General features: G+C 42.2%; 1 protein-coding gene and 1 long non-coding RNA gene across 3 annotated transcripts; one reads left to right on the top strand and one right to left on the bottom strand.

The window, feature by feature from the left end:
• Nucleotides 1–35,152: 35,152 nt before the first annotated feature.
• On the bottom strand, nucleotides 35,153–40,595 carry LOC110535673 (enkurin). 2 transcript variants are annotated; one of them, XM_021620821.2, is made up of 5 exons: nucleotides 40,125–40,595; nucleotides 39,562–39,707; nucleotides 39,243–39,475; nucleotides 38,913–39,059; nucleotides 35,153–35,516 (listed from the first exon to the last, which is right to left on the bottom strand). In XM_021620821.2, the coding sequence occupies exons 2-5, from the start codon at nucleotides 39,701–39,703 to the stop codon at nucleotides 35,343–35,345; spliced, it is 696 nt and encodes a 231-aa protein (XP_021476496.2). In that variant the 5' UTR covers nucleotides 39,704–39,707; nucleotides 40,125–40,595; the 3' UTR covers nucleotides 35,153–35,342. The 2 variants fall into 2 exon arrangements, with proteins under 2 accessions (XP_021476496.2, XP_021476495.2); XM_021620820.2 differs by having other exon boundaries at nucleotides 39,991–40,379.
• Nucleotides 40,596–41,465: 870 nt separating this feature from the next.
• Nucleotides 41,466–51,656, top strand: LOC110536620. The gene is made up of 3 exons (XR_002475490.2): nucleotides 41,466–41,575; nucleotides 41,724–41,879; nucleotides 51,552–51,656. It is a non-coding gene; the product is annotated as an uncharacterized LOC110536620 (long non-coding RNA).
• Nucleotides 51,657–72,089: the final 20,433 nt, after the last annotated feature.

Raw genomic sequence — 72,089 nt, 5'->3', positions numbered from 1 at the left:
AAACACAACACACACAACACAACACACAACACAACACATTACATCACACACAACAGACCACGCAACACACAACACACCACACAGCACACACCACACACAACAACACACCACACAACACAACACACAACACGCAACACAACACACCACACACCACACACAACACACAATACCATACAACACACAACACGCAACACAACACCCAACACCCAACACACACAACACACACAACACAACACACAACACACAACACACAACACAACACACAACACGCCACACGCCACACACAACACAACACACAACACAACACATTATATCAACACACAACACAACACAACACACAACAATCAACACAACACCCAACACACCACACAACACACCACACGCCACACACCACACACCACCACACAACACAACACAACACATTATATCAACACACAACACACAACACACACACAACACAACACACAACAATCAACACAACACCCAACACACCACACACCACACCACACGTCACACACACCACCACACCACACACACACACACACAACACAACACACAACACACCACATTACATCACCACACAACACACACCACGCAACACACCACACACCACATCACATACCACATAACACACAAAACACAACACAACACAACACACAACACCACACACAACAACACACCACACGCCACACAAAACAACACAACACAACACAACACACAACACACAACACACACAACACAACACACGCCACACACAACACACACCACACCACACACCACAACACACAACACACCACACCACACAACACAACATAACACACACAACACACAACACACCCACACCACACACCACACACCACACAACACACAACACACAATACCATACAACACACAACACAACACCACACACCCAACACCCAACACACCACACAACACCACACAACACACCACACAACACAACACCAACACGCCACACGCCACACAACACACAACACACAACACAACACATTACATCAACACACCACACACCACGCAACACACAACACACAACACACAACACAACACACAACACAACACACAACAAGCAACACAACACACAATACCACACACCACACAACACACAACACACAACACCCAACACACAACACAACACACAACACAGCACGACACACGCAATACAACACACCACACGCCATACACAACACACACCACACCACACACCACACACCACACACAACACAACACACCGCATTACATCACCACACAACACACCACGCAACACACCACACACCACATCACACACAACACAACACACAACACACAACACAACACACAACAAAACACACACAACACAACACACAACACAACACATTACATCAACACACAACACACCACGCAACACACCACACACAACAACACACAACACAACACACAACAAGCAACACAACACACAATACCACACACCACACAACACACAACACACACCACCCACACACCACACCACACACACACACACACACAACACACAACACGCAACACAACACACCACACGCCACACACAACACACACCACACCACACAACACAACAAAACACAACACACAACACAACAAACACACACAACACAACACATTACATCACCACACACACACCACGCAACACATCACACACCACACAACACACAAAACACAACACAACCAACACACAACACCACACAAAACACAACACACCACACACAACAACACACCACACGACACACACAACACACAGCACAACACACAACACAACACAACACAACACACACAACAACACACAACACACAACACACAACACGCAAGACAACACACCACACACAACACACACCACACCACACACCACACAGCACACAACACACCACATTACATCAACACACAAAACACCACGCAACACACCACACACCACATCACACAAAACACAACACACCACAAAACAACACCACCCACCACACCACACACAACACCACACAACACAACACCCAACACACAACACACCACACCACACACACAACACAAAACACACAACACACACAACACAACACACAACACAACACATTACATCAACACACAACAGACCACGCAACACACAACACACCACACAGCACACACCACACACAACAACACACCACACAACACAACACACAACACGCAACACAACACCCACACACACCACACACAACACACAATACCATACAACACACAACACGCAACACAACACCCAACACCCAACACCACACAACACACACAACACACACAACACAACACAACAACACACAACACAACACAACACGCCACACGCCACACACAACACAACACACAACACAACACATTATATCAACACACAACACACAACACAACACACAACAATCAACACAACACCCAACACACCACACAACACACCCACGCCACCACACACCACACCACACACAACACAACACAACACATTATATCAACACACAACACACAACACAACACACAACACAACACACAACAATCAACACAACACCCAACACACCACACACCACACCACACGTCACACACCACACCACACACCCACACCACACACAACCAACACACAACACACCACATTACATCACCACACAACACACCACGCAACACACCACACACCACATCACATACCACATAACACACAAAACACAACACAACACAACACACAACACCACACACAACAACACACCACACGCCACACAAAACAACACAACACAACACAACACACAACACACAACACGCAACACAACACACGCCACACACAACACACACCACACCACACACCACAACACACAACACACCACACCACACAACACAAAACATAACACCACACACCACACACACCACACAAAACAACACCACCCACCACACACACACAACACACCACAACAACAACAACACACACCACACCACACACCACACAACACAACACACAACCCAACACACAACACACACCACAAAACACAACACACACCACAACACACAACACACAATACACCACACAACACACCACACAATACACCACACGCCACACACAACACAACACACCACACAACACACAACACAACACGCCACACACAACACAACACACCACACAACACACAACACAACACACAACACGCCACACGCCAAACACAACACAACACACAACACAACACATTACATCAACACACAACACACCACGCAACACACCACATTACATCACCACACACCACACAACACACCACACACCACATCACACACCACATAACACACAAAACACAACACAACACAACACACAACACACCACGCAACACCCAAACCAACACACAACACGCAACACACACACACACCCAAACCACACACACACACACACTCAAACACAAACAACAATACACTACACAACACACAACACACAACACAACACGCCACAACACATCACAACACACAACACAAACACACAACACAACAAACAACAAAACACACAACACAACACACACAAAACCACACACCACACACAACACAACAAACAAAACACAACACACAACACAACCCAACACACAACACAACACACAACACAACCCAACACACAACACACAACACAACACACAACACAACACAACACACAACACAACACACAACACAGCACAACACACGCAATACAACACACCACACGCCACACACACACACACCACACCACACCACCACACACCACACACACACACACAACACAACACACCGCATTACATCACCACACAACACACCACGCAAAACACCACACACCACATCACACACCACATAACACACAAAACACAACACAACACACAACAACACAACACACCACACACAACAACACACCACACGCCACACACAACACACAACACAACACACAACACAACACAACACACAACAAAACACACACAACACAACACCCAACACACCACACCACACAACACACGCCACACGCCACACACAACACAACACATTACATCAACACACAACACACCACGCAACACACAACACACCACACACCACACACAACAACACACAACACAACACACAACAACACAACACACAATACCACACACCACACACACACAACACACACCACACAACACCACACAACACCACACCACACCACACAACACAACAAACACACAAGACGCAACACACACACACCACACGCCACACACACACACACACCACACCACACAACACAACACAACAAAACACAACACACAACACAACACAACACACACAACACAACACATTACATCACCACACAACACACCACGCAACACATCACACACCACACAACACACAAAACACACACAACACAACACACAACACCACACAAAACACAACACACCACACACAACAACACACCACACGACACACACAACACACAGCACAACACACAACACAACACAACACACACACACAACAACACACAACACAACACACACACACACACAACACACAACACGCAACACAACAACACACACACACCACACACACAACACACACCACACCACACACCACACAGCACACAACACACCACATTACATCACACACACACACCACGCAACACACCACACACCACATCACACAAAACACAACACACCACACAAACAACACCACCCACCACACAACACACAACACCACACAACACACACACACACAACAACACACCACACACCACACACCACACAACACAACACACAACACACAATACCACACAACAAAAAACACACAACACAACACCCAACACACCACACCACACACACAACACAAAACACACACACACACAACACAACACACAACACAACACATTACATCAACACACAACACACCACGCAACACACAACACACCACACAGCACACACCACACACAACAACACACCACAACACACACAACACAACACAACACACAACACGCAACACACACACACACACGCCACACACAACACACACCACACCACACACCACACACAACACACAACACGCAACACACACACACCACACGCCACACACAACACACACCACACCACACACCACACACAACACACAATACCACACACAACACAACACACAACACAACACAACACACAACAAAACACACACAACACAACACCCAACACGCCACACTACACATTACATCAACACACAACACACCACGCAACACACAACACACCACACACAACAACACACAACACAACACACAACAAGCAACACAACACACAATACCACACACCACACAACACACAACACACACCACACAACACCCAACACACCACACCACAACACACAACACACAACACGCAACACAACACACCACACGCCACACACAACACACACCACACCGCACACAACACAAACACAACACACACACAACACAACACATTACATCACCACACAACACACCACGCAACACATCACACACCACACAACACACAAAACAACACACAACACCACACAAAACACAACACACAACAACACACCACACGACACACACAACACACAGCACAACACACAACACAACACAACACAACACACAACACACAACACGCAAGACAACACACCACACGCCACACACAACACACACCACACCACACACCACACAAAACACAACACACCACACAAAACAACACCACCCACCACACAACACACAACACCACACAACACACCACACACAACAACACACCACACACCACACAACACAACACACAACACACAATACCACACAACAAAAAACACACAACACAACACAACACCCAACACAAAACACACAACACACACAACACAACACACAACACATCACATTACATCAACACACAACACAACACACAACACACCACACAGCACACACCACACACAACAACACACCACAACACACAACAAGCAACACAACACACAATACCACACACCACACAACACACAACACCCAGCACACAACTCACCACACAACACAACACACACAACACGCAACAACACACAACACGCAACACAACACACCACACGCCACACACAACACACACCACACCACACACCACACACAACACACAATACCACACAACACGCAACACAACACAACACACAACACACAACACAACACACAACACGCCACACGCCACACACAACACAAAACACAACACAACACATTATATCAACACACAACACACAACACAACACACAACACAACACACAACAATCAACACAACAACCAACACACCACACACCACACAACACACCACACGCCACACACCACACCACACACCACACACCACACACCACACACAACACAACACACAACACAACACATTATATCAACACACAACACACAACACAACACACAACACAACACACAACAATCAACACAACACCCAACACACCACACAACACACCACACGCCACACACCACACACACACACACCACACACAACACACAACACACCACATTACATCACCACACAACACACCACGCAACACACCACACACCACATCACACACCACATAACACACAAAACACAACACAACACACCACACACAACAACACACCACACGCCACACGCCACACAAAACACAAAACACAACACACAACACACAACACGCAACACAATACACGCCACACACAACACACACCACACCACACACCACACACCACAACACACAACACACCACACCACACAACACAAAACATAACACCACACACCACACACACACACAAAACAACACCACCCACCACACAACACACAACACACCACACAACAAACAACACACAACACCACACAACACACAACCCAACACACAACACACACCACAAAACACAACACACACCACAACACACAACACACACCACAACACACACCACACCACACACACACAACACACACACACCACACAACACACAACACAACACATTATATCAACACACAACACACAACACAACACACAACAATCAACACAACACCCAACACACCACACAACACACCACACGCCACACACCACAACACAACACATTATATCAACACACAACACACAACACAACACACAACACAACACACAACAATCAACACAACAACCAACACACCACACACCACACAACACACCACACGCCACACACCACACCACACACCACACACCACACAACACAACACATTATATCAACACACAACACACAACACAACACACAACACAACACACAACAATAAACACAACACCCAACACACCACACAACAACACCACACGCCACACACCACACCACACACCACACACAACACACAACACACCACATTACATCACCACACAACACACCACGCAACACACCACACACCACATCACACACCACATAACACACAAAACACAACACAACACACCACACACAACAACACACCACACGCCGCACGCCACACAAAAACACACAACACAACACACAACACACAACACGCAACACAATACACGCCACACACAACACACACCACACCACACACCACACACCACAACACACAACACACCACACCACACAACACAAAACATAACACCACACACCACACACCACACAAAACAACACCACCCACCACACAACACACAACACACCACACAACAAACAACACACAACACCCACACAACACACAACCCAACACCAACACACCACATCAAAACACACCACACACCACAACACACAACACACACCACAACACACACCACACCACACACAACAACACACCACACACCACACAACACACAACACAACACATTATATCAACACACAACACACAACACAACCACAAAACAATCAACACAACACCCAACACACCACACAACACACCACACGCCACACACCACACCACACACAACACAACACAACACATTATATCAACACACAACACACAACACACAACACAACACACAACAATCACACAACACCCAACACACCACACACCACACCACACGTCACACACCACACCACCACACCACACACCACACACAACACAACACACAACACACCACATTACATCACCACACAACACACCACGCAACACACCACACACACATCACATACCACATAACACACAAAACACAACACAAACACAACACACAACACCACACACAACCAACACACCACACGCACACAAAACAACACAACACAACACAACACACAACACACAACACGCAACACAACACACGCCACACACAACACACACCACACCACACACCACAACACACAACACACCACACCCACAAACACAAAACATAACACCACACACCACACACCACACAAACAACACACCCACCACACAACACACAACACACCACACAACAACAACACACACCACACCACACACCACACAACACAACACACAACCCAACACACAACACACACCAACAAAACACAACACACACCACAACACACAACACAAACACACACCACAACACACAACACACAATACACCACAAACACACCACACAATACACCACACGCCACACACAACCACACACACACCACAACACACACAACACAACACGCCACACACAACACACACACCACACAACACACAACACAACACACAACACGCCACAGGCCAAACACAACACAACACACAACACAACACATTACATCAACACACAACACACCACGCAACACACCACATTACATCACCACACACCACACAACACACCACACCACCACATCACACACCACATAAACACACAAACACAAACACAACACAACACACAACAACCACGCAACACCAAAACCAACACACAACACGCAAACCACACACACACACCCAAAACCAACACACACACACACTCAAACACAAACAACAATACACTACACAACACACAACACACAACACAACACGCCACAACACATCACAACACACAACACAAACACACAACACAACAAACAACACAACACACAACACAACACACACAAAACCACACACCACACACAACACAACAAACAAAACACAACACACAACACAACCCAACCACACACACACAACACACAACCCCAACCCAACACACAACACACACCACAACACACAACACGACACAACACACAACACAACACACAACACAGCACAACACCACGCAATACAACACACCACCACGCCACACACAACACACACCACACACACACCACACACCACACACAACACACAACACAACACACCGCATTACATCACCACACAACACACCACGCAAAACACACACACCACATCACACACCACATAACACACAAAACACAACACAACACACAACAACACAAACACCACCACACACAACAACACACCACACGCCACAAACAACACACAACACAACACACAACACAACACAACACACAACAAAACACACACAACACAACACCCAACACACCCACACCACACAACACACGCCACACGCCACACACAACACAACACATTTACATCAACACACAACACACCACGCAACACACAACACACCCACACACCACACACAACACACACAACACAACACACAACAAGCAACACAACACACAATACCACACACCACACAAACACACAACACACACCACACAACACCCAACACACCACCACCACAACACCACAACACACAAGACGCAACACCACACACCACACGCCCACACACAACACACACAACAAAACACACACCAACACAACACAACACACACAACACAACACATTACATCACCACACAACACACCACGCAACATATCCACCACCCACAAAACACACCAAAACACAACACAACACAACACACAACACCACACAAAACACAACACACCACACACAACAACACACCACACGACCACACACAACACACAGCACAACACACAACACAACACAACACAACACACCAACACAACACAACACACACAACACCACACACAACACACAACACGCAAGACAACACACCACACGCCACACACAACACACACCCACACCACACACCACACAGCACACAACACACCACATTACATCAACACACAAACACAACCACGCAACACACCACACACCACATCACACAAAACACAACACACCACACAAAAACACCACCCACCCACCACACACCAACACCACACAACACCCCACACAACACACCACACACCACACACCACACAACACAACACATCAACACACAATACCACAAACAAAAAACACACAAACAACACCCAACACACCACACCACACACACAACACCAAAACACACAACACACACAACACAACACACAACCCAACACTTACCATCAACACACAAACAACCACGCAACCACACAACAACCACACAGCACACACCACACACAACAACACACACAAACACACACAACACAACACAACACACAACACGCAACACACACACCACACGCCACCACAACACACACCACACCACACACCACACACAACACACAACACGGCAACACAACACACCACACGCCACACACAACACACACCACACCACACACCACACCACAACACACAATACCACACACAAACACAACACACAACACAACACAACACACAACAAAACACACACAACACAACACCCAACACACCCAACCCCCACGCCACACAAACACATTACATCAACACACAACACACCACGCAACACACAACACACCACACACAACAACACACAACACAACACACAACAAGCAACACAACACACAATACCACACACCACACAACACACAACACACACCACCACAACACCCAACACACCACACCACAACACACAACACACAACACGCAACACGCAACACAACACACCACACGCCACACACAACACACACCACACCACACAACACAACACACAACACAACACAACACACACAACACAACACATTACATCACCACACAACACACCACGCAACACATCACACACCACACAACACACAAAACAACACACAACACCACACAAAACACAACACACAACAACACACCACACGACACACACAACACACAGCACAACACACAACACAACACAACACAACACACAACACGCAAGACAACACACCACACGCCACACACAACACACACCACACCACACACCACACAAAACACAACACACCACACAAAACAACACCACCCACCACACAACACACAACACCACACAACACACCACACACAACAACACACCACACACCACACAACACAACACACAACACACAATACCACACAACAAAAAACACACAACACAACACAACACCCAACACAAAACACACAACACACACAACACAACACACAACACATCACATTACATCAACACACAACACAACACACAACACACCACACAGCACACACCACACACAACAACACACCACAACACACAACAAGCAACACAACACACAATACCACACACCACACAACACACAACACAACACCCAGCACACAACACACCACACAACACAACACACACAACACGCAACAACACAGAACACGCAACACAACACACCACACGCCACACACAACACACACCACACCACACACCACACACAACACACAATACCACACAACACGCAACACAACACAACACACAACACACAACACAACACACAACACGCCACACGCCACACACAACACAAAACACAACACAACACATTATATCAACACACAACACACAACACAACACACAACACAACACACAACAATCAACACAACAACCAACACACCACACACCACACAACACACCACACGCCACACACCACACCACACACCACACACCACACACAACACAACACACAACACAACACATTATATCAACACACAACACACAACACACAACACAACACACAACAATCAACACAACACCCAACACACCACACAACACACCACACGCCACACACCACACCACACACCACACACAACACACAACACACCACATTACATCACCACACAACACACCACGCAACACACCACACACCACATCACACACCACATAACACACAAAACACAACACAACACACCACACACAACAACACACCACACGCCACACGCCACACAAAACACACAACACAACACACAACACACAACACGCAACACAATACACGCCACACACAACACACACCACACCACACACCACACACCACAACACACAACACACCACACCACACAACACAAAACATAACACCACACACCACACACCACACAAAACAACACCACCCACCACACAACACACAACACACCACACAACAAACAACACACAACACCACACAACACACAACCCAACACACAACACACACCACAAAACACAACACACACCACAACACACAACACACACCACAACACACACCACACCACACACAACAACACACCACACACCACACAACACACAACACAACACAACACACAACACAACACACAATACACCACACGCCACACACAACACAACACACCACACAACACACAACACAACACACAACACGCCACACACAACACAACACAACACAACACATTACATCAACACACAACACACCACGCAACACACCACATTACATCACCACACAACACACCACACAACACACCACACACCACATCACACACCACATAACACACAAAACACAACACAACACACAACACACAACACACCACACAACACCCAAACCAACACACACACCCAAACCAACACACACACACACACTCAAACACAACACACAACACGCAACACACACACACACCCAAACCAACACACACACACACTCAAACACAAACCACAATACACTACACAACACACAACACACAACACGCCACAACACACCACAACACACAACACAAACACACCAAACAACACAAACACACACACAACACACACAAAACCACACACCACACACAACACAACAAACAAACACAACACACCACACAACCCACTACACAACAGACAAACACAACCTTCAACACACAACACACAACACACCACACAACACAACACACCACACAACACAACACCACACACCACACAACACACCACACGACACAACACACAACACACAACACATACAAAACAACACAACACACAACACACAACACAACCTCACACCACACCACACCACACCACACAACACACAACACAACACAACACAACACAACACAAAACACCACAACACACAACACAAAATACAAAGTAATAAATTGCCTTGCTTGCTGCATGGTTTTACAGACACTTGAAATATGAGGCGATGGGTTACGAAAACGGCTATATTTACAGATTGGTAGCCCCGATTTGAAATGAAGAGCAGAGAAGCAGGGGAATAACTTTTTTCCTCAAAAATGCTCCGGAAAGTGGTCAAAACGACCGTTGTTTGGGAAGGTTTGAAAAACACGTGGTAATGCAGTTACAAAAACAGCTGTACCCGTAAGTTCCGTTATGGAATATTTTGATTCTGCACACAGCTATGAATAGCAGAGAAGTAGACAAATATCCATTCACTCTAACTTCTTGTCTAACTGGCTGCATTATTGGTCAAAATAGACACTGCTTGCCAAAATGTTACAGAAACTGATGTTGGTGCTTTTACTTAACCTCCTGTAACTTTTGATGCGAATATCATTTTTGTCTCCAACATTCTTGTCTAAGTGGTTGCAAAGTGGATTTATTAGCTGATTTGTGTCAAAAATGTCTTGATTTCACTTACAAAGAATGTCACTTGGAAGTGATGATGTCACAATGGGGCACTTGAGTTTCTTGAGAGATCCAATGAAAGCGGAGGAGGACATATAAAGAGGACCAGAAAGTGAAAAACGGAAACAGTATAACAGATATAAAAAATTCTATACAAACAACTTGATCGAGACCGTTGCGAATTTGTTGATATTGGAACGGCATTTCTAGCTTAAACGGTGTAGGAGTAATGTCTCCTCATGATTTTGGCCCTGCAGCGTCTGCAAGTATCCTAGCCAACGGTTCCGTTTTGGAATATCAGTATTGACACAGAGAGCTGTTAGTGAAGAGCAGGTGAGGGGTTTCTTAAATCGCTCTCCCTCGAGAACGGTAGACCCAATTTTTAAGTGTTTCCGCCCTTGAGAAGCAGAGAAGTAGAGGAAGGATTTTATGCCAAAATATGTTTGTGTAACTGTTTGTTTAGTGGTCAAAACAATAGTTGTTTGGGAAAGTAATAAATTGCCTTGCTGCTGGCATGATTTACAGACACTTAAAAGTGATTCGATGGGTTACGAAAACGGCTAAAGTTACAGATTGGTAGCCCCGGTTTGATATCCGCCTTTTTCTATGAAGAGCAGAGAAGCAGGGGAAGATTTTAGCTTGCGGAACTTTTTTCCTAAAAAATGCTCCGAAAGTGGTCAAAAACGACCGTTGTTTGGGAAGGTTGAAAAAACACGTGGTAATGCAGTTACAAAAACAGCTGTACCGTAAGTTCCGTATGGAATATTTTGATTCTGCACACAGCTATGAATATCAGAGAAGAAGACAAATATCCCATTTACTCTAACTTCTTGTCTAACTTGTTGCAGTATTCGTCAAAATAGACACTGCTTGCCAAAATGTTACAGAAACTGACGTTGGTGCTGTTACTTAAACTCCTGTACCTTTTGATGCGAATATCATTTTTACCTTCAAACTCCAGATTTGAGTAGCAGAGAAGTAGACTAAGCTGGAACACTTGACATTTCTTGTCTAAGTGGTTGCAAAGTGGATTTAATTAGCTGATTTGTGTCAAAAATGTCTTGATTTCACTTACAAAGAATGTCACTTGGAAGTGATGATGTCACAATGGGGCACTTGAGTTTCTTGAGAGATCCAATGAAAGCGGAAGGAGGACATATAAAGAGGACCAGAAAGTGAAAAACGGAAACAGTATAACAGATATAAAAAATTCTATACAAACAACTTGATCGAGACCGTTGCGAATTTGTTGATATTGGAACGGCATTTCTAGCTTAAACGGTGTAGGAGTAATGTCTCCTCATGATTTTGGCCCTGCAGCGTCTGCAAGTATCCTAGCCAACGGTTCCGTTTTGGAATATCAGTATTGACACAGAGAGCTGTTAGTGAAGAGCAGGTGAGGGGTTTCTTAAATCGCTCTCCCTCGAGAACGGTAGACCCAATTTTAAGTGTTTCCGCCCTTGAGAAGCAGAGAAGTAGAGGAAGATTTTATGCCAAAATATGTTTGTGTAACTGTTTGTTTAGTGGTCAAAACAATAGTTGTTTGGGAAAGTAATAAATTGCCTTGCTGCTGGCATGATTTACAGACACTTAAAAGTGATTCGATGGGTTACGAAAACGGCTAAAGTTACAGATTGGTAGCCCCGGTTTGATATCCGCCTTTTTCTATGAAGAGCAGAGAAGCAGGGGAAGATTTTAGCTTGCGGAACTTTTTTCCTAAAAAATGCTCCGAAAGTGGTCAAAACGACCGTTGTTTGGGAAGGTTGAAAAACACGTGGTAATGCAGTTACAAAAACAGCTGTACCGTAAGTTCCGTATGGAATATTTTGATTCTGCACACAGCTATGAATATCAGAGAAGAAGACAAATATCCCATTTACTCTAACTTCTTGTCTAACTTGTTGCAGTATTCGTCAAAATAGACACTGCTTGCCAAAATGTTACAGAAACTGACGTTGGTGCTGTTACTTAAACTCCTGTACCTTTTGATGCGAATATCATTTTTACCTTCAAACTCCAGATTTGAGTAGCAGAGAAGTAGACTAAGCTGGAACACTTGACATTTCTTGTCTAAGTGGTTGCAAAGTGGATTTATTAGCTGATTTGTGTCAAAAATGTCTTGATTTCACTTACAAAGAATGTCACTTGGAAGTGATGATGTCACAATGGGGCACTTGAGTTTCTTGGGAGATCCAATGAAAGTGGAAGGAGGACATATAAAGAGGACAAGAAAGTGAAAAACGGAAACAGTATAACAGATATAAAAAATTATATACAAACAACTTGATCGAGACCGTTGCGAATTTGTTGATATTGGAACGTAATTTCTAGCTTAAACGGTGTAGGAGTAATGTCTCCTCATGATTTTGGCCCTGCAGCGTCTGCAAGTATCCTAGCCAACGGTTCCGTTTTGGAATATCAGTATTGACACAGAGAGCTGTTAGTGAAGAGCAGGTGAGGGGTTTCTTAAAATCGCTCTCCCCCGAGAACGGTAGACCCAATTTTAAAAGTGTTTCCGCCCTTGAGAAGCAGAAGAAGATTTTATGCCAAACTATGTTTGTGTAACTGTTTGTTTAGTGGGTAAAACGATAGTTGTTTGGGAAAGTAATAAATTGCCTTGCTGCTGGCATGATTTACAACACTTGAAATAGAGGCGATGGGTTACGAAAACGGCTATAGTTACAGATTGGTAGCCCCGATTTGAAATCCGCCTTTTTCTATGAAGAGCAGAGAAGCAGGGGAAGATTTTAGTTTGCATAACTTTTTTCCTCAAAAATGCTCCGAAAGTGGTCAAAACGACCGTTGTTTGGGAAGATTGAAAAACACGTGGTAATGCAGTTACAAAAACAGCTGTACCGTAATGTTCAGCTTTAAGCACCTGAAGTGTTTCAGGGAGCGTTTGACAGTGATGAGTGGAGATCGTTTGACCGCTGACCTATTACGGATGCAGGCAATGAGGCAGTGATCGCTGAGATCTTGTTTGAAGACAGCAGTGTATTTAGAGGGCATGTTGGTTAGGATGATATCTATGAGGGTGCCCGTGTTTAAGGCTTTGGGGAGGTACCTGGTAGGTTCATTGATAATTTGTGTGAGATTGAGGGCATCAAGCTTAGATTGTAGGATGACTGGGGTGTTAAGCATGTTCCAGTTTAGGTCGCCTAGCAGCACGAGCTCTGAAGATGGGGGGCAATCAGTTCAAATATGGTGTCCAGAGCACAGCTGGGGGCAGAGGGTGGTCTATAGCAGGCGGCAACGGTGAGAGACTTGTTTTTAGAGAGGTGGATTTTTAAAAGTAGAAGTTCAAATTGTTTGGGTACAGACCTGGATAGTAGGACAGAACTCTGCAGGCTATATTTACAGTAGATTGCAACACCGCCCCCTTTGGCAGTTCTATCTTGTCTGAAAATGTTGTAGTTTGGGATGAAAATTTCAGAATTTTTGGTGGTATTCCTAAGCCAGGATTCAGACACAGCTAGAACATCCGGGTTGCAGAGTGTGCTAAAGCAGTGAATAAAACAAACTTAGGGAGGAGGCTTCTAATGTTAACATGCATGAAACCAAGGCTATTACCGTTACAGAAGTCATCAACAGAGAGCGCCTGGGGAATAGGAGTGGAGCTAGGCACTGCAGGGCCTGGATTCACATTTACATCGCCAGAGGAACAGGAGGATAAGGGTACAGCTAAAAGCAATAAGAATTGGTCGTCTAGAACGTCTGGAACAGAGAGTAAAAGGAGGTTTCTGGGGCGATAAAATAGCTTCAAGGTATAATGTACAGACAAAGGTATGGTAGGATGTGAATGCAGTGGAGGTAAACCTAGGTATTGAGTGATAATGAGAGAGATATTGTCTCTAGAAACATCATTGAAACCAGGAACTAATAGGTTGGATAAGGTATAGTGAACAGGACTAGAGGCTCTACAGTGAAATAAGCCAATAAACACTAACCAGAACAGCAATGGACAAGGCATATAGTGATCAAAAAGGTCCAGTGAGTAGTGAGGTTGGTTGGGGTCACGGCGATTTAGACAGCTAGCTGGGCCATCGGTAGCAAGCTAGCATAGATTGGAGGTCTGTTATTAGCCACCTCTTGCGTTTCCGTCGGTAGGATTAGTGGGGTTCCGTGTGGTAGAAGGGATGAATCCAATTCGCAAAAAAAACAACAATAGACATAGTTATAGAGGCCCAAGAAAAATAAAAATAAATAATACAAAAAATAAATTGTCCCGATAGGTCTATTCAGATAGCAGCCGATAAGACAGCCAACGGTTAGCGGACCGCAGATGGGCGTTCAGGTAACGTCGCGATGGAGGAGCCAGCCGGATAACTCCCTCGGGTAGATAACGTCGGTAGTCCAGTTGTGAAGGCCCGGTGGGGCTCTGCGTTGGCAGTAAAACGGGTCCGGATAGGTGATTGTAGCCCAGGAGTGACTGATGGAACTCTTCAGCTGGCTAGCTACGGAACAATTGATGTTTGCTCCAGAATCGACGAAAGCCGATAGTCACACGGATAGCAGCTAGCTAGCGATCCAGGTATAAATGTCCAGAGTTAGCGGTTGAAATCCGGGGACATGGAGAGAAAAATAGGTCCAGTATGTTCCGGTCTGAGCCGCGCCGTACAAAACTGGCGATCGATTTTCGAGCTAAAGGATAGCTGATGACCACAAACCGTGGTTAGCTGAATACTAACGATTAGCCAGTAAAGAAGTTAACTAGCTTCTGATTAGCTTCTGGCTATATATACGGGACACGACAAGACAAGGACAAAAGACGTCTGAACTGCTATGCCATCTTGATGAGCACAGTTATGATTATGATTCGAGAGTGTGTTGATATCAGTGTGTTTGATATCAGTGACATCGTTTGCAAACTCCCCTCCCTGGTACAGTGCCTTGCGAAAGTATTCGGCCCCCTTGAACTTTGCGACCTTTTGCCACATTTCAGGCTTCAAAAATAAAGATATAAAACTGTATTTTTTTGTGAAGAATCAACAACAAGTGGGACACAATCATGAAGTGGAACAACATTTATTGGATATTTCAAACTTTTTTAACAAATCAAAAACTGAAAAATTGGGCGTGCAAAATTATTCAGCCCCTTTACTTTCAGTGCAGAAAACTCTCTCCAGAAGTTCAGTGGGGATCTATGAATGATCCAATGTTGACCTAAATGACTAATGATGATAAATACAATCCACCTGTGTGTAATCAAGTCTCCGTATAAATGCACCTGCACTGTGATAGTCTCAGAGGTCCGTTAAAAGCGCAGAGAGCATCATGAAGAACAAGGAACACACCAGGCAGGTCCGAGATACTGTTGTGAAGAAGTTTAAAGACGGATTTAGATACAAAAAGATTTCCCAAGCTTTAAACATCCCAAGGAGCACTGTGCAAGCGATAATATTGAAATGGAAGGAGTATCAGACCACTGCAAATCCAACCTCCGAGGCTTTTCTCTATCAGGCCCAATCAATCAGAACATTTTATTTCCTCCATCTTTGAATGATGGGGCTTTTGGCATTTGGCACTCACTAGGCCTTTCCTCGCTAGCCCAATTATTATTTGATGGTACATTTGCCTCTTTTTCTCAGCTGCAGGAAAAGTTCAATCTCCCCCAATCCCACTTTTTCCGCTATCTCCAGACTAGAAACTTTGTCAGGGCTAATACACCTGGATTTCCCAATAGGCCTGCGAATACAGCTATAGAGAGCATCTTGGAGCTGAACAAGCTTCCTAGGGGCGCAATTTCAATTTCAGATGTATATGCAATCATTCATGACTTACAGAACCCTTCTTTGGTGCCTTTAAAGACTCGATGGGAAAAGGATTTGGGGGAGGAACTTGGGGAAGACGCCTGGGAATCTGTGCTGCACAGGGTGCACTCGTCCTCTTTTAGCACTAGACACAGCCTCATTCAATTCAAGGTGGTTCACCGTATCCACTGGTCGGGGGCCAAACTTGGAAGAATATTCTCTGATTTTGATCCTACCTGTGTCAGATGTAAGGTGGAACCAGCCACACTGTTGCATATGTTTTGGGGCTGTCATAAACTGTCAGGTTTCTGGGAATTAATATTTAAATGTTTCTCTGATATATATGACACTGTTATAGATCCGTCTCCCCTTACAGCCCTTTTTGGAGTACTGCCCATGGGTACCCCCCTATCAAGAATCCAGTCGGACACTGTTGCTTATACAACTCTTTTAGCTAGACGGCTAATACTACAGAACTGGAAGATGGCAGCTCCCCCATCTTATAAATATTGGGTGAGGGATGTGTTGTGCTCTCTGAAACTAGAAAAAATTAAATTCAATTCACGTGGGAACCCCAAACTGTTTGATGAGGCTTGGTCTCCATTCCGGTCTTACTTTAAACAGTCCATCCTCTGATGGCATTCCAATTAATACTAAAATAAGTCTGTGACTTAAGGGTTGGGGGAGTCTCTCTCTGTGTTTTTGCTGGGGGGGGATTAAGATCCATGTGCTTATTGATTGTGGTCCGCAGATGCCTTGTTCATCTTGCCCAGGCAGAGACTGAAGTGTGAGCTTGTTTTTCCCAGTTATTTTTACATTTTGTTCACGCCTACATGAATAATATTTTTTTTATTTTTTATTTTAAAGCATTGTAAACTTTTTTTTTGTCCAGTGGATGGTCGGTCTGTGGCCATGACTCTCTGTGAGTGGTTGCATTTCTCCACCCTTATCCCTTGACTGTTTACAGGAACAATGGTGAGATGTTTGCCCTGTCCCTGTACTATAGATTGCCCTTTAACCTGTGTAGCCTTCTGCACGGTGTGTTTAACTTGTCTAAAGTATGGTATCTTTAAAGCAATTTTTTTATTTGTATTTTTATTTGTATTTAAAAAAAAATTCTAGTTGAGTATATTATTTATATTGCTTTGCCTTGTCTGTATGTGTGTATGTTCAAAACTTAATAAACAGAGTTAAAAAAAAAAGATAAAAAAAAAAAAAGAAAAAGACCACTGCAAATCTACCAAGACCTGGTAGACCTGGCCGTCCCTCTAAACTTTCAGCTCATACAAGGAGAAGACTGATCAGAGATGCAGCCAAGAGGCCCATGATCACTCTGGATGAACTGCAGAGATCTACAGCTGAGGTGAGAGACTCTGTCCATAGGACAACAATCAGTCGTATATTGCACAAATCTGGCCTTTATGGAAGAGTGGCAAGAAGAAAGCCATTTCTTAAAGATATCCATAAAAAGTGTCGTTTAAAGTTTGCCACAAGCCACCTGGGAGACACACCAAACATGTGGAAGAAGGTGCTCTGGTCAGATGAAACCAAAATTGAACTTTTTGGCAACAATGCAAAACGTTATGTTTGGCGTAAAAGCAACACAGCTGAACACACCATCCCCACTGTCAAAAATGGTGGTGGCAGCATCATGGTTTGGGCCTGCTTTTCTTCAGCAGGGACAGGGAAGATGGTTAAAATTGATGGGAAGATGGATGGAGCCAAATACAGAACCATTCTGGAAGAAAACCTGATGGAGTCTGCAAAAGACCTGAGACTGGGACGGAGATTTGTCTTCCAACAAGACAATGATCCAAAACATAAAGCAAAATCTACAATGGAATGGTTCAAAAAGAAACATATCCAGGTGTTAGAATGGCCAAGTCAAAGTCCAGAACTGAATCCAATCGAGAATCTGTGGAAAGAACTGAAAACTGCTGTTCACAAATGCTCTCCATCCAACCTCACTGAGCTCGAGCTGTTTTGCAAGGAGGAATGGGAAAAAATGTCAGTCTCTCGATGTGCATAACTGATAGAGACATACCCCAAGCGACTTACAGCTGTAATCGCAGCAAAAGGTGGCGCTACAAAGTATTAACTTAAGGGGGCTGAATAATTTTGCACGCCCAATTTTTCAGTTTTTGATTTGTTAAAAAAGTTTGAAATATCCCATAAATGTCGTTCCACTTCATGATTGTGTCCCACTTGTTGTTGATTCTTCACAAAAAAATACAGTTTTATATCTTTATGTTTGAAGCCTGAAATGTGGCAAAAGGTCGCAAAGTTCAAGGGGGCCGAATACTTTCGCAAGGCAGTGTAAGTGATGATGAAAAAGTTTGTTGGTGATTATTGAAGCGATCTTTGTTCCCAATCTGTCCTCCAAGGGTTCAGCAATTACCCATCTTCTGAAGAGGTCAGTCATGTTTAGGGCTTCTCAAAAGGGCCTATTGATAGATTCCCAGGATAGACCATGCCTAACTTCGATAGGATGCATCACAGGGCCCGTGTTTTCATGTTATAGTAGAGTTGACACTCTGCACTCCTCAACCTTATAGAATGTGAAAACATCGTACATTAGATATAACAAAGGCAAACGCTCTTTCGTCTTAATCTATAATAACTGCATTAGCACAGTTACAAAACAAGTTGATTTGATCCTGGATGCTGATTGGTTGATAGCAGGGAGTTATTGCGCCACAATCCCCCATATTCCACTCTTAATACCTGTTGACAGCAGTTAAATGTATCAATGTGTATCCACTGTCCCACAGCCCAGCCAGTGAATTTATAAACTTAATATCTCATTTAATAAATAGGCATCTAGACAATATTTATTCCCCATGCTACAAGCATAGCATTTGGTTTGGTACACCAGGTGATAATATAAACCTCGCTGTGTGCCTATCCTACCTATGAAATATGTTGCAGTTTGCTGTCATTTCAGCTACTTGTTGTGACTGTGTTACGCTTTAACGCTAAATTCCCGCAATGCGGATTGAATTGGCTAGCTAGCAAAATAGAAGTAACGTTAGCTTGTGATTGTTAAGATGACGCCGAAGAGGATGGCTGACATTTTACATGCTCCTAACCAATAGTGCTATTTTGTTCATTTTTTTGCATCGTTTGTAACTTATTTTCTACATAATATTGCTGCTACCGTCTAATATGACCAGAAATAACCTCTGGACACCAGAACAGCTTACAGACGGTAGGCAATTAAGGTCACAGTTACGAAAACTTAGGACACTAAAGAGGCCTTTCTACTGACTCTGAAAAACACAGAAAGTGTCACTGTAGTGTCCAAAACGTATTTCATGCTGTCAGGAATTCCTTTGGCAGCAAGAGCCTCTCGGTGGATGCTGCAGTCTACCCAAGTGGCGTCAGGAGCAACTGCCTACACATGCGTTACCACTCCACTATGTCTCCCTGTCATGGCTTTTGCGCCATCAGTACAGATGTAACACATCTTGACCACCAAAGTCCATTTGATGTCACAAAGCTGTCCAGTACTTTAAACACTTGGATTGAAACGATCAGATGGAGACATCGGAAGCACTATCCAATTAGAAGAGGTTGAGTATTCCTATATTTACTGAAAACTGTAGAATGACAGCACGGAAATGCTGGTAGAGTCAAATTATGCAAGAGGCAGCATAATGTTGACTTGACGTTATCCAGTGGGTGTTTCTGGCACAATTCCCAGGTAGGATGACACAACTGAGATTACTACCAGATGTGAATTTCAGTGTTGTAGGAAACTGACAGCTGTAACCCAGTCTTTCTCTACTTCTATAAAAACTACCATTGGTCCATATTAGTTGATGATTAATATTATAGTAATATGGTTGAATGTTAGTACAATAGTATGCCAAAATGTAGCACTGAAAATAGCCAAGGAATATACAACAATTATACAACTGATACTAAAACTGCAACAGCTGTCATATCTATGCTAACTAAGGTTGACTGAGTGATGATGTTCTCACCTTGAGAGAAGAGTTGATGGCTGACTCGGACGGGTAGACGATGAAGTAGCGCAGCGGGAAGCCGAGACCCTGCGAGGTGCGCTGCAGCCGGAGCATCTTGGGGCCAGGCCAGGAGAAGCGCTCACTCCCACGCCCGGGAGTGAGCTATGGTCACGCCCGCTCTGGTCACGCCCATCCTGCTGTTTGGCCTGAGAAAAACATATAGAGGGATAGATGGAATATTAATATGGTTAATGTGACCTTTGAGATAATCCACTCAAAGTAGGACAGATAGATGAACATGTTTTCCTCTTACATACTTCTGCTAGTGTAATTGACAATTCAGTCACAGAAGAAAACATTAATATCTGGAGGTGGCCTTAGACTTTACTAATTTAATCTATTATCCTCCTAGAGGGAGAAGGTGCTTTGAATCAATTGAAACTGTGAAGGATGCAGCAGAAAGATTCAGCAGAAAGGCAAAGAGGGAGAAAGAGCGACACAGTCAGACATGACATCCGCAGCACACCCATAAGATTTAGACATAAGAAATCTAGTCTAATTTAGATCTCCCAATAGGAGACCTTCAGTACAGATGTCATAGTAAGATATTAAAACTGCAATCAGCAGTTGAAACAATAACAAAGAAATCCTTGCCCCTGTTTCACTAAAAAGCTGAGGGATGGGGGTGGATAAATGTCATCACTCTCAAATTCACAGACTGAGCTAGGACTGACCATCCAAGATACATTTTTGTTGTTGTTGTTGTTTTAACCATGTTTTGAGGCTATATAGTGTGTGTTTACATTTACTTTGTTTACAAACATTGGAATAAAACAACCTTATATTTTGATGGGTTACGACAGTTGAACTCATGACGCATTTATAAGTTAGCCCATATCCTTCAAGAATAAATGGGTACATATCATTCATTTATTTATCTAAAAATTGATTTAGCAACTGGTGATTGCCCCTTTAGCAGCAGTCATCAGGTTCACAAGGCCACAATTTACAAGTGATGAGAACATGGCATCAAATCCCCACTATACTCTCAATGTGTTCCTTGACACTGGAGATAGTAAATAAGCTTTACTCAAACAGAGCTCTCTGTTTTCACAGATAAAACACATTGAGTGAGAGTTAATTTGGCATATTTTCACAAATATTAAATCAAATGAAGTTACATGAAATGTAATAAAGACTCAGTATGTTGACATGGCTACGGTTCTACTAAGCAGTCAGAAAGGTAAGAAATTAAACAAAGAAGTTAATTCCAGGACAGGACATAGCTCTGTATACTTTGTGTTCAGTGCTGTCATCAGAGAACGGCTAAGCTGGATCTTCTAATTGAATTCCTCGTAGGCTAATACATCACATCTGGATGCAATAAGAGTTTGATGTTGGTAGAGTTGAAGAGCAGTGAAATAATACAATTTTGTATAATGACAAACTTTTGGATGCAGTTGACTTTGAGACAGAGCTCCAACATCCAAGAAGTCTGAAAAATCACAGATTCTGTTCCACACACTTTCCAATTAGGCTATGTGTCACGGATACCAACCACAACTAACCATTCGAAGACTGTTCTAGATGTAACTACACCAGGTAAAAGAAACAGGACTTTCCGCTAGTCTCTAATGTGTATCATGGCGACGGTAACCATGCAGAAAACATTGATTAACCCCAGCCTACTTATGTGACCCTCTTTTCCTGAACATGACATCACACAGACACACACAATAAGCTACACTGTAATCTATCCTGCCTGGTATGTCACAGGCATGTAAAACACATTGCATAAAGAATCCACTCGCCAGGGAAAAGTCCTACAGTATTTCACAACCAAAATTCAATGAGAAAGCCACATGATGGCCTCTTGCCTCTTGTATAATGCCTGCGCCGTAAGATTGATATCCTATTCATCATCAAACTAATGGTTTGCTCAGCCCACACCACCACAGGGTGTGCGTTAGTGGTCGCCTTTGAAACACCACAGTGACTAAGGGCCAACTACGGGCCTGTCAAACAGTCCTCACTGCAGCCTCAGATCAGCGTTCTCCATAGGACATGAGCAGAGAGTTTGTCTTCAGTGGGCTCCAAAACACTGCCTCCCCCCCTCTCTAAGCTTTCCCCCATCTCTGTCCTCAAATCGCTCGCTTTCTCACCCAACTCCACACCTCTGTGTGTGTCTCTGCAGCAGATATAGGAGTCTCAAGAGAATGGGCTGGGCTTGTACATAACTGTTGGCCTGGTGAGATCACTCGCAACTCTGCTTAGAAACACACACACACACATACACACACAGAAAAGAAGGGGAGAGGAGAGGGGAGAAAGGGGGTTGTGGAGAGGAACGAGGACTTCAAAAAAGCTTCAGCCAAGACATCAATGCAGTTCGAAATCTGTAGTCACTTTGACCAAGTAATTTTTATACAGTGTGATGCACATCATACCAACGTATACTCAGTTTCGGTTTATTAGGCACACCCATCTAGTACCATGTCAGACTCCCCTGTAGCCCATGAAGGGATGCACCTGATCAGCAACAATGTTCAGATACGCTGTGGCGTTCAAGCATTGCTCAGTTGCTATCAAGGGTCCTAATGTGTGCCAGAAAAACATTCCCCACACCATACACCGTGCATGTACCGTTGACACCAAGCAGGATGGGGCCATGCTGCTTACGCCAAATCCTGACTCTGCCATCAGCATGGCACAACAAGAATCGGGAATCATTGAACCAGGCAATATTTTTCCACTCATCAATTGTCCAGTGTTGGTGATCGCGTGTGTAAGATTTTTTTTAATTTAAAATTGAATTATATTATGTCCGTTAAGAACAAATTCTCATTTACAAAGACGGCCTACTGGGGAACAGTGGGTTAACTTCACTAGGGTAGGGGGAAGCATTCGGAATTTTGGATGAAAAGCATGCCCAAATTAAACTGTCTGCTACTCAGTCCCAGAATATAGGATATGCATATAATTAGTAGATTTGGATAGAAACCACTCTAACGTTTCCAAAACTGTTAAAATAATGTCTGTGAGTATAACAGAGCTGATATGGCAGGCGAAAACCAGAGGAAAATCCAACAAGGATGTACTATTATTTTGAAATCCTGGAATTAGTGCACGCGCCTTCTGCATTCGGATTATGGACAAAACGCGCAAACAAAAAGGAGGTTTTTGCTCATAAAGAGGGACATTATCGAACAAAACAAACATTTATTGTCTAACATGGAGACCTGGGAGTGCCACCAGATGAAGATCATCAAAGGTATGTGATTAATTTTAATGGTATTTCTGACTTTTGTGACACTCCTTGGCTGGAAAATGGCTGTATGTGTTTCTGTGGCTAGCTAATATAATCGCAAAGTGTGCTTTCGCCGTAAAGTGTTTTTGAAATCTGACGCAGCGGTTGCATTAAGGAGAAGTTTATCTATATTTCCATGAAAACACTTGTATAGTTTATCAATGTTTATGATGAGTATTTCTGTCATTTTATGTGGCTCTCTGCACTTTCACCGGATGTTTGTTTGAGACAATGCATTTCTGAACACAACGCCCCAATGTAAACTCAGATTTTTGGATATAAATATGAACTTTACCGAACAAAACATACATGTATTGTGTAACATGAAGTCCTATGAGTGTCATCTGATGAAGATCATCAAAGGTTAGTGATTAATTTAATCTATATTTCTGCTTTTTGTGAATCCTCTCTTTGTCTGGAAAAATGGCTGTGTTATTCTGTGAATAGGCACTCACCTAACATAATCGTTTGGTTTGCTTTCGTCATAAAGCCTTTTTGAAATCGGACACTGTGGCTGGATTTACAACAAGTGTATCTTTAAAATGGTGTAAAATACATGTATGTTTGAGGAATTTTAATTATGGAATTTCTGTTGTTTTGAATTTGCACCCTGCAGTTTCACTGGCTGTTGACGAGTTGGGACACTACCGTCCCACGTACTATAGAGAGGTTAACCTTTTGTGACTAGGGGACAGTATTTTCATTTTTGGAAAAATAACGTTCCCATAGTAAACGGGATATTTTGTCAGGACAAGATGCTAGAATATGCATATAATTGACAGCTTATGATAGAAAACACTCTAACGTTTCCAAAACAGGGAATTCATGATTAATGGGTCAGAGACATGGTAGGAATTTCAGTCCGGGACTGACACAGTGGTTTGACCTTTAAAAGTTGCGTCATACAGTGGCACACCTTGCAGGCTGCTGCAGCATTCTGTGGCACGTTATCTATTTGTCAGCCAAGATATTGCTAGTTTGACCACCAGATGGCATCTTTGAGAAGCATTTGACAGTCTTCCATATTGCAAGCACCGGGATTCAATTCCCCGACGGGGGGGGAAGAATTTGTTCTTAATATCATACTCGAATTCCACTGATTTAAAAACTCGGTCCTCCAGAAAATGGAGAGCATACGTATAACGTTAGCTAGCTAGCCAGCTAATGTTAGCTAGCTAACAGTACACTTTAACTTGACATTAGGTTTATGCAGTTATAGTACGTGATTCTTTTAAAAGCCGCCTATGTTACCTAAACATACTGACCAGCTCCAATAGACAGACGCGGGCTATATGGTCATCTCTCGGCATGTCCAGCCCACTTGTTATCTCAGCCAATCCTGGCTATCGGGAAGGTTGCTCACTTTTTCTGTGGCTGAACCAACTAACCTTGTAATTTAAACTAATGTCTGCGACATTAGTTTAACTAACTGAAATGGCAGGCGAAACCCCGAGGACAAACCATAAAAATAAAAAAATTCAGCATACCACTGATTTCAATGGCTGGCACTTTTATAATAGGGGGAAATTGTCCCAGAATGCAGTTCCTAGGGCTTCCACTAGATGTCAACAGTCTTTAGAAAGAGTTTCAGGCTGGTTTTTGGAAAAATTAGGGAGAAGTTGTAGTTTTTCTAAGTGGCTCCCATTTTGGCAGTAGTGTTTCCAAGCGCATTGCCGAGAGAGTGCGTTCTTTTTGTTTATCTCCGGTAAAGACAATAACGATTCTCCGTCTTAAATTTGATCGTTTATTTGCATATTAGGGTACCTAAAGTTTGATTATAAACGTTGATTGACTTGTTTGGATCAGTTTATTGGAAACGTTTGGGATTCATTTAGTATGCACTTTGAAGGAGAGAAACCGAGAAGATTATGGACTGAAGCGCGCCAGCTAAACTGAGTTTTTATGGATTTAAAGAAGGACTTTATCGAACAAAAGGAACATTGTAACTGGGACCTTTTGGAGTGCCAACAGAAGAAGATCTTCAAAGATAAGGCATATATAATATAGCTATTTCTGACTTTCATGTCGCAACTCCCTGGTTGAAAATGATTTGTTATGCATTTGTGTGCTGGGCGCTGTCCTCAGATAATAGCATGGTTTGCTTTCACCGTAAAGCCTTTTTGAAATTTGACATGGCGGCTGGATTAACAACAAGTTAAGCTTTATTTTGATGTGTTGCACTTGTGATTTCATGAAAGTTAAATATTTAATTTGAATTTCGCGCTCTGAAATTTCACCGGATGTTGGCCAGATGGGACGCTAGCATCCCAATGATCCGCAAGAAGTTTTAACCGTTTTAGAAACTTTAGAGTGTTTTCTATCCAAACCTACCAATTATATGCATATCCTAGCTTCTGGGCCTGAGTAGCAGGCAGTTTACTTTGGGCACGCTTTTCATCCGCACGTCAAAATACCGCCCCCTATCCCAAAGGGGTTTTTAAGGAAGAGTGTTTTGAATACTGATGCTAACCTTTCTGGTTATAACCTTTTCTGACAAGACAGATCTTCCAAAGGTCGGCGAGTGGCAATCTTTACCAAGGATTTCATTCAGTGCTCTGTTGTCTCCAAGTCTGTCCCCAAACAATTTGATTTGCAGGGGTTAAGCATTAACTTCACTAGGGTAGGGGGCAGCATTCAGAATTTTGGATGAAAAGTGTGCCCAAATTAAATTGCCTGCTACTCAGGCCCAGAAGCTAAGATATGTATATAATTCGTAGATTTGGATAGATACACTCCAAAGTTTCCAAAACAGTTAAAAATATTGTCTGTGAATGTAACAGAACTGATTTGGCAGGCGAAAATCTGCGAAAAATCCATCCAGGTAGTAGGATTTATATTTTTGTAGTTTTTCTATTCAATGCCATTACAGTATCCATTGACTTAGGACTCAAATTGCAGTTCCTATGCCTTCCACTAGATGTCAACAGTCTTTAGAAATGGTTTCAGGCTTGAATTCTGAAAAATGAGGGAGTAAGACCAGTCTGGATGACTAGACCCTAAAGTGTCAAAGAGCTTTTTCATGCGCACTCCTGAGAGCGCACCTTTCTTGTTTACCTTTTATATTGACGACGCTATTGTCCGATGGAATATTATCGATTATTTAGGCAAAAAAATTCAGCATCGTTTGACATGTTTCTATGAACTTTATGGATACAATTTGGATTTTTTTGGTCTGCCTGTTGTAACTGCGATTGAGCCTGTGGATTACTGAAGAAAACGAGAGAAACAAAACTGAGATTTTTGGATATAAAGAGAGACTTTATCGAACAAAACAAACATTTATTGAGTAAATTAATGTCTTCTGAGTGCAACCATATGAAGATCATCAAAGGTAAATTATTAATTTTATCTCTATTTCTGTGTTGTGTAACTCTTCTACTTGGCTGGTTTACTGTTTGTATAGATTTGTCTGCTGGGCAATGTTCTCAAATAATCGCATGGTATGCTTTCACCGTAAAGCCTTTTTGAAATCTGACACCATGGTTGGATTCACAAGAAGTTAATCTTTAAACCTACGTATAACACATTTAGAATATTTAACACTTTTTTTTATATAACACTTTTTGCATTTTTATAATGAGTATTTCTGTTTTTGAATTTGGCGCTCTGCAATTTCACTGGATGTTGGCCAACTTTTAATGAGCAGGCCTTCCTTCATGAACTTGCCTCTGTAAAATGGTGTAGAGTCTCTTTTATGATATTTTCAGTGGTATTGTTGGCAAACACGCCCCCATAAAGAAAACTAGGATTAAAAACAGGTTTAGCCCCTGGTTCGACCATGATCTTGCAGAGATCCAACTCAAGAATTGCATTTTGCGAAAGGCTCGGCACACGCATACTCGGGCTGACTGACTATCGTTCAGGTAAATTAGAACTACGTGCACTCAGGCTATCCGGAAGGCCAAAGTTAGTTACTTTAAACTTGACCCCCAAAAAACATCTGGGTCAAATGGCTTAGACCCTTTCTTCTTTAACTGCGTCCCACTTGAAATAAAACAGGGAAAATGCAGCACGGCAAATTCAAAAAATGATATAAAAATCAAACTTTCATTAAATCACACATGTAAGATACTCAATTAAAGCTCGTTGTGAATAAAGCCAACATATCAGATTTAAAAAAAAAATTTCGGCGAAAGCATAAGAAGCTATTATCTATATAGCACAATGTCAACAAAGAGAGTAGCATATTTCAACCCTGCAGGCGCAACACAAAACACTGAAATAAAATATAAAACATGCATTACCTTTGATGAGCTTCTTTTGTTGGCACTCCAATATGTCCCATAAATCACAATTGGTCCTTTTGTTCGATTAATTCCGTCCATATGTATCCAAATGTCCATTTATTTGACGCGTTTGATCCAGAAAAAAACAGCTGCCAAAAAACGCAACGTCACTAAAAAACATTTCAAAAGTTGCCTATAAACTTTGCCAAAATACTTCAAACTACTTTTGTAATACAACTTTAGGTATTTTTAAACGTTAATAATCGATCAAATTGTAGACGAGGCTATCTGTGTTCAAAACAGGAAGTAAACAAACCATGCTCCTTTTTACGTCTTGCGCAACTCTCAATAGTGTAACGTTGTTCCAGGATGTGCTTCTTCTTCGTTGCACAAATGAATAACCTCGACCAAATTCTAAAGACTGGTGACATCCAGTGGAAGCGGTAGGAACTGAAAACAGGTTCCTATGAAATATCCCTAGGCAAAGACAACTCAGGGAACAGTCAGAGGCAAAAAAAATAAAAAATCTGAACAGTTAGTCCTCGGGGTTTTGCCTGCTCCATAAGTTCTGTTATACTCACAGACATGATTCAAACAGTTTTAGAAACGTCAGAGTGTTTTCTATCTACATCTACTAATAATATGCATATTTTATATTCCTGGCATGAGTAGCAGGAAGTTGAAATTGGGCACGCTATTTATCCAAAAGTGAAAATGCTGCCCCCTATACCTTAAGAGGTTATTAACTTCTCTAGGGACGGTAGCATCCCACCTGACCAACATCCAGTGAAATTGCAGAGCGCCAAATTCAAAAACAGATATACTCATATCACAAATTCATAAAACATACAAGTGTTAAAAAATATGAACTTTTTGTTAATCCAGCCGCTGTGTCAGATTTCAAAAAGGCTTTATGGCGAAAGCAAACCATGAGATAATTTGAGGACAGCTCCCAGCAGACAAATCATTACAAACAGTTACCAGCCAAGTAATAGTAGCCACAAAAGTCAGAAATAGCAATAAAATTAATCACTTACCTTTGATGATGTTTGTATGGTTGCACTCACAAGACTCCCATTTACTCAATACATGTTAGTTTTGTTCGATAAAGTCCCTCTTTATATCTAAAAACCTTTTGTTCAGTAATCCACAGGCTCAAAGGCAGTCACAACAGGCAGACAAAAAATCCAAAAAGTATCAGTAAAGTTCGTAGAAATATGTCAAACGATGTTTATAATCAATCCACAGATTGTTTTTAGTCATAATAATCAATAACATTTCAACTGGACAAAAGCTTTGTCAAAATAAAAGGTAAACAAGAAAGGCGTGCTCTCGGTCGCACGCATGAAAAACCTCTGGGACACAGCAGTTTCCACTCATTCAGACTGGTCTTACTCCTTCATTTTTCAGAATACAAGCCTGAAACAATTTTTGAAGACTGTTGACATCTAGTGGAAGCCATAGGAAGTGCAATTTGAGTTCTAAGTCATTGGAATCTGTATAGGCAGTCTATGGGAAACTGACATTATTTTAACAGTTTTGGAAACGTTGTTTTCTATCCAAATCTACCATATCATATCCTAGCTTCTGGGCCTGAGTAACAGGCAGTTTACTTTGGGCACGCTTCTCATCCAGATGTCAAAATACTGCCCCCAAGCCATAAGATGTGTTAACATTGTTCTGAACACCTCCAAAACAAAGGTAATGTGGTAATTGTAAGAAGAATGCCCTTTCCCCATAGGTGGTATTACTAGCTCCGAGGGTTTGGAGCTTGAGGTAGTCACCTCGTAGAAGTACTTGGTAGTATGGCTAGTATGGCACTGTCCTTCTCTCAGCACATATCAAAGCTGAAGGCTAAAGTTACATCTGGACTTGGTTTCCTCTATCGTAATCGCTCCTCTTTCACCCCAGCTGCCAAACTAACCCTGATTCAGATGACCATCCTACCCATGTTAGATTATGGATAATTTATAGATCAGCAGGTAAGGGTGCTCTCGAGCGGCTAAATGTTCTTTACCATTTGGCCATCAGATTTGCCACCAATGCTCCTTATAGGACACATCATTGCAGTCTATACTCCTCTGTAAACTGGTCATCTCTGTATACCCGTCGCAAGACCCACTGGTTGATGCTTATTTATAAAACCCTCTTAGGCCTCACTCCCCCCTATCTGAGATATCTACTACAGCCCTCATCCTCAACATACAACACCCGTTCTGCCAGTCACATTCTGTTAAAGGTAGTTCCTGCTTCTGAGCCGGCCTGTCAGAGTAGAGACTGGGCACCCAACCTATTGTTGATTGTTGGCGCACAAGCTGGTCCAAGCCCCCGGGTGCTTCAGCGGTCAGTCGTTGTAGTTGTGTAGAATATCTATGCTCAATACAGTTCTCACACCTGGCTCCTGTTATCTAACAAAATACCGTTTGTTCTCGCAACACTATGTTCTGAATGTCCCCCCACAACTCATTGCACATTTCCTGTCTTCATGTTATTCTGTATTTTTCCATCACGAGAAAGGCCCATGGCCCTGAAACTGTTAACAATGTCTCAAGTCAGCTATGTTGCATAACACATACTGTATACCCACACAAGCCAACAGCAAATACTATTCCATCACATATGATATGGTAAGGGCTATAGTGTATAACACAGAACCTCACAAACCACTAAAGGAAGAAAATAGGTATTTTTCGTTAAAAATGACATTCAAGACAATAGTGATGTGGTGTTCCAAAAAAGCTTAGTTCTGAAGTTAATCATGTTAAATGATAACTTTACTTTCTTATTCTGTCCCTTACCTTTTTCACTTTTTAAGGAAAGATTCCTGGTGCAATTTTAGGCTGAAACTCTAAACTAGCCATCAAGACAAGCATGCTGTGTGGTCATATTGAAGTCATTAGTGTGACTAAAAACAGGTGGTTGTTGTATTACAGTCATTCTGAATAGACCACTAAATATCACAATTAGACATCCACAGAGATGGATAATAAGCTGCATGTGATATCCTGTAGTTTTCCTGTAGGCACAGTTGCTACAAAGGAAAATACACTAATTTGGGTCAAGAAAATTTGGAAAAGCACCAGATAAGTATTTGCTCATTTAGGCTCTTGTATAATGAACTTTAAGGATTATATCATGAACATAGCATGTAGTAACAGTAGGGCTAGGCCGGCTAGGCCAGCGTCCCGCCGTCAACAACTTCCGGTGAAGTTGGAGGGCGTGCAATTCAAATTAATAATCATAAAAATTATGGATATTAAACATTTAGGTACATACAAGTGTCTTCAAGTGTCTTGTTCATCTAACTGCATTGTCTGATTTACAATAGGCTTTACAGAGAAAGCATGCCATGCGATTGTTTGAGGACGGCGCCCCACATCAAAATATTTTTTAATCAGCACAGGCTTCATAAAATCACAAATAGCAATTAAATATTCACTTACTTTTTGAAAATCTTTCTCTGATATGCACTTCAAAGAGTCCCAGCTACAACATGCATGGCCGTTTTGTTAGATAAAATCCTTCTTTGTAACCCAAAAAGTCAGTTTAATTGGCGCCATCGATTTGTGTAATCCACTCGTTCAACATGCAGAGAAAGGAATCCAAAACTTTGTTAAAACAAGTCAAAATACGTTTCCATTTAATCCTCAGGTACCCCAAAATGTAATTAAACTATAATATTTCATAGGGAAAGAAGTATGTTCAATAGAAAAGCTAAATTAGCAGGTGCACGTCCCCTTCGCTGAGCGCTGATTTCGAACTCTGACTCCCAGTACCAAAACTCAGAATTCTTCCTCGTTTTCAAAGATACAAGCCTGAAACCTTTAACAAAGACTGTTGACATCTAGTGGAAGCCATAGAAATTGCAATCTGGGAGCTGGATTTGGATAAGACCCTATTATGTTCCATTGGAAGAGCATGGGCTCTCAAAAAAAACAACATTCTGGTTGTTTTGTCTTTGGATTTTCTCCTACCATATCTATTGTGTTATAGTCTCATACATTATTTTAACATTTCTACAAACTTCAAAGTGTTTTCTATCCAATGGTATGCATATGCTGGCTTCTGGGCCTGAGTAACAGGCAGTTTACTTTGGGCACGTCAGTCAGACAGGAAGTGGAGAAAAATAGACCCTAGCCTTTAAACAGCTTATAAGCAGACCTTCAAAAACGCATTTACCATAGTGAATGAAAAAATTAACAAAAACAGCACATCAAATACTGACGTGTTGTGTTTGAGATTAAATAACATCAAAAGATCTTAAAATATAGTGCAGAGTTTATTTAGTTTTCCAAAACAAAGTGAAATCATAGACAGGGGTAATGAGAGTTATATGACTATTTTCCAGACAATTTCACATCTAGCATTTAGGGCAGTAGTTTTTTTCTTCACTGAATATCTGTTTACAATGTATTTGCCATTTGACACTAAAGAAAAGAGGTGTCGTGTGTTAGTTGTTGGCGATGAATATAGTCTTGTATCTCTCGATGAGGTCAATGTCCCTCTCCAGCTGCTTCATCTCCAGCTCCAGACGCTCCTTGCGGTACTTCTTAGGGGTGGTGTCCGTGACAACAGAGAGTCCCTGGTACTGATGGTGCAGCTCCCCCCAGTTCATCTTCAAGCCCTGGACAGATGATGATCCATCAATCACACAGGCTAAGAGATGATCTTTCCATTATTGTTCAGGAACAATTAATTATCAATGAGCCTGTGTATGTCAGCGTAATATTTATTCTCTGTAATACTAATTACCCCACCAAAGATCAGCTTAAAAAAAGTATACTTGGCCATAAGAGACTATATATGGGCAAATAAAACTTGTAGAATAAAAATGAATGTTTTACATCTTCCTAAGTTAGAGGGTGGTTTTAAGTGTCTATTTTCTAAGGATAAAGCTAAGAACATTAACAACTTCATAGTTAAGAACACTATAACAATATGGAAGAAAATGAAACGTATTCTACAATAACCAATATCACTTCCTAAAAACACAACCTTATGGAACAATCTAACAATAAATTGGTCCACATGGAAAACTAAAGGCATAAATGACATGGTAATATGAAAATGCATTTATTTCCATGACAGAATTGAAAAGCAATTTTGGACTGACCAATGTAGATTTTTTTCAAATACATGCAACTTAATGTTTCATACCAAGAAATTTAATTTTGAAATATTTTGGACAATCTTGAGGGAACCATATTTGAGTTAGAAAAGGATATTCATATGATAGGTAAGATATATAAAATCTTGCAGAGAGCCTATCCAACTGACAATCTCTTTGAAAAAAAGATAAACTACTGGAACCAAGACTTAAATAACTGATAATAGCACATGATGGAGGAAATGTGGCAGAGTCATGTCTTAAGTATAAAACTAACAGTGACTCAATAATACATGCCTTCTCAAAAAGTTATGGGTGGTGTTAGAAAGCTGGCTGTCAGAAGTATTACAAGGTACATTTACTTTTAATCCGTCTGTCTGCATATTTCAAGACATGGCATATGAGGGTGCAGTGAGATACCTGTATACTTAACTGGAAATCAACCAATCCTCCATCGTTAACACAAATTACTACATGGAACTCCATTCCACATCAAGTAACTGACCAAAGTAGTACAATTAGATTTAAAAAACAGATTAAAAAACACCTTATGGAACAGTGGGGACTGTGAAGCAACACAAACATTGGCGCACACACACACGATAACATACACACTATACATACAGTGCCTTGCGAAAGTATTCGGCCCCTTTGAACTTTGCGACCTTTTGCCACATTTCAGGCTTCAAACATAAAGATATAAAACTGTATTTTTTTGTGAAGAATCAACAACAAGTGGGACACAATCATGAAGTGGAACGACATTTATTGGATATTTCAAACTTTTTTAACAAATCAAAAACTGAAAATTGGGCGTGCAAAATTATTCAGCCCCTTTACTTTCAGTGCAGCAAACTCTCTCCAGAAGTTCAGTGAGGATCTCTGAATGATCCAATGTTGACCTAAATGACTAATGATGATAAATACAATCCACCTGTGTGTAATCAAGTCTCCGTATAAATGCACCTGCACTGTGATAGTCTCAGAGGTCCGTTAAAAGCGCAGAGAGCATCATGAAGAACAAGGAACACACCAGGCAGTTCCGAGATACTGTTGTGAAGAAGTTTAAAGCCGGATTTGGATACAAAAAGATTTCCCAAGCTTTAAACATCCCAAGGAGCACTGTGCAAGCGATAATATTGAAATGGAAGGAGTATCAGACCACTGCAAATCTACCAAGACCTGGCCGTCCCTCTAAACTTTCAGCTCATACAAGGAGAAGACTGATCAGAGATGCAGCCAAGAGGCCCATGATCACTCTGGATGAACTGCAGAGATCTACAGCTGAGGTGGGAGACTCTGTCCATAGGACAACAATCAGTCGTATATTGCACAAATCTGGCCTTTATGGAAGAGTGGCAAGAAGAAAGCCATTTCTTAAAGATATCCATAAAAAGTGTCGTTTAAAGTTTGCCACAAGCCACCTGGGAGACACACCAAACATGTGGAAGAAGGTGCTCTGATCAGATGAAACCAAAATTGAACTTTTTGGCAACAATGCAAAACGTTATGTTTGGCGTAATAGCAACACAGCTGAACACACCATCCCCACTGTCAAACATGGTGGTGGCAGCATCATGGTTTGGGCCTGCTTTTCTTCAGCAGGGACAGGGAAGATGGTTAAAATTGATGGGAAGATGGATGGAGCCAAATACAGGACCATTCTGGAAGAAAACCTGATGGAGTCTGCAAAAGACCTGAGACTGGGACGGAGATTTGTCTTCCAACAAGACAATGATCTAAAACATAAAGCAAAATCTACAATGGAATGGTTCAAAAATAAACATATCCAGGTTTTAGAATGGCCAAGTCAAAGTCCAGACCTGAATCCAATTGAGAATCTGTGGAAAGAACTGAAAACTGCTGTTCACAAATGCTCTCCATCCAACCTCACTGAGCTCGAGCTGTTTTGCAAGGAGGAATGGGAAAAAATTTCAGTCTCTCGATGTGCAAAACTGATAGAGACATAACCCCAAGCGACTTACAGCTGTAATCGCAGCAAAAGGTGGCGCTACAAAGTATTAACTTAAGGGGGCTGAATAATTTTGCACGCCCAATTTTTCAGTTTTTGATTTGTTAAAAAAGTTTGAAATATCCAATAAATGTCGTTCCACTTCATGATTGTGTCCCACTTGTTGTTGATTCTTCACAAAAAAATACAGTTTTATATCTTTATGTTTGAAGCCTGAAATGTGGCAAAAGTTCGCAAAGTTCAAGGGGGCCGAATACTTTCGCAAGGCACTGTACATATGGATTTATTAGTGTAGATATGTGGTAGTGGTGGAGTAGGGGCCTGAGGGCACACAGTGTGTTGTGAAATCTGTGAATGTATTGTAATGTTTTTAAAATTGTATAGACTGGCTTAATTTTGCTGGACCCCAAGAAGAGTAGCTGCTGTTTTGGCAGCAGCTAATGGGGATCCATAATAAATACAAATTATTTATTATCCAAATGTTGAAAGTGAGTGGGCGATGGAGAGAAACAAAATGGTGCAGTTTGAGGCCATGTGGCGGAGTGATGATGCACTGGAGATGGGGGTGTGAGTAGGTGGGTCTGGGCAGGGGTGATGTTGTGGATGTTTGTATGCTTCTGTATGTTGTCGTTTGTATCTGTATGTTTCGTAATTATTATTTTTTTCATCATAAATAAAATATATATTTGTTTAAATAATCGTAATGCCCATCCGTGTTCCAAAAATTAACAGACACAAATCTTACCCCTCTCACACCCTTCATTCAATTTGAATGTATGCTAGTGCTTTGTAAGCCTATTTATCATTTGATACATTGTTCAAATATTGAATCTTATCTAAATGACTAATCAACTAAAACACATACATGAATGTAATGAAACTTTATGAATAATTCTAGGTCAGATTCTATTGGCTTGGTTCTAAGGACCTAAGTGGTTTACCTGTAGGATGTTGTTTCGCTCATCCTCAGAGAGCTGTTTCATGGTGCCCTGTCTCATGTGTTCCTTGACAAAGCTGTCATACTCATCCTGAGCCCTCCTCACCTCCTCAGTGCGATGCTGCAAGTACTCAGGGGTCTTCCCAAAGTCCTAGAGAGGGGATGGGAAAATAGTTATGTTGGGCTCCTCTTCAGTTCAGTTCAAATAGGTTGAGTGTCTTTGTGCAATAAGCATATAAGTATCTTTCTTTGAATAGCAATCAAAATCTTGGACAAATCACTACCTGCTTGACAGACAAAGAAAAAACACTATTTGCATATGTAATAAGTTCACCTTTTTCTTGATGTACTTTGGGAGTAGTCCTGAATTTTCCAGGAGCTGTTTGTCTCCAGTTTTAGTGTCGGCATAGATAGGCTGTGGCTTTTTTGGCACTGCCATGATGTTCTCAAAGGCGTTTGTCTTTACAAAGTCCTTTTTGGTGTGAATGCCCATAAGTGGGTTGTCTGCTTTGGCAGGTATTTGTGGTTTTTTGAAAGTCTCATAATCCAAATATGAAAATGGTTGCTCTAAGGGTATAACAACATAGACACAGAGTTAGGAAATGACCTCCAAACAAAGTGATATTGAGATGTAATCTCATCCTATTGCTTACTTTCAGGAAGTTTGGGTTCCTTGGAGTGCTTGAGCAGATATTTCTCTGGAGAGGGCAAGTCTACTTTTACTTGTCCCATAGTCTTGTTGGTAGGCTTATTCAGCATTTTCTCATGCTTAACTTGTGCCCTAAACTTTGACATATACCTTGACAATGGAATAAAAAAGACAAGATTGATAGATTATTACAGGACATGGCATGAGTCAGAAGAATGTGCAGTCTTTTTCACTGTGCAGGTTGTGGCAACAAAGTATCTCTATACATTCCCAATACACAGAAACATAGGCTACATAAATATATGTGGCTAGCTGGGTACAGTAAAAATGCCATCGGCTGTGTACGGTGCAAATAAGTTTAGCTAGCTACAATGTAGCCTACATACAGTTACATTGTTAGCTAGCTACGTTTGCTAGCTATAGGCAGTCATACCTTGGTGGTTTCTCTATTTTAACCTCCTCCCTTGGAATAAGGTTGTAAATACTTTCTGTTGGATACATAGTGGTCGACATATTTCTGGAATATGCACTTTTTTTCTGAGAAGCAAATAATAGCTAGCTAGTCACCTCTAGCCGGCTCTACATTCAAATGTCTGGAATGTTTTGTTTGACAAGTTCCCTGGGCAACTGTCGCGGTTTGATTGCGACATCAGCATCAACGTGTTTCAATCTAAGGGAGCGTTTGTAAATTCGCTCTGGCTGTCTACTCCGATGTCAGAGCACTCCCGTCTGAGCGTGGCAGAGCGCAGGATAACTGACCATCAACATGCTTTGAATATGGCCGGTGTCATTAAACGTCGGGGAAAAAAGCGTAATTAAATTGTTGCCAGAAGCACAGTTACAGTCACCAATGCTCTGGATAACATGAAAACCCCCTAACCAGCTCTGCTGGGCGAGTAAAATGGTCAGACTGAGGTGTTCTCTCATTTTTTTCTGGAAGTTACTAGCAAGCTAGCTAACTTTAGCCAGTCGTGCTTGACTGCCGTTGTGAGCCTAGAACGCTCGGTTCAACCCTACTCCCCTGCCAGAGCGTCCATTGTGCGCTCTGAACTTAGAGCGAAACGCTCTGAATTTACGAACGCCTAGAGCGCACTCTGAGCGCCCTGCTGCTACATTGTAATGCCCCTGAAATGGCGAATAGAAGACAGTATTACTACCACAGTGTAATATCTTTGTTTCTTTCATCCATATATAGGCCTTGTTACTGATTGATTACTACATTGTATCTTCATTTAATAAGTTTAATAGGATGGTGCATCGAAAATAGAAACAAGTGGCCTGTCTAATCGTAGAGCAATTTGTCTGTTTTGTTTTGCCTTATTTTACATGTAGTACGGTAAGCGCGAAATAAAGTTTGTCCATTTACTTTGCTGTACAATATGTCGATGTTCAACAAGCCAATGTGACTGAATTGATAGATTAACCAAGCAGCTCTTTCGTAGGTCTCAACGTAGACTTTGATCTGAAGCCATTCTTGTGATTATTGTGACTTTGCCATTGTAATTGTTTGTAAGCGTGTGTAGTCTAAAATTAATTTATGATCGTATGCTATCCATTTGTTTTTTTGTATGCTGTTCTTTGTATGCCATTTTAATATTTGAGAATTAACCAATGCTATTAGGCCACTCTTGGCCATGATTACAGACACCTGTGTGTCTTTTAACACTATATAAACGAGTCATCCCGCAGTGTTTGTGATTATACTCTGATGAAGAAAGCTTGGATATTACATTTTTGCATCTGAGCTCCTAGAGTGTGCGGCTCCCCTTTATTTTCAAGTTTTCTACTCCGCTAGCCAGCACCACTCCTAAATAGGTGTGCGTTTCTTTTTCTCCTAGATTGTCTGTTTTTGTTTGCCTTATCTTACATGTAGTACGGTAATCGCGAAATAAAGTTTGTCCATTTACTTTGCTGTAGAGTATGTCGACGTTCAACAAGCCAATGTGGCTGAATTTGGTCCATCAGCTCTTTCTCTAGTACAAGAATGGCTAGCTAAAGTACTGTAAAATATTATCCAGGTAGACTATAACATTTAAATAAAATAATTATTGACTGATGCATGATTCGTTCACCCTGTGTTCCGTCGCTAAGCATTTTAACTGATGTCAAAGACATTATCTTAACTGTAATGTTTCTGTTTGTGTGTATGTCTTCTGTCCTCTCCAGGCCAGCAGTCTGAGAACTTCCAAGCAAACAGATGCTTGACTATGATGAGGAGACACAACGTGCTCTTTGTGTAAGTTGGAAAGGAGTCTCCACACAAGGAAGGGGCTCCGGATGTTTCTTCGAATCAGAGCATAGCTTCCAAGAGCAGAGTGAGAGGTATCACAATATATATTACAATATGTAGCAATACAATATGTATTAGAAGTTGTTTTGGTCAAATTAAATCAGTGATATTTATGTTAACTAAAATGTCTATGTCTGCAGCTAGCAAGCTACTCAGCTCTCCTCAGGCACAGGGCCTAACCTCTGGGGCTATAGGGGAGATGGGAATCATGATCTCAATATATGTAATGATACACACCATAGAAAATTATTAGGAATGATTTTGATGTAGATTGATGTTGATGACATCGCCTATGGTGTGGAATTAGGAACTACAGTTTTCCTGGTCAAGAAGAAAATCAAGGCCCTATAATCAATTATTACATCACTAACAGATTAATTTGATAGTAAATGATGTCAAATGTTAAGGAATTCAGTGCTTGAAATCATGGTAGCATTCATATTCTCCCAGTGTGTTGATGGACATTTGATAACGATTAAAAGACACACTTTTACCCCAGTCAATTTCAAGTAGTTTATTTACCATTCTGAGGTGTTTAGAAATATGTACATTAGAATGATTGTTTTTTGCTCTCACATATAGTACAGTCGTGGCCAAAAGTTTTGAGAATGACACAAAAATGAATTTCCACAAAGTTTGCTACTTCAGTGTCTTTAGATATTTTTGTCAGATGTTACTATGGAATACTGAAGTATAATTACAAGCATTTCATACGTGTCAAAGGCTTTTATTGACAATTACATGAAGTCGATGCAAAGAGTCAATATTTGCAGTGTTGACTCTTCTTTTTCAAGACCTCTACAATCCGCCCTGGCATGCTGTCAATTAACTTCTGGGCCACATCCTGACTGATGGCAGCCCATTCTTGCATAATCAATGCTTGGAGTTTGTCAGAATTTGTCGGGTTTTGTTTGTCCACCCGCCTCTTGAGGATTGACCACAAGTTCTCAATGGGATTAAGGTTTGGGGAGTTTCCTAGCCATGGACCCAAAATATCGATGTTTTGTTGCCCGAGCCACTTAGTTATCACTTGTGGCAAGGTGCTCCATCATGCTGGAAATGGCATTGTTCGTCACCAAACTGTTCCTGGATGGTTGGGAGAAGTTGCTCTCGAAGGATGTGTCGGGACCATTCTTTATTCATGGCTGTGTTCTTAGGCAAAATTGTGAGTGAGCTCACTCCCTTGGCTGAGAAGCAACCCCACACGAATGGTCTCAGGATGCTTTACTGTTGGCATGACACACCTTGTCTTCTATGGACAAGCTTTTTTCCGGATGCCCCAAAAAATCGGAAAGGGGATGCATCAGAGAAAATGACTCTACCCCAGTCCTCAGCAGTCCAATCCCTGTACCTTTTGCAGTATATCCACTCCACAAATGTATTGTTAAAACCTCTTTGGGCTACAGGGCAGTATTTTCACTTCCGGATGAAAAGCGTGCCCAAAGTAAACTGCCTTTTTCTCAGGCCCAGAATCTAGGATATGCATATAATTTGTATATTTAAATAGAGCACACTCTAAAGTTTCTAAAACTGTTAAAATCATGTCTGAGTATAACAACTTTTTTGGCAGGCGAAACCCACAAGACAAATCATCCAGGAGTTTTTTTTTTTTGAGATCACTTTGTTTTCAATTGGTTTTCTATGGGGAACTAGATTTGAGGCACCTGGTTGCAGTTCCTATGGCTTCCACTAGATGTCAACAGTTTTTAGAAATTGGTTGATGTTTTTCCTTTGAGAAATGAAGAAGTAGCCCTTACCTTTCTGAGTGTAAAGCCAGGTGTACTTTTTTGTTTGGTGCGCGTGACCTGGAACTCGCTCCACATTCATTTTATCCGCAATTGAACACAGTATACTCCGTCTTAAATTGTATCGATTATTTACGTTTTAACCTCTCTAGGGTAGGTGAGACGCTAACTTCCACCAGGCCAACATCCGGTGAAACTGCAGAGAGCTAACATTCTAAATACACCATTTGTTATAGTAAACATTCTTGTAAATACATGTATCTTACATCATTTAAAAGATGAACGTCTTATTAATCCAGCCGCTGTGTCAGATTTCAAAAAGCTGTTACTGTGAAAGCAAACATGCTATTTTCTGAGGACGGCGCCACGCACACAAGTTTTACTAGCATTTTCAAACCAAGCATTAGCGTCATGAAAGTAAAAAATAACAATAAAATAAATTGCGTACCATTGAAGATCTTCCTCTGGTGGCAATGCCAAGTGTCCTTACTACACTGTGAATGTTCGTTTTGTTTGATAAAATCAATTTTTATAGCCTAACACAAAACATTTGTAAACCGTTTGCATCAGGATTTCCGTCTCATTCAACTTTGGAAGATGCGTTCGTGGTAATTACACACACTAAACAAACGTTTATCCAGTCATGGTTGGTTTCATTGCAATCCTCTGGTTGTTACTAACACAACCATACTTGATGGTTCTTTTCTCGAGACATATTGACCGAAACAAACCGATTTGAAGACACCAATCAATGACATCATTGCGCACCAATGGTAGGACCGGTCTATCGTTGATTGACTGTGTTTTGGCCCAATGACCACTGATCATCTTTAAATCTAGCTTGGAAGATAGCCAATGAGCTGAGGTAAACGGCAATATGTAATGGTTATACGTTTGAAGACCAGCCTTTGTCGTAAACTCTGGCGTAAAAGAGGTTCATTCACCATTTCAAATCCTACTTGATGGAGCCACGGGTGTTACGCATAGCAGTACATATTCAATAGCATTTTCAACAAGTTTATATATTTAAAATATGGCGAATAAATCAGGAAAAGCTCAAACAAAGTCTAGGTATACAGATTTAACCCAAATTATAGAGGAAATAGATAGATGCGTTGTCAGGTGTGTGAAGGACGGTGCCGGGGCATGGACCACAAAAAATGTCTCCATTCCAGCTGCTGTGAAGGACTACAACAAGAGGATGGGAGGTGTGGACCTGTCATATGCGCTGATAGGATACTGCAATGTTCTCCACAAGACCATGAAATGGTACAAGACATTTTTCTATCATTTCATTGACATTGCTGTGGTGAATGCCATCATCCTCCAGAAGGAAATGGCTAAGAGTTGTGGACAGCCCCCCATCTCACAGCTAGCCTTCAGGGAGCTGCTCATCCAGGAGCTTGCTAGCTACAGCAAGTCCACTGTAGCACCTTCTGTCCCCTCTACCTCTGTCACTTCTGCTCCAACCAGTGGTGTTCACCTGCCCAGATTCATCTATGCAGGCATGAATGTGCCTCAGGGCAAAAAAGGCACAGTAGGGATACGTCGTTGTGCCCTTTGTCACAGGAAATGCCCCATCACCAGCACCACCTGTTCAGTAAGCCTTTGCTTTACAGCAGAAAGAGACTGCTATGGGCCATGGCACCAGCAGCACAATATTGTGTAGAGGACTGAGGGTCTTCACAATATTGTAAATAGAAAATATGTAAATAGTTACCCTTGTTAATTGTTATTATTATTATTATTATTATTATTATTATTATATATATATATTTTAAATATTGTGTATATATATGTGTGTTAGAATAGCATTTATGTACAGTGCCTTGCGAAAGTATTCGGCCCCCTTGAACTTTGCGACCTTTTGCCACATTTCAGGCTTCAAACATAAAGATATAAAACTGTATTTTTTTGTGAAGAATCAACAACAAGTGGGACACAATCATGAAGTGGAACGATATTTATTGGATATTTCAAACTTTTTTAACAAATCAAAAACTGAAAAATTGGGCATTATTCAGCCCCTTTACTTTCAGTGCAGCAAACTATCTCCAGAAGTTCAGTGAGGATCTCTGAATGATCCAATGTTGACCTAAATGACTAATGATGATAAATACAATCCACCTGTGTGTAATCAAGTCTCCGTATAAATGTGTTTGTGTAATGCTGACACTGTGTGATAGAGATTAGAATATAAATACATGTTCAAATGTGTGTTTGGGTTGGTAGTGATTACACGATTGTGTTTGCATGCTTGTGTGTGTGTGTCCTAGCTGTGATTTGTTTTGGATGGCTCCGGGCCAAGTCTGCCCAGGATTAATTGGCCTCCTTTGAGGAATTAAATCCTGGCCTGCCAATGGCCACTAATCCCTGCTCCCTTAGGAAGGAAGGACCTACCTACCTACCTACCTACCTACCTACTTACTTACTTACTTACTTACTTACTTACTTACAGTACATAGGACTGTCTGTCTAAGTGAGGCTGGTTTCTGCCTGTCTGTTTGAGCACAGGATTAGTGCTGTAACAACGGCGCGACAAAGCCTCACATTTGGTAGGCATTCATTATTTTGAGTTTGGGTGGAAACTGGATGAGCCATAACTGGGGCGACTCTCTCATTCTATGTAATGGCTGTAACAGAACCATTCTATAAAATGTTGTGTGGCAGTGCTACTGAAAAGCCCTCGCAGTCTGCTCTCTGAAAGGTGAATGAGCTGACTGTTTATTCAGGATGGCTGTTGTGTGTGTATAGAGTAGCACAGTGATGGATGGGGGTATGTGTGGCACAGTTGTGTGTTTGAGTGTATGGGGGCTTGCCTTATCGCAGCTGGGGTGTGCACATCTGAGATGTGGAGTGGCACAGTGACGCACAACATGCTTTGTCTTAGCTGGGCTGTGTAGTTGTCTACTGTGTGTGTGTGTGTGACTGTATGTGTCCTGTGTGTATGCATGTCATCTCAGATGTGAGGCTGCCCAGTGCTGGACCTCCTCTGATTCAGTTGTCAGCTCTAATTTGTAAAGGTTTCATTAACTGTGACCGTCAGGGGCCCATGTTGCCTCCATAGTCGCACACTGTTTGCATAAAAATAGAGATGACACTCCAAAAACACCGTGTCACATTGCCTTTTATTCATACCATGTCAAGTCACATCAAAAAGAAGGAATGCATGTATCTTGGATGCATCTTGACTATAGACCTTTTTTTTTGTTACTCTAATCTACTATTTAATTGGCATAATGTTTGATATGATATGTGGGGGTTTCCTTGGTCAAGGTCAAAAGGTAAGAAAAACTCCTGGCCCTATATGATAAGGGTAGAGGGATAATCTGCACTATAGGAAAATATTACACCTTTATGTTCCTGTGTCTTTTAAGTAGGGGCTGGATGTCAAATATGAAGCCCTATGGGTCGAATTGGGACAAGTGAGCATGGATTGCAGTCCTGCTCCTCGCTGAAACACATGTATACTTCTCTTTCCCCACCGAAGACCAGGGTTCAATCCGTAAAAATAAATTCTCACACCTGTCTGATTTTTGCAGTGGAAGGATTGCAATCATCCTTTATTGAGATATCTCCGTGACCTTTTTTAGAGTAAAAATCTCCTCTTCCTCTCCCCACAGCGAGGTGTCTGTGTCGTCCATCATCAATTTCCAGTGTCAGTATTTGGCATTATAATATGCTCCACTATATGGCAGCTGAAAAAGTTAGATCCTTTTCCCCCCTTGTGTATTATAAAGTCACTCAGATGAATTATACAATAATCCTAACACAACGGAAGTCCCGGAGTTCTGGTCCCCAGGCCCGTGCAAGCCTACCTCATGGCTGCCATGCCTGGTGCTGCTGCCTGAGGACTCTCTCTACTCTCTCTCACAATAACACCCCTCTGTACAATATCCTGTGTAGCTACTCTCTGATGCCCAGTAGTATTCCCCTGCTTGTCACCAGTATAACAAAGCCATGTCTCTATGTGGACAGTATAGCAGTGGTGGGCCGTCAGGGCCAGCAAGGCCTTCTCTGCTGGCCTAAACATCATCAGAATATATATATTTTTTTAAATACATTTTCCCACAAATATGTATTAACTTATTCCCCAGAGTAAGAGTTATACTCTTAATTTCATAGCTTTCCTCTTGGTTGCACTGCTTCCAGCCCCAGGTTGAGATTTGGAGGGCTGGTCTTTATGTTAGATCTTTTATCCAATCATATTCAGCCATCATGTGTTGCCAGGGGTCTAAAAAGCCTGTCACGGGCGGGAAAGGGGTTCGTTCGCCACTTTCAAAGTTCCAACTACGAGCGCTATCAATGGCTCACAGGCTCCGAGAAGCACTGCAAACTGTACTGCTGGGAATGCCTATTATTTGCAAGTGATAGATTTGGTGTTTGGAGCCACACTGGCTTTGCAAACTTGAGTTGTCTAACCAAGGCAGCAATGAGACACGGCTGGGCACTTACAAGCAATGGTGCTTTTGAAAACTTTTGGGGACACCCGAGTGGATCTACAGCTCAACGAACAAGCGCGCAGGGCAACGGGAGCTGCACAATGAAAAGGTATTGTACTCTTCCCCTGCAATTCTATGAATGAAAATGTCAATTTCAAGGTGACGCAACGCCTGGTTTTATACTGCGTTTCTGTCTAAATGTATAGTGTCTAGAGCCATGGCATCATAATGATGGTAATAAGAGGTGGATTAATTCGGGTGGGACTGTGTAGGACCTCACTGAAGGCCCAGCCCCCAGGCCCACGGCACGCCACTGCAGTATAGACAGCATACCAGCTGTTGATATACAGATCTCTGTGAATGACGTCAAGCAATACATTCAATGTGTCGACCCACAAAAATCTTATGGTCCGGATGGTGTCAGCAGCAAGGCAATTCAGGTATGCGCAGACCAGCTTGTATTACTGTTCCAGAAGCTGTTCCAGCTGTCACTGAACAGTGAGATAATTCCAGACTTATGGAAGAAGTCGCTGATTGTCCCAATACCTAAAAACAACATGCCAAAATAAAATAACGATTTACACCCTGTGGCCCTGACATCTGAACATATGAAATGTTTAGAAAAAATAATGAAGAAAAATATATATTTCTTTGGCCTCTCATCCCAATTAGACTCAAACCAATTCGCCTACCGTGCCTCCAGGGATGTAGATGATGCATTACTGGTCATACTGAACAATATCTACAAACATTTAAAAAAGGCAAATAGCCTAGTTGAAAATTGTATTAATTGTTTTCAGTATTGCATTGAACACCATCCAATGCCACCTACTGGTAGATAAGCTGGTGAATTTGGTTGTCAACTCTCTATTGATTAAGTGGATGAATAGCTTCCTTGTGAACCGTACTCAACAAGTGAAGTTCAACTCCTCCATCTCTACATCTAGAACAGTGAATACAGGAGCCCCTAAAGGTTGCGCACTTTCACCCATGCTGTACACACTGTACACAAACGATTGTCAAGCCTCTGACGCACCCCACACATTTTTTAAATATGCAGATGACATTGCTGTTGTGGGTTTCCTCCACACAGACCAAGCCTCTCAAGGTTTTGATAGAGCAACTTCAAAATTCGTCCACTGTTGGGCAGATAACTTTTTTTTTTTTAAATAAACATTAAGAAAATAAAAGACATGGAAATTGATTTCAGAAGGAACAAAACTCCACTACCCCCTACGAAGATCAATGGGGAATCCGTCGATAGAGTGACCACATATAAGTACCTGGGAATCGAAATAGACCCTTAAACTGAAATTCAATGACTGTGCCTTTGCAACAGATATTTTTTTTTAATGCAAACTGAACCATTTTAATGTGGAACACCATATCTTACAAATGTTCTATAAATCTGTCAGAGTGTGCTGTCCTTTGGTCTGATATGGTGTTGAACACTGAGCTGTAGTCAATGAACACATTCTCAAATAGTTGATCCTTTTGTCCAGGTGGGTAAGGGCGCTGTGGAGTGTGATTATATCATCTGTGGAGGCGGTATGCGAATTGGAGTCTAGGGTTTCGGGCATGATAGTGTTGATATGAGCCATGACCAGCCTATCAAAGGACTTCATGGCTACCGACGTGCGTGCAACGGGGCGGTAATCACTTAGGCAGGTTACCTTCGCTTTCTTGGGCACAGGGACTACAGTCATGGCCAAAGGTTTTGAGAATGACACAAATATACATTTTCACAAAGTCTGCTGCCTCAATTTGTATGATGGCAATTTCCATATACTCCAGAATGTTATTATGAAGAGTGATCAAATGAAATGCAATTAATTGCAAAATCCCTCTTTGCCATGCAAATGAACTGAATCACCCCAAAACATTTCCACTGCATTTCAACACTGCCACAAAAGGACCAGCTGACATCATGTCAGTGATTCTCTCGTTAACACAGGTGTCAGTGTTGATGAGGACAAGGCTGGAGATCACTCTGTCATGCTGATTGAGTTTGACTAACAGCCTGGAAGCTTCAAAAGGAGGGTGGTGCTTGGAATCATTGTTCTTCCTCTGTTAAACATGGTTACCTGCAAGGAAACACGTGCCGTCATTATTGCTTTGCACAAAAAGGGCTTTACAGGCAAGGATTTTGCTGCCAGTAAGATTGCACCTAAATCAACCATATATCGGATCACTAAGAACTTCAAGGAGAGCGGTTCAATTGTTGTGAAGAAGGTTTCAGGGCGCCCAAAAAAGCGAGCGCCAGGACTGTCTCCTAAAGTTGATTTAGCTGCGGAATCGGGGCACCACCAGTACAGAGCTTGCTCAAGAATGGCAGCAGGCAGGTGTGAGTGCATCTGCACGCACAGTGAGGCGAAGACTTTTGGAGGATGGCCTGGTGTCAAGAAGGGCAGCAAAGATGCCAATTCTCTCCAGGAAAAACATCAGGGACAGACTGATATTCTGCAAAAGGTACAGGGATTGGACTGCAGAGAATTGGAGTAGAGTCATTTTCTCGGATGAATCCCCTTTCCGACTGTTTGGGGCATCCGGAAAAAAGCTTGTCCGGAGGAGACAAGTTGAGAGCACTGCCATCAGTCCTGTGTCATGCCAACAGTAAAGCATCCTGAGACCATTCATGTGTGGGGTTGCTTCTCAGCCAAGGGAGTGGGCTCACTCACAATTTTGCCTAAGAACACAGCCATGAATAAAGAATGGTACCAACACATCCTCCTAGAGCAACTTCACCCAACCATCCAGGAACAGTTTGGTGAAGAACAATGCCTTTTACAGCATGATGGAGCACCTTGCCATAAGGCAAAAGTGATAAGTGGCTCGGGGAACAAAACATCGATATTTTGGGTTCATGGCCAGGAAACTCCCCAGACCTTAATCCCATTGGGAACTTGTGGTCAATCCTCAAGAGGCAAACAGAAACCCCAAAATTCTGACAAACTCCAAGCATATTTATATTCATAGTATATGCAAATTGCCATCATACAAACAGATGCAGAAGACTTTGTGAAAATGTATATTTGTGTAATTCTCAAAACCTTTGGCCACGACTGTACAAGAATAGGCTGCCATCAGTGTGGCCCAGAAGTTAATTGACAGCATGCCAGGGTGGATTGCAGAGCTCTTGATATAGAAGGGTCAATACTGCAAATATTGACTCTTTGCATCAACTTCATGTAATTGTCAATAAAAGCATTTGACACTTATGAAATGCTTGTAATTATACTTCAGTATTCCATAGTAACATCTGACAAAAATATCCAAAGACACTGAAGCCGCAGACTTAAAAAAATATATATTTGTGTCATTCTCCAATCTTTTGGCCATGGTGGTTTGTTTGAAACATGTAGGAATTACAGACTCGGTCAGGGAGAGGTTGAAAATGTCAGTGAGGGTACAAGGGGAAAGAGACTTCTTCAAAATCAAATTAGAACAGATATGGCGACTCTTTTATTCCATGCTCTGTATAGTGGAGCTGCATAAGTGTTGCTCTCCACTTTTTCAGGACATCCCTGCCTGCCAAACCCTGCCCTAACCCGGACGATGCTGGGCCAATTGTGCGCCGCCCCATGGGTCTCCCGGTCACGGACGGCTGCAACAGAACCTCTAGTGGCACAGCTAGCACTGCGATGTGCCTTAGACCACAGCGCCACTCAGGAGGCCCCTGGGATAATAAAGTTGATCTGAATCTAAACCTGGAAGTAAAGAGAGAGAGCAAAAGAATAGACCACAAAGAGAGGGATGGAAATGAGAAGGATAGAGAGGAGGTCAGAAGAACTCTGTTAGAGCTGGGAGGGAAGTGTATTGTAGTGCAATGTAGTGTTCTGAAAAATGCTGATTCAGCAGGAAAAACGTCACCTGAGGGGAAAAGGAAAGTGATTATGTATATTTTTCCCACCTAAAATTACCTATTGAAGTTTCATACTTTTTTAAAGTCTGAAGTGCAAGCATGCCTCACTCAAGTAGGAATTCAAAACAGTAAAAAAATATATTTCAAGGGAATCTTCAATGTGAATTGAGCACTCTGAGTGGTCTGTTTTTGAGTAGTGCCCCTGCTAGCCTCGGTAATTCACAGTGAACGAGATGAGAAGGCAGCCATCAACTTGCCCTCGGGGTACACGCGCGCGCGCACGCACGCACGCACACACACACCACCTCCAAAACACACAAAGCGGGGAGTTAACATAACCCCCTAAGACCCTCGCATAAATCTAATTACAATAATAAAATAATCCACATAAAAATCAGCCAGTTTAAACAATAGATATCGTTTTTTTTGCATTGGATGCGTCTCAATAAACCGCATTGGCACCTGTGGTGAAAGGTGACAGAGCATGAGACATGCCGAAAATCGGTCTTCTCACAAAATTGTCTGGTTTGGCCTGAACACCCTCCCTTTCCATCTTCGACCCCACCCCCCTTCACCCCTCTCTCAATCCCTTCCTCATCACCTATTTACCCCCTTCATCCCCCCCCCCCCCCCCCCCCCCCCCCCAGTTGGTGTTCTGCAGCTTTCCGGTGCTGGGCTCGTTCCTGTTTGGCCTGCCGCTGTGCACGATCATCCTGATATGCTACGGCATCTGCACAGCCGAGTCAGACGACCGCCAAGAAGACATGGAGCTCATGAAGAGGGAGGACGATGAGGAGGATGAAGAGGAGAATGAGGGTCGGCAGTCCACCGGAGAGCTGCAGGGCCCCGAGGAGTACAGAGAAAAAGAGGAAGAGGAGTAGAAGAACCCAGATGACAAGATAACAGAATAAAGCCGAGGCTAGTGGAAGAGGCAGATGAACTTGCCTAGTAACATAAAACTCAGAGACATGTCAATGTTTTCTTTGTTCTTCTTTACCATCCTTTTCCCCACCACTGTCACGGCCGTCGAAAGAAGAGGACCAAAGTGCAGAGTGGTGTGCGTAAATTTCTATTTTATTATGAAATGTCGCCAACAATACAAGAAATGAAAAACAACCGTGAAGCTTACAGGGCAAAGTGCCACTAACAAAGATAACTACCCACACTGAAAGGAGGGAAAAAGGGCTACCTAATTATGATTCCCAATCAGAGACAACGATAGACAGCTGTCCCTGATTGAGAACCATAACCGGCCAAAACATAGAAATAAAGAAACATACAAAACAAAAAATAGAATGCCCTCCCCACATCACACCCTGACCTGACCAAATAGATAAATAAAACAGCTCTCTAAGGTCAGGACGTGACAGTAACCCCCCCCCAAAGGTGCGGACTCTGGCCACAAAACCTGAACCTATAGTGGAGGTTCCGGGTGGGCATCTATCCACGGTGGCGGCTCTGGTGCGGGACGTAGACCTCGCTCCATCTCTGGCTCACCCCGCTTTGGTGGCGCCTCTGGTGTGGGGACCCTCTCTGCGGGCCCCGGACCCTCGTTGCGGGCCCCGGACCCTCGTTGTGGGCCCCGGACTGGGCACCCTCGCTGCGGGCACCGGACTGGGCACCCTCGCTGCGGGCACAGGACTGGGCACCCTCGCTGGGGGCCCCGGACTGGCTCATGGAGCAGGCACCGGACTGGGCACCCTCGCTGTGGACCACGGACTGGCCCGTGGAGCAGGCACCGGACTCACCAGGCTGGGGAGACCTACTGGAGGCCTAGTCCGTGGAGGAGGCACGGGATAGACCGGGCTGTGGGGGAGCACTGGTGCGTAGCCTTGGCACCACTCTTCAAGGGTGAATGCCCACTCTAGCCCAGCACCTCCAGAGCTGTTAAGGGAATTTTTATCAATAATGACTAATTATGTATACATTTCAATCAGGACTGACTAATCAAAATACTATTATGTTACTATATATGTACTAATCAGAATACTATTATGTTACTGTATATGTACTAATCAGAATACTATTATGTTACTGTATATGTATGAATTCTCTTTTTAATCCTAGTACTGAATATAATGTGTGTAAATATAATCATGAATTAGAACAATGACTGTCTGTACCATGGTAGAAATGAATGAACTTATAGCCAGACTGGCTAGAAGGCTTATCTACACAAGCTGGCCTTGGCTCGGTCATATATTATCTTAATAGGGCGAGACGATGTGAGAACCATACAGCCATTGTACTAGAGCGGAGATGACACGGGCTAGTACTAAAACTAATGACGTCATTTTCAGTTTATAACCTGTGGTAAAATGTGTAAGGGGCAGTACTCTCGTGAATAAACGCTGTTGGTTGACTTTAAGACTGGGCTCTGTCCATTTTATACAAAATAAGAGTCATACAAATTCTCATGAATTGACAGAGTGTTTCATTTTAATTGGGTATTAAAACAGAGGAATTTAATTCCTGTAACAAGAGCGCAGGCACAGGTCAAACCGGGCTGTGGGGGAGCTGGAACAGGCCGCACTGGGTTCTCCCAGGAAACTGGAGAAACCGTGCGTAGACCTGGCGCAGGACGTGCAGGGCTGGGGAGGCGCACAGGAGGCCTGGTGCGTGGGGCTGGCACAGTCTTCACCAGACGGCTAGCACGCACCTCAGGACGAGTATGGAGAGCTGACTCAGGTGACATCAAACCAAGGACATCGGTAGGGCAAATGTCGTGCCTCATGCACCAACACAGCAGCTCTTTCCATAACTCTCTCCTCCAATCTCCCCATCAACTTCTTCACTGTCTCTGCTTCGCTCCCTTCGCTCCCCTCCAATTTCACCCCGACTGGCTCGTGTTCCATCCTCGGCTTTGCCGACCGCCCCGTGTGCCTCTCCTGGCCACGCTGCTTGGTCCTTTGGTGCTGGGAAGTTCTGTCACGGGCGTCGAAAGAAGAGGACCAAAGTGCAGCATGGTGAGCGTACATTTCTATTTTATTATGGAATGTCGCCAACAAAACAAGAAACGAAAACAACCGTGAAGCTGAACAGGGCTAAGTGCCACTAACAAAGATAATTACCCACACTGAAAGGAAGGAAAAAAGGCTACCTAAGTATGATTCCCAATCAGAGACAACGATAGACAGCTGTCCCTGATTGAGAACCATACCCGGCCAAAACATAGAAATAAAGAAACCTAGAAAACAAAAAATAGAATGCCCACCCCATATCACACACTGACCTAAACAAATAGAGAAATAAAACGTCTCTCTAAGGTCAGGGCGTGACAACCACTCTACTGTTTCTTTCCACTGCTTTTTTTTGGTTTATTTAATTTGATGTATAAGTAACACAGTCAAAAATCATGTCCTATATTAAATTAGCCTTTTTGATATGGAACTAGGGAGATTAGTCATTGATAAGTAAATGTTACAGAGAAGAAAGGATGGAAGTTAGCTAAGCTTTAGCAAAATGAATACAATTTTATTAATCACGTTGCTTAACCAACCACTACACAGGGTCATTCCATACTTTGCTTAGTTAGATAGCTATGTTAAAAAAAATCCCCTTTGAATGTGGTAAAAAGCTGACACATTTCTCCCATGCCAATATTTTATATTTGATTTGTACCCTTTCTTCTGTTGGACAGAATTCCCAAATTCAGAGCTTTTGCTAAATCCCCCCACTTAATGTTGCAACTCATAGTAGACTCCAGTGAAAGTGCCCATGAAGGAAAATTTGCCATTAAATTAATAATGCTTTTTCTATTGTACTTTATTGCCTGGTGAGATCTGCTCTGCTGATGCAAAACGCTGTATGGTGTCGGTGCCATTCATGCATTTCAAGCTGAATCTCACGTTCGTAGCTCCAGACTCATAGAACAATGTCAAATGTAGGCTTGAAGGGTTGTCTGCCTTATTTGATATGCTATAGTTTTAAATTAACATACTGTACAGTAAGTCGTTTTATCTCTATTTTAGATGGCCTATGTGATGGGAGACAGACTAAATGAGCTCAATATGGATGTGTGTCCAAAATGGCACCCTATTCCCTCTATAGTGCATTACTTTTGACCAGAACCTATATAGGGAATAGGGTGACTTTTAGGATGCAGACATGGAATTGTCATATAATTGAAGACATTGGCTGATCAGATCCAAAATGGCGTCTTTTTGCTTCACCACTTGTTGTCCATCACTAGTTCTTGTAGTTCATGTCTTTGAGAAGGACATGGTAGCAGATTGCATCCAAATGCACTGAGATACAATTCAATGTGAGTGTACTCAATTCACTAACAAATACCTGTTGGGAGTTTTTACAGTACTTAAAGTACATTCCCTCTTGCAATAAAATGGTCATGGGTGCGTTTACAGGGGTACACTGTTGTTTATATTCTTAGGCCTAAATAAGCATTGCGTGACTCAACATAAAACATTTATGTATTTGATGACATACGATTGATGAACAATGCCAGATCAACTGCTACAACGGTTTGTCTTATGGATATGCTTCTTACGGATGTTAATGAGATGTTTGTGAAATGTTAAGTTAAGGTCATGTAAGTATTATGGAAAACTTGATCCCAGCCCTCTTGTTAAAAGTGTTACCCAGTAAAACGACTGTAAATTGCATAACGATTGTTACATTTGTTAAGCTTTGGTTAAACATTTTTCTGGAGCTGATTTCGCTGTGCTTGTGTCTAGCATTTAGTTGAATATGTTAGGCACCTGAACCAAAACACACCTCTTGGTTTTTCAGACAACAGACCTGTTCTAGGATCTGTAATCCTAACTGTGAAAATGCCCTCGCCTTGCCTTCTGGTCATTGTAGTTGCCTACCATTCTCTTTCACAAACTCAACTCACTGGGTTTTAATTGAGATTGTCACACTTAATTACTAAAAGATCGTCCTCTTTTTCTTGTTGACTTTCTGGCTGTTTGTTCTCCACTGAAACATTGTTTCTGTTAGGTATACTTGCTTTTCCTTTCTTCTTGCAGTCTGATTTCCAGTTGGTACAAATGTAATATTCTCCTCCCATCTTCCTCTCATTTAATCTCCCTATATATTTTTTCTATCCCCCTCCCTCCTTCCACGCAAAATCTCCATTCTCATTCCTTCTATAATGTAATTCTAGGTAGAGACATCTACTCAATTATTGCTTATAATCAACTTTGGGAGATCTATGTTCAACCGAGGCTGATTGCATTACTTTCTATATGAAACTCATTTCTTTCCTTTCCCGAGGGAACAACTATGTACAAGAGTCAAACTCCAAGATGTCTCCATGTCATGAAAAAACACCTCATAGACCTTCAAAGTCACGCTTTCGACAGGAAAATGTAAATCCCCCATGAAAAATTGCTTGGAAATATGAAACTCAAATACATTGCATTTTTCATATAGATGAGGGCAGTTTGTTTTTCCAGGTCTGATTAAAGAGATATGTTCATTTTACTTTGGGATGTCATTTGAGGGATGAATTACTGCAGAATAGGAGATATATTACTACAGTACATCAGTGTTATTGTATGCTGCTCATGCAAAAAGTAATTCATCGTTCAATTACCTCACCCTATAGAGAGAATTAGTTTTATTGTGTGTTAAATGAAGGAGGTGATCTCGCCTTCTCTAACTACGACTGCTAAGGGTTTTTCTTACACAAAACCATATCACTGGACAAGGGTGACAATGTTTTGGTTGCTGTTTTTGACAAGTTTAAATGACAAACAAAGAAGAGTAGAATACATTCTGTAGCAATCACTTTTAGTCTAATTCACAAAGGACCCCGCTAACAATTTGAGGTCAGCATGATGTTCAAGGTGACAAATAGATTGACATACAGTGCCTTCAGAAAGTATTCATACCCCTTGATTTATTCCACATTCTGTTCTGTTACAGCCTGAAATCAAAATGGACACAATTTTTGTTTTTTTTTCTCACCCAAAATATTTGAAAGTGAAATACAGATATATCTTCTTTACATGAGCATTCACACCCCTGAGTCAATACTGGGTAAGTCTCTAAGTAAAATAAAATCAAGCATTATTTATACAGCACATTTCAGACATGGAATGCAACACATGTACTTCACAAAAAAAACAATTGAAAACATTTACTACCCAACAAACATACTAAAAACAAAAAAATACCAATTAAAAACTGAACAACTGAAAAGTACCCTAAAGAAAAGCAAAGCTAAAAATATGTGTTTTTAAGATCTCTTTTAATGTTTGTATGCTCAGCCATATAAACATAAAATCAGCTATGTAAAAGTGAAAGTCAATTCAAACATCCAAGTTGTATTACAAAAATGCATTAACACATATATCCTTGAAATGTAAATGTGTACTAGTTTAAAAGTTATCTGCAAACACATATCTAGCATAATTAAATTGATTGGGCACTTAAGTTTGTTTTGCTGGTTGGACAATCGAGGACTGCCCAATCCAACCGAATTGACAAAAACGCCATAGCAATTAAGTGCAGTGTATATTTTCTGTCATACAGTGCCTTGCGAAAGTATTCGGCCCCCTTGAACTTTGCGACCTTTTCCCACATTTCAGGATTCAAACATAAAGATATAAAACTGTATTTTTTTGTGAAGAATCAACAACAAGTGGGACACAATCATGAAGTGGAACAACATTTATTGGATATTTCAAACTTTTTTAACAAATCAAAAACTGAAAAATTGGGCGTGCAAAATTATTCAGCCCCTTTACTTTCAGTGCAGCAAACTCTCTCCAGAAGTTCAGTGAGGATCTCTGAATGATCCAATGTTGACCTAAATGACTAATGATAATAAATACAATCCACCTGTGTGTAATCAAGTCTCCGTATAAATGCACCTGCACTGTGATAGTCTCAGAGGTCCTTTAAAAGCGCAGAGAGCATCATGAAGAACAAGGAACACACCAGGCAGGTCCGAGATACTGTTGTGAAGAAGTTTAAAGCCGGATTTGGATACAAAAAGATTTCCCAAGCTTTAAACATCCCAAGGAGCACTGTGCAAGCGATAATATTGAAATGGAAGGAGTATCAGACCACTGCAAATCTACCAAGACCTGGCCGTCCCTCTAAACTTTCAGCTCATACAAGGAGAAGACTGATCAGAGATGCAGCCAAGAGGCCCATACTCACTCTGGATGAACTGCAGAGATCTACAGCTGAGGTGGGAGACTCTGTCCATAGGACAACAATCAGTCGTATATTGCACAAATCTGGCCTTTATGGAAGAGTGGCAAAAAGAAAGACATTTCTTAAAGATATCCATAAAAAGTGTTGTTTAAAGTTTGCCACAAGCCACCTGGGAGACACACCAAACATGTGGAAGAAGGTGCTCTGATCAGATGAAACCAAAATTGAACTTTTTGGCAACAATGCAAAACGTTATGTTTGGCGTAAAAGTAACACAGCTGAACACACCATCCCCACTGTCAAACATGGTGGTGGCAGCATCATGGTTTGGGCCTGCTTTTCTTCAGCAGGGACAGGGAAGATGGTTAAAATTGATGGGAAGATGGATGGAGCCAAATACAGGACCATTCTGGAAGAAAACCTGATGGAGTCTGCAAAAGACCTGAGACTGGGACGGAGATTTGTCTTCCAACAAGACAATGATCCAAAACATAAAGCAAAATCTACAATGGAATGGTTCAAAAATAAACATATCCAGGTGTTAGAATGGCCAAGTCAAAGTCCAGACCTGAATCCAATCAGAGCATCATGAAGTTGGATCTGTGGAAAGAACTGAAAACTGCTGTTCACAAATGCTCTCCATCCAACCTCACTGAGCTCGAGTTGTTTTGCAAGGAGGAATGGCAAAACATTTCAGTCTCTCGATGTGCAAAACTGATAGAGACATACCCCAAGCGACTTACAGCTGTAATCGCAGAAAAAGGTGGCGCTACAAAGTATTAACTTAAGGGGGCTGAATCATTTTGCACGCCCAATTTTTCAGTTTTTGATTTGTTAAAAAAGTTTGAAATATCCAATAAATGTCCTTCCACTTCATGATTGTGTCCCACTTGTTGTTGATTCTTCACAAAAAAATACAGTTTTATATCTTTATGTTTGAAGCCTGAAATGTGGCAAAAGGTCGCAAAGTTCAAGGGGGCCGAATACTTTCGCAAGGCACTGTACATCCCCAGGTTCCTCCCTTTACAGTGACCGGTGGAGATTACTGTTTGGCCCGGTACAGTACTCTTGGGAAATGATGTCAGGGCGAGGTTTTACCAACAGATTGGACAGGATTATGCTCCATTGTAATGCCTTTCACATTCATTCAACACCAAGACATGAAGTATAGCCAAATGGGAGAAAAGAGCTATTCCATCCGGGTCTCTTATTGACTAAGTATACATTGATAACATTGGGGTTCCAAGGGGGTGCCAGATGAGTCAAAGCAAGAAATCAGATCCTAGCAGGATTAGCGTTAAGCATTTCCGGGGGGTCTACTCTCAATAAGAACGTGGACTGGATTAATTATATTTATGATAATCAACAGCGCTTTAACAAGTATACCAGAGATGCTATTAAATGTTTTGCAGAACAGACTGAAGCAACCAGTTGGATGGCTTGGCAGAATATAATTGCATTAGATATGTTAATGGCTGAAAAGGGAGAAGTATGCGTGATTATCAGGACCATGTTTGTGCTTACATCCCAAATAACACAGCTCTGGACGAATCAGTGCCCGAAGCCTCAGCTGGTTTGACCACCCTGGCTCACGGTTTGGCAGAAAACTCTGGGGTGGATACTTCTCTGACTGATGTTTTTGATAGTACGTTTGGAAAATTGAAAAATGTTATGATCACTGTGTTATGGGCTACATTTACCAGTGTGACTGTTTTAGTTTTAGAGGGCTGTTGTCTAATTCCCTGTGTATGAGGCCTTATTTCCAGGACTCTGGAGAAATCTATGACAATAGATGGTGCGGTATGGGCCGATTCCAGGTTCTGACCCGTGGAGGACTGAATGCATGTCTACAGAACAAGTGGACGAATCTGTATCTTTTATTTGTGGGAAATTTATATTTGATGAGACCATTTGATGTTTAGGGGGGCTAGGTTGTATCCCATCTCAATATTAGACTGTTTTTTAATAAAGATTGTAATGAAAATCCTGATAAGAAGAGTTATGATTCTGATGTAGGCCTGAGAAACAGTTATGGCAAATGCAAGTGTTGGGTTATGTTTAGGTGATGTTTTGATGATAATAAATATCTCTAATAAAAATAGAAATGGGCTTTTCAATATTACAATATAACTACAATGTGTGTTTGAATGTATAATATTTAATCAAAGGGTGGATATGTTAAGGGAATTTTTATCAATGATGACTAATTATGTATACATTTCAATCAGGACTGACTAGTCCAAATGCTATTATGTACTGTACATATATGAATTTTCTCTCTTGCTTCCTTTCCCAATTGTATATAATATAGTCAGGAGTTTAGTAACAATGATGGTCTGTTCCTTTGTACAAATGAATGAACTATCTCCAGATGGCAGGGACGGACTATCTCCAGGCTGTCTAGAATGCTGATTTATACTGACTGACCTTGGCTTCAGGCGAGGAGGGAAGGCTCGAGAACTCTCTACCGGTGTCATGAAAGAGATAGAACATTTAGAAAACGCTGACGTCATTTTCAGTTTATAACCTGTGGAAAAATGTGTATGTACCAGTACTCTCTTGAATTAAACGCTGTTACCTGACTTTTAAGACTGGTCTCGATCTATTTCATGCATAAATGATAAACTTACAACTTATTATGAAATAGAGAGAGTGTGAATTTGGTTTTGGCTACAAAACATATGGGAATTTAGAATTCCTCTAACACTCATGCTGTCATAAATAAAAAATATGAGTACAGTATCCAATCATATGAGATTGTGATTGTTGATCAAGTTCACCAGAGGGCAGTAGATTCATAGAGTTGGGAAAGGTTGTAACTATTCAAATAGCATCTGTCTATCATTTGGATAATTTTCCTGTGTATATTTTCATATATATACAACTTGTAATGGGAGACTTTTTTCTCCCACAAGGTGGTTTCATATAGCAAAATGTCTAGGCTTCTGTAGAGCATTTCCATGTATCTAGGTCTTATTACAGTTGTCAAGAACCTTCATCATTCAATGAAAAGCCCCATAAAAATATGTAGTTCTAATTTGTAATTCCCTGTAAAAAGTGGAACGACGCTATTGTATATTTTAAGTGCTTTTACTGATTGGAATGATTGAAAATTACGCTTTGGTTTGTTATTACATTACCACGAGCCATTACCATTACCACGATACAATAACATGACGTCATTTCATTGCTTTAAAATTAATCTCCTCCTCTCGACCGAGACAAAGGGAACTTTAAAAGTTAATTCAAAGTTCATTCTGACCCACTAGCACATACACAGAACACACAACACAACTGAATTTACTTTTGACCCCTCAACTGTCGAGCTGACAGTTCAAATTAACAGAAAACCTAGGAATGCACTCACTGTCTTATCTAAAACACCCCAGAGCTAAGTTTCGTCGGTTCAACCATAGGTTAACTACCGTATCTGCTTACTTAATCCACAACCCATTCCTTTCTGCCTAGTTGGAATGGTGTTCGTTAACTTTAATTACTCCTTGTCTGTGTCACACAATCCCTTCTTATGAACTCATATTGTTAGTCAGATATAATTAAACAGAGTATAAGTTTACTTAGTTACAGTTCTATTTAAAATGAGGATATTGTTTATTCATTTATTCATAATATTCCTAACACATATGTAGTAGTCAGTATGGTAAAGAAGCCTCCAGCATCACTTTCTTGGAGGAGAAGAGGAAGCTGGAAGGTCAAACACACCATTGAAAATCAATGTATTTTTTCTCTCCCATTCTCCCTATGTCAATGAGATCAAGAGTGACAAGGACAGGAGCTAGGTGTGCTTGAATCTAATTTTCAACCCTTTTCACGTCTTTTTACAGTGGAGTAAATTGAATTGCAGATGTCAATATACTGTAGCTCTCACCTCTGCAGGCTAGGTTAAAGCTGTATTTGCAGTTAAATATAAAAGGCCGCTATATAGATTGTGTTCATTAACATTTTAGAGCCAGTTCTTCCACAAGACCATTGAATTTTATAATTTCTGTTATGGGTCAAAGATGAGGCGGGACGGAGACACTCACCAGTTTCACAGGCAGGTGAGATCGCTATCTGCCACACAGTCTCTCTGGTGATAAGAAACATACCAACATGTTTCAAGGAGACCACCATAGTCCCTGTGCCCAAGAACACTAAGGCAACCTTCCTAAATAACTACCAATCCGTAGCACTCACGTCTGTAGCCATAAAGTGCTTTGAAAGGCTGGTCATGGCTCACATCAACACGATTATCCCAGAAACCCTAGACCCACCCCAATTTGCATACCGCCCCAAAAGATCCACAGATCATGCAATCTCTATTGCATCCCACACTGCCATTTCCCACCAGGACAAAAGGAACACCTACAGTATGTGTGAATCCTATTCATTGACCACAGCTCAGCTTTCAACACCATAGTGCCACCAAGCTAAGAACCCTGGGACTTACCACATCCCTCTGCAACTGGATCCTGTACTTCCTGACGGGCCACTCCCAGGTGGTAAGGGCAGTTAACAACACATCTGCCACACTGATCCTCAACACAGGTCCCCTCAGGGGTGTGTGTTTAGTCCCCTCCTGTACTCCCTGTTCACCCATGACTGCATGGCCAATCACTACTCCAACACCATCATTAAGTTTGCCGACTACACCACAGTGGCAGGCCTAAAAACGACGAGGTCAGAGACATGGAAGTGTGGTCCCAGGATAACAACCTCTCGTGATCAAGGAGATGATTGTGGACTACAGGAAAAGGAGGACCGAGCACGCCCCCTTTCTCATTGACGGGGCTGTAGTGGAGCAGTTTGAGAGCTTAAAGTTCCTTGTTTTTAAACACAATCAACAAACTATCATGGTCCAAACACACCAAGACAGTCGTGAAGAGGGCATGACAACGCCTATTCCCCCTCAGGAGACGATTTTAAAAGATTTGTCGTGGGTCCTCAGATCCGCAAAAACTTCTACAGCTGCACCATCGAGGGCATCACCGCCTGGAATGGCAACTGCTCGGCCTCCGACTGCAAGGCACTACAGAGGGTAGTGCGTACAGCCCAGTATATCACTCGGGCCAAGCTTCCTGCCATCCAGGGCTTCTATACCAGGCGGTGTCAGAGGAATTCTCCCAAAAATTGCCAAAGACTTCAGCCACCTTAGACTGCTCTCTATGCTACCGCACGGCAAGCATTACTGGAGAGCCTAGGTCCAAAAGGCTTCTAAACAGCTTGTACCCCCAAGCCGTAAGACTCCTGAACAGCTAGTCAAAGGGCAACCCAGACCCCTCTTTTACACTGCTGCTACTCTGTTTATTATCTTTGCATACATTGATTCTGTACCGGTACCCCCTGTATATAGCCTCGCCACTGTTATGTTATTGTTGCTCGTTAATTATTTGTCATTTTTCTTATTTTTCCTTTTATTTATTTATTTTTATTTCAGTTTATTTTAGTAAATACTTTAGCACTTTTTTTCTTAACTTCATTGTTGGTTAAGGGTTTCTAAGTCAGCATTTGACTTTTAGTTTTTGGCGAATGTGACAAATACAATTTGATTTCCTTGCCTTCAGTATTTGTTAAAAATAGTCCTTTCTCCATAATTTAAAAAATGTTCAATGCTCCCTGACTGTCTAGTGTTTATTAGCGAGCTGGACAGTTGATAAACAGATAAACGGATGTAATGTAGGTATATTGACTGTGCACAATGATTATTAGCGAGCTGGACAGTCAAGAAACTGTATGACTATAGGACCATTATCATTTTTAACCGTTTCTATTTGGTTTTAGTCACTTGAAAGTATATTCATTTAAACGGATAAACGGATAAACAGATAAACGGATGTAATGTAGGTATATTGACTGTGCACAATGATTATTAGCGAGCTGGACAGTCAAGAAACTGTATGACTATAGGACCATTATCATTTTTAACCGTTTCTATTTGGTTTTAGTCACTTGAAAGTATATTCATTTCTCCCCCCCCCCCCCCCCCCCCCCCATACTTGTTGCTCAAACCGGATCCGACCCGTAGGCGGTATGTTTAAAACCTCTACACTGGAAGATGAAATAAACAATCAGAAAGGGTCATACATGGTGGAGGGTTTATCATGTTGAGTCCATAGAGCACAGACACAGTGGGGTAAAAAAGTATTTAGTCAGCCACCAATTGTGCAAGTTCTCCCACTTAAAAAGATGAGAGAGGCCTGTAATTTTCATCATAGGTACACTTCAACTATGACAGACAAAATTAGATTTTTTTTATTTCTCCAGAAAATCACATTGTAGGATTTTTAATGAATTTCTTTACAAATTATGGTGGAAAATAAGTATTTGGTCACCTACAAACAAGCAAGATTTCTGGCTCTCACAGACCTGTAACTTCTTCTTTAAGAGGCTCCTCTGTCCTCCACTCGTTACCTGTATTAATGGCACCTGTTTGAACTTGTTATCAGTATAAAAGATACCTGTCCACAACGTCAAACAGTCACACTCCAAACTCCACTATGGCCAAGACCAAAGAGCTGTCAAAGGACACCAGAAACAAAATTGTAGACCTGCACCAGGCTCGGAAGACTGAATCTGCAATAGGTAAGCAGCTTGGTTTGAAGAAATCAACTGTGGGAGCAATTATTAGGAAATGGAAGACATACAAGACCACTGATAATCTCCCTCGATCTGGGTCTCCACGCAAGATCTCACCCCATGGGGTCGAAAGCAAAATCCCAGAAAATCCCAGAACCACACTGGGGGACCTAGTGAATGACCTGCAGAGAGCTGGGACCAAAGTAACAAAGCTTACCATCAGTAACACACTACGCCGCCAGGGACTCAAATCCTGCAGTGCCAGACGTGTCCCCCTGCTTAAGCCAGTACATGTCCAGGCCCGTCTGAAGTTTGGTAGAGAGCCTTTGGATGATCCAGAAGAAGATTGGGAGAATGTCATATGGTCAGATGAAACCAAAATATAACTTTTTGGTAAAAACTCAACTCGTCGTGTTTGGAGGACAAAGAATGCTGAGTTGCATCCAGAGAACACCATACCTACTGTGAAGCATGGGTGTGGAAACATCATGCTTTGGGGCTGTTTTTCTGCAAAGGGACCAGGACGACTGATCCGTGTAAAGGAAAGAATGAATGGGGCCATGTATCGTGAGATTTTGAGTGAAAACCTCCTTCAATCAGCAAGGGCATTGAAGATGAAACGTGGCTGGGTCTTTCAGCATGACAATGACAAAAACACACCGCCCGGGCAACGAAGGAGTGGCTTTGTAAGAAGCATTTCAAGGTCCTGGAGTGGCCTAGCCAGTCTCCAGATCTCAACCCCATAGATCATTTTTGGAGGGAGTTGAAAGTCCGTGTTGCCCAGCAACAGCCCCAAAACATCACTGCTCTAGAGGAGATATGCATGGAGGAATGGGCCAAAATACCAGCAACAGTGTGTGAAAACCTTGTGAAGACTTACAGAAAACGTTGGACCTCTGTCATTGCCAACAAAGGGTACAGTGCCTTGCGAAAGTATTCGGCCCCCTTGAACTTTGCGACCTTTTGCCACATTTCAGGCTTCAAACATAAAGATATAAAACTGTATTTTTTGTGAAGAATCAACAACAAGTGGGACACAATCATGAAGTGGAACGACATTTATTGGATATTTCAAACTTTTTTAACAAATCAAAAACTGAAAAATTGGGCGCACAGTACATACATTTCGGTAATGAATTGCTGCATGTACAATAAATTGCATCTCACCGGAGATAACCATCTATCTTTAAAATTGCACCACAGTACATACATTTCGGTAATGAATTGCTGCATGTACAATAAATTGCATCTCACCGGAGATAACCATCTATCTTTACAAATCCATGAACTATGATTTCAATCCCCTGTCCCATGATGATATCAAATGAAAAAGTACACAATTGTCATACTTGAGTAAAAGTAAAGATGATAGAAAATGGCTCAAGTAAAGTGGAAAGTCACCCATTAAAATCCTACTTGAGTAAAAGTTTTAAAGTTTTTGGTTTTAAATATACTTAAGTATCAAAAGTAAATGTAATTGCTAAAATATACTTAAATATCAAAAGCAAAAGTAAAAGCATTTCAAATTCCTTATATTAAGCAAACCAGACGGCACAATTTTATTTTATTTTAAAAAAATGTATGGATAGCCAGGGGCACACTCCAACACTTAGACATAATTTACAAACAAAGCATTTGTGTTTAGTGAGTCCGCCAGATCAGATGCAGTAGAGGGATGACCAGAGATTTTCTCTTTAGTGCATGAATTAGACCATTTTCCTGACCTGCTAAGCATTCAAAATGTAACGAGTACTTTTGGGTGTCAGGTAAAATGTATGGAGTAGAAAGTACATTGTTTTATTTAGGAATGTAGTGGAGTAAAAGTAAAAGTTGACAAAAACATTTATAGTAAAGTATTTTTACTTAAGTACTTTATACCACTGTTACACGCAACCCAAACCGGACGCGTCGAGTGCGCGAGCATTGCAAATAACATTTACACAAACTCAGCAAAAAACAAATGTCCTCACTGTCAACTGAGTTTATTTTCAGCAAACTTAACATGTGTAAATATTTGTATGAACATAAGATTCAACAACTGAGACATAAACTGAACAAATTCCACAGACATGTGACTAACAGAACAGGAATAATGTGTTCCTGAACAAGGGGGGTGCAGTCAAAATCAAAAGTACCCGTCAGTATCTGGTGTGGCCACCTGCTGTATTAAGTACTGCAGTGCATCTCGTCCTCATGGACTGCACCAGATTTGCCAATTCTTGCTGTGAGATGTTACCCCGCTCTTCCACCAAGGCACCTGCAAGTTCCCGGATATATCTGGGGGTAATGGCCCTAGCCCTCACCCTCCGATCCAACAGGTCCCAGACATGCTCAATGGGATTGAGATCCGGGCTCTTCGCTGGTGAGACTAAACTAAAGGCTTTCAGCCTGACCACTTGTTGAAACAGCTCTTATTCGCTCCCCTTTCACAATAAAAGCCTGAAAAAATGACTAAAGACTGTTGACGTCTACTGGAAGCCTTAGGAAGTGCAATCTGACCCCATAGATTGCACTTCCTAAGGCTTCCAATAGATGTCAACAGTCTTTAGAAGTTGTTTCAGACTTCTATTGTGATAGGGGAGCGAATAAGAGCTGATTGTGGACGCCGACAGAGATGGCTGCCTCGCTTCGCATTCCTAGGAAACTATGCAGTATTTTTTTTGTTTTTACATGTTATTTCTTACATTGGTACCCCAGGTAATCTTAGGTTTCATTACATACAGTCGGGAAGAACTACTGAATATAAGAGCAACGTCAACTCACCACCATTACGACCAGGAATATGACTTTCGCGAAGCGGATCCTGTGTTCTGCCTTCCACCCAGGACAACGGCGACCCAAAACAACAACATCGTAAAAGAGGCAAACGAAGCGGTCTTCTGGTCAGGTTCCGGAGACGGGCACATCGCGCACCACTCCCTAGCATACTACTCGCCAATGTCCAGTCTCTTGACAACAAGGTTGATGAAATCCAAGCAAGTGTAGCATTCCAGAGAGACATCAGAGACTGAAATGTTGTTTGCTTCACGGAAACATGGCTCACTCGAGAGACGCTAATGGAGTCGGTGCAGCCAGCTGGTTTCTTCACGCATCGCGCCGACAGAAACAACCATCTTTCTGGTAAGAAGAGGGGTGGGGGGGTATGCCTTATGATTAACGAGATGTGGTGTGATCATAACAACAACTCAAGTCCTTCTGTTCACCTGACTTAGAATTACTCACAATCAAATGTCGACCGCATTATCTACCAAGGGAATTCTCTTCGATTATAATCAAGGCCGTATATATTCCCCCCCATTCCCACACAACAAACTTTATTTGACTCTTTGCAAACTGGAAACCACATATCCTGAGGCTGCATTCATTGTAGCTGGAGATTTTAACAAGGCTAATCTGAAAACAAGACACTCTAAATTGTATCAGCATATCGATTGCGCAACCAGGGCTGGTAAAACCCTGGATCATTGCTATTTTAACTTCCGTGATGCATATAAGGCCCTCCCCCGCCCTCCTTTCGGAAAAGCTGACCACGACTCCATTTTGTTGCTCCCTGCCTACAGACAGAAACTACAATAAGAAGCTCCTGCGCTCAGGTCTGTTCAACACTGGTCCGACCAATCTGATTCCACGCTTCAAGACTGCTTCGATCATGTGGATTGGGATATGTTCCGCATTGCTTCCAACAACAACATTGACGAATACACTGATTCGGTGAGCGAGTTCATTAGAAAGTGCATTGACGATGTCGTTCCCATGGCAACGATTAAAACATTCCCAAACCAGAAACCGTGGATTGATGGCAGCATTCGTGTGAAACTGAAAGCGCAAACCACTGCTTTTAACCAGGGCAAGGTGACCGGAAACATGACTGAATACAAACCGTGTAGCTATTCCCTCCACAAGGCAATCAAACAAGCTAAGCGTCAGCATAGAAACAAAGTGGAGTCGCAATTCAACGGCTCAGACACAAGAGGTATGTGGCAGGGTCTACAGTCAATCACGGATTACAAAAAGAAAACCAGCCCCGTCACGGACCAGGATGTCTTGCTCCCAGACAGACTAAATCACTTTTTTGCCCGCTTTGAGGACAATACAGTGCCACTGACAACCAAAACCTGCGGACTCTCCTTCACTGCAGCCGACGTTAGTAAAACATTTAACCTCTCTGATCTACCCATCCCGGATCCGGTATCAGGAATACAGACTCAAGCTCATTACCATAACGCAACGTTAACTATTCATGAAAATCGCAAATGAAATGAAATAAATATGCCATCTCTCAAGCTTAGCCTTTTGTAAACAACACTGTCATCTCAGATTTTCAAAATATGCTTCTCAACCATAGGAAAACAATCATTTGTGTAAAAGTAGCTAGCTAGCGTAGCATTTAGCGTTAGCATTAGCGTTAGCATCCAGCAACATTTCAACAAAAACATAAAAGCCTTCAAATAAAATAATTTACCTTTGAAGAACTTCTGATGTTTTCAATGAGGATACTCTCAGTTAGATAGCAGATGCTCAGTTTTTCCAGAAAGATTCGTGTATTAGAAATAGCTACGTTTTATACATCACATTTGGATACCAAAAAAACCCGAAAATTCAGTCCTCAAAATGCGAACTTTTTTCCAAATTAACTCCATAATATCGACTGAAAACATGGCAAACGTTGTTTAGAATCAATCCTCAAGGTGTTTTTCACATATCTCTTCAATGATATATCGTTCCTGGAAGCATGGTTTCTCCCCTCAATCAAATGGAAAAATACTTGCACCTGGCTTTGCGCACCAGTTTCGACGCAGGACACCAGGCGGACACTTGGAAAATGTAGTCTCTTATGGTCAATCTTCCAATGATATGCCTACAAATACGTCACAATGCTGCCGACATCTTGGGGAGACGGCAGAAGGTCTAAGCTCATTCCTGTCGCATTCACAGCCATATAAGGAGACATTAGAAAACAGAGCTTCAGAAATTCTGCTCATTTCCTGGTTGACGCATCATCTTGGTTTCGCCTGTAGAATGAGTTCTGGGGCACTTACAGACAAAATCTTTGCAGATTCTGAAACTTCAGAGTGTTTTCTTTCCAAAACTGTCAAGAATATGCATAGTCGAGCATCTTTTCGTGACAAAATATTGCGCTTAAAACGGGAACGTTTTTTTATCCAATAATGAAATAGCGCCCCTATAGACTTAACAGGTTAAACGTGTTAACCCTCGCAAGGCTGCAGGCCCAGACGGAATCCCCAGCCGCGTCCTCAGAGCATGCGCAGATCAGCTGGCTGGTGTGTTTACGGACATATTCAATCAATCCTTATCCCAGTCTGCTGTTCCCACATGCCTCAAGAGGGCCACCATTGTCCCTGTTCCCAAGAAAGCTAAGGTAACTGAGCTAAACGACTACCGCCCCGTAGCACTCACTTCCGTCATCATGAAGTGCTTTGAGTGCTTTCTAGTCAAGTGCTTTCTAGTCAAGGACCATATCACATCCACCCTACCTGACACCCTAGACCCACTCCAATTTGTTTACCGCCCAAATACGTCCACAGACGACGCAATCACAACCACACTGCACACTGCCCTAACCCATCTGGACAAGAGGAATACCTATGTAAGAATGCTGTTCATCAACTACAGCTCAGCATTTAACACCATAGTACCCTCCAAACTCGTCATCAAGCTCGAGACACTTGGTCTCGACCCCACCCTGTGCAACTGGGTGCTGGACTTCCTGACGGGCCGCCCCCAGGTGGTGAGGGTACGTAACAACATCTCCACCCCGCTGATCCTCAACACTGGGGCTCCACAAGGGTGCGTTCTGAGCCCTCTCTTGTACTCCCTGTTCACCCACGACTGCGTGGCCATGCACGCCTCCAACTCAATCATCAAGTTTGCGGACGACACTACAGTGGTGGGCTTGATTACCAACAACGACGAGACGGCCTACAGGGAGGAGGTGAGGGCCCCTCGGAGTGTGGTGTCAGGAAAATAACCTGCCACTTCAACCTCAGGAGGCTGAAGAAATTTGGCTTGTCACCAAAAGCACTCACAAACTTCTACAGATGCACAATCGAGAGCATCCTGTCGGGCTGTATCACCGCCTGGTACGGCAACTGCTCCGCCCACAACCGTAAGGCTCTCCAGAGGGTAGTGAGGTCTGCACAACGCATCACCGGGGGCAAACTACCTGCCCTCCAGGACACCTACACCACCCGATGTCACAGGAAGGCCATAAAGATCATCAAGGACAACAACCACCCGAGCCACTGCCTGTTCACCCCGCTATCATCTTGGGGGTCAGTACAGGTGCACCAAAGCAGGGACCGAGAGACTGATAAACAGCTTCTATCTCAAGGCCATCAGGCTGTTAAACAGCCACCACTAACATTAAGTGGCTGCTGCCAACACACTGACTCAACTCCAGCCACTTTAATAATGGGAATTGATGGAAATTGATGTAAAATATATCACTAGCCACTTTAAACAATGCTACTT

Source organism: Oncorhynchus mykiss, chromosome 11, assembly GCF_013265735.2.
Source record: "Oncorhynchus mykiss isolate Arlee chromosome 11, USDA_OmykA_1.1, whole genome shotgun sequence".
NCBI lineage: Eukaryota > Metazoa > Chordata > Actinopteri > Salmoniformes > Salmonidae > Oncorhynchus > Oncorhynchus mykiss.
Note: the sequence above shows the minus strand (reverse complement) of the source record. Positions and strands in the feature narration are given on the sequence as shown.

Bases quoted from the DNA above. Each gene is read 5' to 3' on its own strand.
- LOC110535673 (XM_021620820.2), bottom strand. From the start codon at position 40,070: ATGTCGACCACTATGTATCCAACAGAAAGTATTTACAACCTTATTCCA. The intron at 39,708-39,990 runs GTATGACTGCCT...TCCATTGTCAAG, and splicing joins AAAATAGAGAAACCACCAAG to GTATATGTCAAAGTTTAGGG. The intron at 39,476-39,561 runs GTAAGCAATAGG...TTATACCCTTAG, and splicing joins GGAACCCAAACTTCCTGAAA to AGCAACCATTTTCATATTTG.